This window comes from Sorghum bicolor, chromosome 1 (assembly GCF_000003195.3).
Source record: "Sorghum bicolor cultivar BTx623 chromosome 1, Sorghum_bicolor_NCBIv3, whole genome shotgun sequence".
Taxonomy (NCBI): domain Eukaryota; kingdom Viridiplantae; phylum Streptophyta; class Magnoliopsida; order Poales; family Poaceae; genus Sorghum; species Sorghum bicolor.
The window spans coordinates 40,081,733-40,153,821 of NC_012870.2; positions in this window are offsets into that span (position 1 = coordinate 40,081,733).

The following is a 72,089-nucleotide window of genomic DNA, read 5'->3' on the forward strand; positions in this document are numbered from 1 at the left end:
AAAGTTATGTTAATTGTGTGTTGGTTGTAACAAATTAGGTTCCCTCTCATAGGAGCCGAGCCTATAGACTTGACTGTTAGTTTTTGAATGTTGGAGCATCCATGCCTATGCTTGATACGTAAACCAAAGTCCATACCCTCAAATGCTTGCATATACCATGGTTGTCCTGCACCCGTTTGCAAATATCCTTGTCTAGCCAACTAGCAAGGATAACTTCTTGCCATACAAAGCTTTTGACTATAGTTGTTCTTTGCTAGTTACGGAGGCCATACCAAATCCCTGATGGACCTCCCGATTGCATCTTCCAAAACCTAGCTTGTGTAAGGCAATCTTTTGCTGCATAAATCTTGGAAATCTTTTGTTTTACGAATCATGTAACTCCCTATCATCTAGATCTCTGATCGGGTAGTGTTTTTACCTTTGGAGTTTGCTTAATTCATCTCCAACCTCCCCAAGTCTTGGGATACTTATCCACTTTGATCTCATATTCCTACCCAACATGACCGCATCTCATGATGTAATTATTGGGTAATGGCCTTGATGGGCATAAGGCGTATCCATTTCTGTCTTGTGCCGTGTTCTCATCCTTTGACCTTCTAGTTGTGACCTCCAAATCTTGCTGTCATCTTTGCTTGCTTAATTTTGTCTTGCACATGATCCTTGTACATGCAAGACTTACCTATGTCATGTGAGATTTCACGTTGGTTGTAAGATCGGTAATAGTGTCGTGATTAATGACTAACGGTGCCGCGACGAAACCGAGAGCCTCTTGTGGGTGCACACATAAGACTGTGCTGCTCGGCACGCGCTGGTATCGTGATTGCTAGTCATGATCTATTATGAAACTACACTGATGTGTCATCTCATCATGAGTTTTTCCTTGGTTATCATTCCTTATGTCTAATCAGAAGATCTATATCATATTTACATAGTAAGATTTCCTTCTGAAGTTGCTAAGAAGATAACCTTTGAAGAATAGGTTACCGACATAAACCTTAACAGACTGTAAGGGGTGGTAGACAAGAGACTATATTTGTTACCCATGTAACGATATCAGTCGTTTAGTGAGTAACTTGTGTCATCCACTGTTGAATCCAAAGGGCACACAACACTTAAAGTTGGACAAGTTACCAATTAGACAAGAATTGATCCAAATCTTGATCATGGAAATCACACAGTCCTAATCAACCATCTCTATTTTGATCCCTTTTTGGCTGACTTTGATCTTGACTGCCTATATACGCATCAACTACAATTGTTGCCACCAGGAAGAAAGCTTTGGAACTTTTTAGTGTTAAGAGACAACTGGTTAGTTACTAGTTAAAAGGTTAATCACTACCTTGGAAATGACTCCATGATATCCTTGAAGGCTATGTCTCATAAAATAATGTCAGGCGAAGAAAACAATAAGTTGATCAGCGATGCAAATACTATTTCCTTTTCTAGGCCTTGAGTTGTCAAGTCAATTCAATCTTGGACAATCACATAGATGGTACCAAATGCTATATCTAAGTCACAAGCTAGAGAAAAGCACATCCCTAGTCTCGGTTAGCATCATTATATGTGTGGTGCTATCAAAGGTTTTGTTTTGTTTGGTTAGCCATATGGTGTTTGCTTGAGCTGAATCTTGGTTAATGATCATAAGACTCTTGGATCTCTATACACACTAACAATTCCTGCATAATGAAGCTAGTTTGCGCGGTGTGAACTGAACCAAGATAAACCTTTGGATGACCTATAAAGACTCCTTTCACCCTTGGACACCTAGCTGTTACCCTATCACATCAACCGATAGTTGAACAATCTAGGAGTTCTACAAGTCAAAAAATAGTTGGAAAGGGTTAAGCAACAAATCTTAGAATTTTGATCTTAAAGCTTTTGTTTGACCCTAGTAAGAAAGCCTCAATGTCAAAAGTAGTTTCACCAAGCTATTTTGTTACTGTACAAACCGACCCAACTTAGTAACCAACTACTTAGTGATGGAAAAATTGTAGTTGACCTGCTTGGCAGTAGCCTGTTTCCCTAGTTCATAAGTAATCCTTGCAACTTTTATTGTCCTCTCGACCTTGTCATCATCTGTCTTTAGCAATGCTTATCCAATGCTAACATGCCTTGGGTATCTTCTATGTTCCTTTTACCCAAGGGGTTTTATTGATACGACCTAGGTAATTGTTAACACTTGGAGCCATGAAATTCCTTGAATAGTGAGTGCTAACTTGATAGACTTAGATAATACAGTGTGGTTATCAGAGAAAAAGAACTGCACACATGGAACCTTATGTAGCTTTCCATTGAATGGAATCGGAATGATTAGACATTATGGCTCGATTAGACATTGTTTGTTGGTTAGTTGGTTTCTCATAACCTCAAAGGATGTTTTATCTAGTTCATGATCTCATCCCCTACGGAAGGTTGTACTCAAGCCGTTCTGGTAGAGGACTGCTTTTGAGCCTTGTGAACATAGATGGAAACATTGTAACAAGTAGTTTACTCTGCTCCGAACCATCCATCATACATTGGGAATGAAGTACATGTGATAGTGTTGTCTTGAATTCCTCCCAAAGTAACAATGCTTCATGGAAGTCAATGAAGGAAATTCTTTAGACAAAAATTCACTACGAAGAACAAGTATCAGAAAGTGACTTGACCAAATCAGCCTCTCTGATGCTCGGAGATAAGTAGTTGACTGCTATCGCCAATGTTAGAAGTGAATAACATACTTCTCTACCCTTAGAAGTTTTTGGTCCTGAATCTCGGGACGAGATTCTTCTAAGGGGGGAGGGTTGTAACACCCCAGGTGTTTGCCACGAGTTAGACCTTAGGTTTTGAACTCAAACATGTCATGATAAGTGGTGATGATCATGATAAAGTCAATCCATGAAAGTGAGCCTCAAGTTAAACTTGGAGAATGCACCCTTCCTTACATATAAGCCTTTTCAAAGTGCATGCTTGAGTGATGTTAATGGAACCTCTCTCATGTGTCCCACCTCCATCACTGCCTATAATGATCACTCAAAGAGTTTCATAAAGTTTGGAATCAAAAGGTCACATGAAATGATAAGTTACATGCTTGTTGGAATGACCCCATTAAGTAAATAGAACCATAGGTCATCAACCAATCCTTGCAACCTTGCCCAAATAACTCTAGATGAACTCTACAGCAAAAGTCATGAAGGATACATGTTGAGCATGTGCCCAGAAAATGCTTCAATTAGCCAAAAACTTTAGTTTGAGCTTTATCAAGTTGCTGCATTGACCAAAGTAAAAGTTTGACTTCTGTACTAGTTCTGAGGTTTGACCTTACATGAAAGTTGTAGTTTAGATTCTGTAGAACAAACTTTATTTAATGGTCAAGAGCTAGTTTGGTACCTAACCTAGTCAAATTGAGCTTATAAGATTCAATACAGTGCTGTTTTGGGAACTCCAGAATTTTGGCTGTCCTGAGGTGCTCAGTTTCGGGTACCCTAGTTGGGAGCCTTGTATCTTCCAAATAAGAATGAAACAGTACAAGGTCCTTTTGTAAAAGTTGTAGTATAATTTGCATACTACAATCTTTGTTAAAGTTACTAAGTCTGAACCATCTTCTAAGCATGTCAATTAATAGTCACAAAATTGAATCTGCTATAATTTCCAGCACTTAGAGTTTCTAAGTCTAGGTTTGCAGTTCATCATGTTGGCATTCCGCGTTCTCCAAATTTTACTAAACAACTTGCTTGTGTCCCAAAATAAAAGTTGGAGCACATATTGTGGGCTACAGCATGCTAAAAGATGACACAAGTTTGACTTCGTTTTGGTCATCAATTTTGAGTTTTGCTAATCACTATTAATTCATTAACACTCAAAGGTTGGCATCAAATTATCTATTAATCTGTAATCCTAATGACCATGACAGTTAAACGAAAAATGTAGAGCAGCACGAGTTTGACAAACTTCATATTTGGCTCATCTCCAAATTCGGCCCGTAGCTAGCCCATATTTGGATCCCACGTTGACCACTCTGTTGCCCGCCACCTGTTCGGCAGAATGCCTCAAAGGCCAGCACGTGTTCTGGACGTGGCGACCATGCACGAGTTCAACCTCTCCAATGCTGCCACCTCCACCTTGCCCTGTCTTCTCTCTGCGCCATTGTGGACGAGCGCTAGAGCACCAGAGAGCACATATTGTGGGCTACAGCATGCTAAAAGATGACATATGAGTTGTAGTACTTTTCATAAGCTTTCCATCAAGCTAAATAGCATAATTTTTGGTTAAGCATATCTTTAGTTATAGTGGTTTAAAATACTATTTCAGTTTCTGTCTAAACCCAGACAGCAATACATTGTTTGTTATGTAAGTCCTTGTTAGTTGTAGATTTAGCTCTAGATGTTTATAACAAAGTTGTTCACAATTTAGTAAGCTTTCTAGAAAGTACATAACCATAATTTATGGACATGTGAAACTCATGTTATGGCTGTTTAATGTGACATGATAGATTCTGTCCATGTTTTGGACAGAGATATCTCTATGGATCTTGATAAATGGTTTATAAGTATAAATAAAAATGTAAAAATGGAAAATGTTGTTCCAATACAATCCTATGATATTTTTGTATCATGTTTATGCATGTTATGGCCATGTGTTTGAAGAAAATATGACTTGTGCATTTATCTTGCTCTCACATGGTTAATTGCAATAGCAATTTGTCTTTTTAATAGATGTTGCTATGCTTATTCAAATGCAGTGAAATTTATACAGTAGACTATGGATAGTATGTAGAATCTACTGTAATATTTGTAGAATATACTGTGCATGTTTGATATATGTTCTTTAATTCACCTTATTATCCAAATAAATTAAGAAAGGCGTTAAATAAATTTATTTGGTAATGACCACTATGTTTTCTGGTGTTCTTTAGATATATGAAAACTATTGGTGACAATGGTTTTGCTCAAATGCATGTTTGAAACATAAGTTAATAATTAATTGTTGCAATTCGGGTTTCTAGACAGTTTCTAGAACTGTTTGGATTACAATGTGTAAATGATGTTTTAAGAGAATCTTGTTTATAGAAAAGTTGTAGATAATTCATTTATCTAGCTGCTGTTAAATTTTGGTAGTATTTAGCCTTATGGTTTGTAAGTTATGACTGTTCAAAGTTGGATTTCAGAAATGGTTGCTCTCTGTCTTGTTAGGACCTGATTTTGTAATTCCAATATTTCGACCTAACAAACTTATGAATCATGCTTTGATGTATAAAGACGAAATGTAGATAATTTCTTAAGCTTTCCAGAATGTCTTCTTGCATATCTTTTGGAGTTGTGTAAGACGAAATGTAGATAATTTCTTAAGCTTTCCAGAATGTCTTCTTGCATATCTTTTGGAGTTGTGTAACTCCAGTTATGATTTATTTTCTCAGCTGCTGTTAACAGTCCTAAAAATGACAGATTCCTTTTATTGTTCTTGCTTGGTATATTGCTATGTATGACTCATGACCTTGGTAATGGCCAAGTTAATATACCTGAGACCTTGTGAAACATGTATGCCATGTCTAATATGTTTAGTGTTGCATTCTTTGTTGACTTAGCATGTTGGTTGTGTAATCATTAAGTGAGCAGTGAGATGTGCTTAAGTATGTTTAGTGTAACCATGCTCTTGCCATGCTTCTTGTGTGTGATGCTTTGTCTATTGCACTTCTATATTTTCATGCACTTGCATCTTGCATCTCATTTAGGTACGCTAGATGAACCACGTGAAGGACGTGATGGTGGACCTATCGGGGTGATGGAAGGACTACACAAGTGTTGCGAACTTGAATGCCGTCAAGATGGCGCAAGCTAACTTAACTGACTTGTGTCGGATTCCAGGCTAGCCCCGGAGCATTCTAAGTCTCCTACCCTCTCTTTTTATAAAAGTACAAGAGTATAACTTTATATGATGCATTAGGTGATAGGAGTTGAATGAAACCGTTGGTGCATAATTCCTACCTTGTCCACTATATGAAACTACCTGAACCCTTACTAGTATAAGGAAGACGTTCTATGCTTAGCTATGCTTAGCTCGGTAGAAGCCAGGTGATTTCCTATCACCTGCGAGAGATAGGTGGATATCTGATCACGGTTGGCTATATTTGCTATCGTGGAAATAACCATGTGCTAATAATGAACTTGAGACCGGGCGGGATGACGATAGTGCAGCAACAAGGCATGGAGGTCTTGGGTGTGAATCTATCCCCGTCTGTGTCGTTTAAGGACCGAATCGCTGTACGTCCCCGTGTCATGTTGAACGCATGCCTATCACGTAGTTGGCCGGATAAGTCGTTCCGACCGCGAAGCCTACGAGTGCATCTCCGGCCGGATACCCCGTTCGGTTTAAGTGCGCACCCCGGTTGGTAGTAAGGATGTGCGGGGAGTCAATGGCGTAAGACCGAGGTGTCAGGTTAGAGTCCTGACCCTGGCAGATTGGCGGTCCCTGGGGGTGCGGCGCCGTACGGACCCGAGAATTGGTCCGGAGTTGTGCTAAAGGTGATCCAAGCTACTCTAGCTAAGTATGCCTGGGTGAGTGCTAGGAATACCCCTCCAGCTGGATAGGAATCGATTCGAATCGCCGTCTCTCCCGGATAGTGAGAACTTGACTCGGGCAGCGGCAACGTAGATAAACTAAATGAAACTGGATGGTTATGATGATGATGATGGCTACATGATAAACCGGATATGGTTATTAATGTGATGCTTATTAATCAAGTGATTGCTATAGAATAGGTGCAAAATCTAGCTATGGTAGCTTAATTGAACTTGATGCTAAAATATTGACTAAAAGGTTGAAAGTAAGGACTCATGATAGTAATGCTCTTTTTGGCAAAGTTATGCTATCCAACCAACTCCACCAAAAAGCCTTGCATATCCTTGAGAGTCTTTTATTTTCTCTCCTGTCGGGTAAGTCTAGCTGAGTACATTCGAGTACTCAGGGTTTATCCCACCATGTTGCAGGTGAAGTTTTTAGTCTGCTAAAGATGGTGGCTAACAGCCGGTGGGCTCGGTGATTCTATATAGTGTTCTCATCTACATGCTTTTGTCGGAGGATGTCACTTATGCTAGCAATGTATTTGAAACTTATGTTATTGTAATAATTTGAAAGCTATGTTGTTTTTTAACCAATTTGGAAATCCAAACTTGTATTATTATTTGTGAACTTTTTTGTAATATTATTTCCGCTGCAAATCTCTGTGTATGTGATGTGTATTTGCTTAATCATGCGCTCTTGGTGTAAAGTTGATTTACCGAGGTCCTTCGTGACACTCGGCAGACTACCGGGTTTATATAAGTGAGAGTATGGGCATGTCAACGTGTTAAACGGGGACAGTCGTACTTAAGCTTGTATAAATTGGGCGGTTCTATCACATTTGGTAAGTTTGTAGAGGTCATTCAGAAATTATATGTCAACATACCTCTACTTGATGCCATACAGGTACCCACATATGCAAAGTACATCAGAGATATTCTTAACAAGAAGTGACCACTGCCCACCACTGAGGTTATCAAGCTGACAGAAGAATGCAGTGTGGCCATCCTCAACAAACCACCAAGGAAGAAGAAGGATCTAGGATGTCCCACCATTGATTGCTCGATCGGAAACCAACACTTCAGCAATGCACTTTGTGATCTCAGAGCATGTGTCAGTGTGATGCCAGCATCAGTCTACAAGAAGCTTGAGCATACAACCCTAGAACCAACATCAATGTGCCTGCAACTAGCAGATCAACCAGTTCGACACCCGATGGGCATCGCTGAAAACATCCCAGTCAAAATAAGAGATTTCCTTGTGCCAGTAGACTTCATGGTACTGGACATGAGTCCCGACTCAAAAGTGTCCATCATCCTTGGAAGGCTATTTCTGAGCACTGCCAATGCCCACATTGATGTCGGGAAGGGAGAAATCAAGTTCAACATAAATGGATAAGAAGAACACTTCACATTCAAGCCCAGACCAGAGAGAGACTCTATAGTAAAAGAAGTTCATGAAGAAGAACCACTGGAGACACCATCTCTGGAGGAAGGTAATTCAGAAGATTAAAAGATTTGGAGGTCCAGCTTGGGGGACCTAAAAATCCCAAACCCTCGCTGGGAGGTAAATCGGATGTTCAAGAAGGTAAAGAACGCGGGCAAGGCCCTCAAGAGCATAGGTACGATGAGTTCATCCCGACACTCCTCGCACCAGTCAGAAATGAGCGTCGACCCAACGCCCCCGCAAGCTCCGTCATCTTCATCTGGTCCGCGAGTCAAGGTCCTCCTCAAGATAGGAGACCTTGGACTAAAGACCCAAAGGGAGAAGGAAGTTTTCCAGCAGCTGAAGAACAAGGATTTCATTCACACCCCCGCTCTTGATCCTATCTTGCTACAAGAAACAGGTATGGATACCGAATTTGACTTGATTTTCCAGATGGTGGGATGGACAAACTTTTGTGACATAACTGAGCTGGGTTCCCGTCTTCTCACCCTTGAATTTCTTTGCACTTTGCAATATTATGAGGGGGGAATCGCTTTTCGAATGTTCAAACAGGACATTATGTTGTCTTGGAGAGAATTGAGCGACCATCTTGGTTTCTCTTCAAGATGCATCCTGGACATTGACTCCGACTTGCCCAATTTTGAGAGACACCAGTTCTGGAGAGAGATATCTAGGGATGAGTTTTATAGTCAAGCCCGAACCAGCGACATGGACACCCAACTCTTAGGATGTTCCACAAATGGCTTGGGTACAATCTTTTCCATTGCGATGATATTAGAAAAGTAAGAGTAGAAGACTTACAACTTCATTATGCTGCTATAAATAAAATACCCATTTATCACCTGTTACTCTTTTGGTTTCTCATTGGCTTAGTATACCTAGTCTTGAGGGACCTGTCAGTTGTACTTCACTCATCACTCGTCTAGCCTCTAGTCTTAATTTGCTAGAAAACTCGTCATTGGAATTCATTGACGAGTTATGAATTTATCATGGCTATGACACATTTAGGCAAGCTCGGATGCTGAAAAAAGAGGGAATCGTAATGTATATGTTATACGATAATAAAGGCAAGATTTGGTTACCTAACCCGAACCTTGGCCTCTATGTTGTTCAAAATTATGTGATTGAGATTGCAGTGGCACCGGTAAACCAGAGAGCTCCACAGCGAGTGGCATCCAAAAGGATGACCACCCATCAAGAACGCACTTGGTATGGAGCTGATCCTGGGCCGGAAGAAGCAGCGCACCTGCATTACTGCGACTACAACCCCCGAGTCCTTCGGAATCTGTGGGTTTGACATGCTCAGCCGCAGGAGCCGACACAAGAGACGTGGCCAGAGGGCCAAGATCACCAGTGGGCAAACCCGCCTTTTAGTACAGGCAGGTACTCCACTGATCTATATGGAGCTTCAGGGTCTAGGCCCCAGACCCAATTGGATGCAGGACGGTACTCCGAAACCTCTTATGTTTTCATGAACGACTACTACCAAGAGGCCGGCGCCTTCTTCACCCGTACCGACAACACCCTCCTCGGCATCCAGAATATGCAAGCCGAACATGGACGATTCCTGGAAGAACAGTAGAAATGGAACCAGGAGCAAGCCGCTGCAGTGCAAGGCCTGAGGCAAGACAGTACTTCAATGAGCGACAACATCTCTGGCATAATGTGATTTTGGAACATTGGGTAAGACCGACAACCATATCCAGCTTGGGGGAGTTCCTCCCCGTTTTATCAAGTAAGTTTTTATTTGCTCCTCTTATTTATTCTTTTCTGTTTTAGTGTTTTATTTATTACAAAAAAACCAATAAATATTTTCTTGCTAAAACAAAATAAAAAGAGTGTGTAGATAAGTGTGCTTTATTTATCTGCTAAAGTGGTAATCTCTAGGAAAATAAAAAGACTAAAAAGATGCATGATGGAAATGATGAACAGTTGCTTTGTTTGCTTACTTTCAAGTACCTAGCTTTTATATTAAAGTTCTCCCAGGAATTACTAAAACTAAAATTTACTATCTATAGGAAGCATGAACCTAAAACTAAAGTCTAGGTAAGAGAAGGACATGATATAAAGTTTGAGTTGTTGTTTATCTTGTTTCTACTACACTAAGTTCTGGAGATTTATTTTGAGAACTTGCAAATCACATGATGAGTTCCTAGCATGACAAAATTCCTACCACATCCATACTTGCTATAACATCTTTTGCTACTTATATTCACATTGAGTTTGATCGAGTTGTGTAGACCCTTAGGAGCTTTTCATGTGGTTAAATTAAGATATTCACTTGCACACATCTACTACACCATCCACCACCATTTATTAAAATTTCTAAAAATATTATCACTCACTGTCCCAAGTGTTGTTATTCTCTCTCTCCAAAAAGATTCAATGCAGAAGAGGCATGGGTTATGCAAAAATATGCAAGGAAATAAAAAGGGGCAAGTGCCCGAAACCTCGAAAAAGAAGAAAAAAAAGAGTGAGATGAGAGGTAAAAATGGACAAGTGTCCGGAGTAGAATTAGGGGTACAAAGATGACCACCTGAGCGGAAAAAATGGACAAGTGTCTGACAGTAGAATTAGGGGTATTTACTACCCACCTGAAAAACAAAAAACAAAAAAAGAGAAAAAGAAGAAAAAAAAGATAGCCCATGTTCTCCCAAAGCAAAGATCAAAGAGGAGGAGAGATAACAATATGAGGAGCAATGAGAAGTAAGTTTTATCATTACTTATATTTTCACCATTACTATCATTTACTCCACCACACATGCACATCTTAATTTAACTATATGCGGAGTTCCTTCGGATCCATGGCTCGATTAGACAACATATGTATGAGCTGTTTTTCACTCCTATGAGCTCCACTTAAATATTCCCTTAGTTATAGGTAAGTGACATTTTTGGTAAGGATCCACAAATACCATATATAGAGAGATTTGAGAGTATCATAGCTGGGAACTCTGAGTTTTATTTTTGAAAACATATGCAAAACTCCAGAACAAAGGTGAAGTATAGACAGGAGGAATAGTGCTTGACTTAATTATTTTGTCTTTTGATTACTTAAGACTTAAGTGCAGGTACTAAGCTCCATGACACTTCACTCTAATCTGGGAGAATTTTTATGTGAAAGCATGTGTGCCTGTTAGGAAAGAAAACATCGAAGCAACTCCTGATCCATCTGAGTTTAGCTGTTTGCTCAGGGACGAGCAAAGGGTAAGCTTGGGGAGTTTGTTGACGGTCCTTAAGTGCCAAATTCAACTGTCAATAAACATGGAAAATGGTCAATATGCACCAAACACCTAGAATTAGGGTTTTATCTGACAGAATTCCACGAGTTTTGGTGTTTGTCTATTTCTGAAGGGGGTTATCAGAAAATATGGAGAGAAGGCCCACACATCAGGTTAACAATGAGATAATTACGTGCCGCGCAATTTTTCTCAATCTAGAAGAGTCTAGAAGCCATGGGAACGAACGGAAGGCCGAGTGGGCCCGGGGGCAGGGCGCCAGCCCTTCCCCCTTGGGCGCCCGCCCTGCCCTGGTGACCAATCAAGGCAGGTCTCGCGGATCGTGCTCCACCGCCTCTATTCTTCAAGAATAACCGTGCGATTAAGGTCGGTTGGATCCGACGGCCCACATTCATTTGAGGGGGCTATATAAGCAAGGCCTCTTCACCCCAAGGAGAGAGGAGAAATCATTATCAGAGGAACCCATCAAAGTTAGGGTTTAGGAATTTCTCTCCCATAGAGAATTAGAATTAGCTACTCCCAATTTCTTCAAGTTCTATTGGATTGATTAGATAGAATTAGAGAAGTAGAGCCTAGCGCTCGGGATTTCAGATCTTCATCAATAAAGATTGGTATTATTATCTTTCTCTACTACTATATTCTAATTGCATTATGTCTCTATTTATTATGTTCTTAGTTTGCTCTAGTTTGATATTTGATATAGTTATGATTGATAATGAGTTTATGTATAAGTTTGCAAATGCTTAGCTCTTGACTCGAGGGAGCTTAGTAGTAGATCATATGTGGGCGTGGTGCTTAGATATTATTTACCTGCAAATGTATCCTATTGGCTGGGTCATGTGGTAGTTCGCGATGATGACAACTTCGTTGATTCTTATATAGTCCACCCTCCGTTGATAGGACATGCAGAATTTGTATTGCGGAGTAAGTTTTGCTGTGTTCTGATTTACTTTAGCAATGTTCCTTATACATGAATAAAGTGTCTTTTGTGCTATATATGATCTTGTAGATAACTAGAGTAGATTGTGACTTAGTAGATAGTAGATACTCAGAATCCATTCTCCAGCTAATCCGACGTCACCTTACATTTATGTGGAGTAGTCTATTTCTAATCGCTGTGTTATTTACCCATGAGCTTACATTTCGTTATCTTTATTATTATGGCTTACCTCTGCTGGGCATTCTTAACGTCACTACCAAAAGTAGACTTAGTTTTCTAATTCTGATAACGGCGCTAAAAATGCCAAACCTATCCCTCATGCCACTTAAGCCAAGTTGTCATCCCTAGCGTGACATAAGAGATGCGGTATTGAAATATACAATTGCTCTTCTAAATAAATAATAAATGAGATCTGCAAGCGCACAGATTAATACCGATGTAGCATTTTATCCGGGAAGTATTCCAGGTATCGTTATTTATATTTTTACCACTGGGAAGGGATTGCTAAACATCAATGCTGATTATAGAATGGAATATAGAATTGAGTATCTATCATTGCATCTATAATTGAGAGCATCTATCTATCTCTTTCATACAGGGATAAATGTCACATAAGATATTTAAAGTATGAATGGTGACAAAGATAATTAATCTGATCAGCATAACTTAGCCACATAATAAATATGATAAGCACCTCAGTTAGATATTCTAGCATGTCATTAGCATGGAATTAGGACGAACTACAAGAATATTTCCTAAGTTATTCTTAACTATGAAGTCTAGCATATCATAGTTAGTGCAATTATACTTGGCAATCATTGCGAGACAGGACTACACCCATGCAAAGTGATATTATCAAGGAATATGAGAAACATTGCAATCACTCCCCTATAATAATGTTGCTCTGCCAGCCCAATACACGAGAGGGGGACTATATAAGAATCAATGGAGCTGTCACTACCACGAACTACCCTGCGATCTGGCATATAGGGTACAATCACAGATAAATACGGTATAAGCACCACGCCTACACAATACTTATCATTTACCCACTGTACACATGGATAAATGCTATACGATCCTAAACATGTATATAATTCCAATCTAACTAAGCCAAGCATATAACTATGATAAACTAAGAACAATATAATTGCGAATATAAACAAGTAGAGCAAAGTCATAATCAATATATTGAAGTAGAACAAAGTCATATTCATAATATTGAAGAACAAAGATGAACAATTGAAGAACAGTAGAAGAATTACCAAGAATCCTCTTGACAGATCCGGAAACCAATCGAAGATTGACTCCTTCTAGTTCCAATCCTATGTAGCTATGCTAAACTAGAGATCTAATTGATGTGGTGGCTCTAGGGCTTGATCAGAGGCTTCTTCTCCCAAGATGAATAATGAATTAGGTTTGAGAGGTCCTTTCCTCCAGGGGCTAGGGGGTCTGGTTATATAGTCCTTCCAAGTGAATGTGGCCCGTTGGCTCAAACCGACATTAATCGCACGGTTTTCCTTGATCCTTTAGGTCGGTGGAGCATGATCCGCGAAGTTGGCTGTGATTGGCCTCGAGGCCAGGGCAGGCGCCCAAGGGGGGAGGGCGGGCGGCCTGCCCCCGAGCCCGTCCGGTCTCCCGTTCGTTCCCGTGGCTTCTGGACTCTTCTAGATGTAGGATAATTGTGCGGTACGTTAATATCTCTATGTAAACCCGACGTGTGGGCCTTTCTTCCATATTTCCTGATAAACCCTGCAGAAATAGACAAACACCAAAACTCGTGTAATTCTGTCAGATAAAACCCTAAGTCTGGGTGTCGGTTGCATTTGGATCCTTTTCTTTGTTTATTTGTTAATTAAATTTGATACTTAAGGACCGTCAACAAACTCCCCCAAGCTTACCTCTTGCTCGTCCCTGAGCAAGGATAGACTCAGTGATGGATGAGAAGTTGTTGTAATGCCTTTAAAAAGTTGACGGTACACATGCTTTCAAATGAGGTCTCATCTCTGAGTTAGAGTAAACTGTCAAGACTTAAAACTTACTCATTTTACCTTTCACCATGGGACTTGTAACCATCACTTCTGTCTTGAGCAGTTAAAATATAGAACGGTCTAATCAAGTGCCATGTCTCTTATTCTTGATCAGCTATAGCTATGGAGTTTTTGCAGATTTTCAAATAAAACTTAGAGATTCCTTTGTATGACTCTCTTAGATCTCTCTTTTGTGGTATTTCTGGATCCTTACCAAGGCAGCGATGGTATATGCCTTCTCTCAAAGTATGTAGTATTTGTGGTATAAGGCATAGTGACATTGCCTTTTCTCTCATCCTAGTCTAATAAGGCTTTTGTTATCTGGAGCTCATAGGTGGGAGATAAAGTATACATACTTACAAGACATTTATTGCATAGTCAAACCATGGATCCAAAGAAACAAGTCAATAAGTCAAATCAAGATGTGCATGTGTGGCGAATAAATGGTGTATGGTTATGATGGTGATAACAATGGTGAAAGTCTAATTCTACTTTTGCTCTTTCGAGGGGATACATACCTTCCTTGCTCTTTTGAAACTTTTGAGGAGAATGAGATGCTCTATATTTTCCTTTTCTTTCCTCTCAAGTGGGTATCTTGTACCCCTAATTCTACTGTCGGACACTTGTCCATTTTTACCTCTCGTCTCACTTTTTCTTTCTTTCGAGGTTCCGGGCACTTGCCCCTTTTTGTTTCCTCGTATTTTTTTCTTTTTATTTAGAGCAGTCATCTCCTGAAATAATATAGCAAGTGGCAGTAACCAAGATAATTTGAGCATTTATTTCACAGGGGAAAAACAGAAATGTTTTTGGCTATTCTCTCCCGGATTAGGAGAAGAATAATTTTGGGTGGTTCTGGAGATGGTAATGAGTGGATATATGTGGATGCGTACTTCCGGAGTAGAAGCAGCATGTATGAGTGAACGTGCAAGTGAATCTTGATTTAACCACATGACAAGCTCCTAAGGGTCTACACAGCTTGACCACACTCAATGCTCATAAACAGTAAAAAGTAAATGTGTGGCTCAAAGTCTAGCAAGCATGTATATATGGCTGTGGTAGGAATTTAGACTCTCATCATACAGAAACTCATCATGTGTTATTTTAAAGATTTTCAAAGATAAAATTCTCCAGAATTCTAACATCTATAGGAACAGATAAATAGTAGCTCAACCTTCCCATATCATATCCGTTAACAACTTAGACTTCAGATCAAGTTTTCCTCCCACAAGTTCAGATTTAGAGCAAGCTTTAAATTATAACAGTTATGTCTAAACTAGAGAGAACTTCAAATTTGAAAATTATGCAGAGCAACTATTCATCATATCCATGCTACAGTTTCATTATTAAGATTCAGTTTAGCATAACCACTTTATTTATTTATTAAGCACACTAAGCAAAAGATATATATAAGCCAAAAATCTTTATTTGGTTTTTCCTGGTTATGTATATTTATATTTTAATATAGTATAAGTATATAGATAGATAGATAGAAATACTTAGCGGGATAAATGGGGGTGCTCTCCCCAAGTTGAATTTCGACGTAATTTCTCCTGATGTAGCTAGCAGGTGGCAGAGGTGTATTTGAAAGTCGGCAGCACCCTAACAGCGATTAGAATGTCCTCCATCTGCTAGTCTTCTTGATTCTTGAATTATGTGGAGCTCAAATAGACAACAAAGCTTTGTGGAACTGATTAAGTGTTAGCATAAATATCTAGCCTTTATCATGTTGAGACTCCTCACTAAGTGTACTCTCTATTTTTTTATATTTTCATTTTTATAAAGTAGAAAAAATATTTATTTTATTTTTATGACACCATAGTGAATGTACTTATGGGTTTTATACCATTCGTATACTCACATGGGGCTTGCTGGTTTTAACATTTTTATTTTATTTTTAGGATAGTATGAACATGATTAACTAGGCAAACTATTTTAAATAATTGAAAAGGAAAAAGGATAACTACCAAGTTTACCTCTTGGCAAGGCGTTCGGTATTTTTATGTCCTCCGAACGGGACTCTCTGTTTTCTCAATCGTCTTGGGATTCGTTGGATGGTGTAGTCGGTGCTTCCGGCGGTGCCTCTTCTTCGTGTATAGTTATCTTCTCTCTCCACACTTGATTCGGTGCTACGGTCTCTTCAGGACAATATTGTTCAAGCTGTATGTCTTCAGACCTTACAACTTCTCCTTCATAGTCTGCCCATCCGTCCTTGATTATTTGCCACTTCTGGTTGCGGTTGCGCGTCTTCTTCTTGTCCTGACCTGCTTAGAGTCTTCAACTATATAGTTAGGGTCAGTGAAATAGCGGCGTACCTTCTCTGAGGGGAAGTGCATATGGACTTCTCCGGTTTCAATGTAGATGATTGCTTTAACAGTGCTGAGGAATGGTCTCCCAAGGATGATGGGTGGATCGTACTCGTCTTCTCCCATGTGAATCACCTGAAATTCTGTATGGACAAAATGATCGTCTATTTTGACAGGGGCATCAGTTACTATACCTTCAACCTTTCTGAATATCTGATCTGCCATCTGGAGCTGAATGTATGTCGGTTTTAGGGGCATGGTTTCGAACAAGAGCTGATAGGTGACGGCGGCCAATATATTGACGTCCGATCCGGTGTCGCAAAACGTCTTGTAGAAGTTATATCCATTAATGGAGTAGTGGATGCTTGGCATTCCTGGGTCGTCCTTCTTGGTCAGAAACGGTGACTTAAGTCGATGATCTTGACCTCCTTGAACTGCAGTGACCATCTTAGCTGTCTCGGTCCACACTTGCTTGTTCCTGTTCCTCCTGTTGGTCCTCTTCCTTGGTTCATGTCGGGATTGTTCTGGGATTTGTGTAGTTTTGTTCTTGAAGGAAAACGTCTCCTTCCTCCCCTTGATGTAGAAACTGATCTTGGCAGCACTAGCGTAGATGATAGCTCCCGAGGTGTTCAGGAATGGCTTTCCTAAGATGATGGGTGCCCTCTCATCATTACCGGTCTCTATCACCACGAAGTCTGCTGGGGCATACAAGGTACCAACTCGGCCACAAAGGTCCTTCAATATTCCGTTTGGGAAACTTAATGCCTGATCTGCAAACTGCAAACACATGGTTGTCTCTAATAAAGGATATGTAAAGAATTTTTCATAGAGTACCTTGGGCATAATGTTGACACTAGAGCCAAAGTCGCAGAGTGCTTCTGGGAAGTCCACCATGCCGATGGAGATCGGGATGACGGGGCGTCCTGGATCGCCTCTCTTGATCGGTAGAAGGTCAGTAGTAATTTAGCGATGGGGTTACTCCAGTAGTTACCTACATCAAACATGTCTACAAGATTTGCAAATTCTAATCCTTCTGGTTGTGATGGTATACCGGGGTTAGTAGCAGGAACAGCAGCAGCTATTTGATTTAACTGAGATTCAATCATTTTATTAAAGCTAATTTGATTCTTGATGGCAGTAGAGAAATTATCCATTCTATTATTTATATTTTCTAACATTTTATCATTAGATGCCAATTTCTTAGATAGGTTATCCATTAGCTTTCCTTGATTAGACACTAACGCTCTCAGAGGTGGAAAATTATTATTATTATTGTAAGAATTGTTACCTTGATAATTACCTGAGTAGTTAGGCCTCTGTTGATTCCAACCTTGATTTTGCTGAGGATGGTTGTAATAGTTCTTGTTGTTGTTGTTGTTGTTGATGTATTTCACATCCTCAAGCATCTCAGGGCAGTGATTACCTGAGTGTCCAGTATCTCCACACTCCTCAAAAGTCATGTGAGAATCGTAGATGTGCATAACTTCTTTCTTATCTCCAGCTCTATCATCGAGCTTCTTCATGAGCTGGTCTAGCTTTGCAGACAACATGTCTACCTCCTTGAGCTGATGCATACCTCCATCTTTCTTGCGTGCCTGGGTCCTTTCTTCATTCAAGCCTTGGTTGGACGCCATCTTCTCCACAAGAGTTGTGGCTTGTGATATGGTGAGTGATAGGAATGCTCCTCCAGCTGCAGCTTCCATGGTCTCTCGGGCACTGTTGCCGAGCCCATGATAAAATGTCTGCATCAGTAGCCAGCTCTCCATTCCATGATGGGGACATTCTAGGATGTAGTCTTGGAAGCACTCCCATGCTTCTGGAATGGATTCATCATGTTGTTGCTGAAAATTTGTAATTTTCCCACAGAGAGCATTGGTCTTGCCCATAGGAAATAACTTAGCTAGAAAATTCGTGGAGCAGAGTGCCCACGTAGTATTCTTCTCTTTTGTAGTGTAGAACCACTGTTTCGGTCTCCCCAACTATGAGAATGGGAAGAGGTGAAGTAGTATAGCATCTTTGGGGATTCCTGATATGGTGAATGTGCTGCAAATCTCCAGGAAGTGTTGGAGATAAGCACTAGCATCTTCGAGTATCTTCCCACTGAACTGGTTGGATTGTACCATGTTGATAAGTCCAGGCTTGAGCTCAAAGTTGCCATCGATCTTTGCAGCAGGTCCAGTACAGATGTTGTCCGTAGTGGGAGCTGAGAACTCACGGATCGATTTGTTCGCCATGACTTCGAACTCTGAAGACAAGTTCCGGGTGAAACTTCGGCGATCTTCTTGGTTAGATGAAGCTTCGTGCAGAAGTGTTGACGATCTCTTCTTGAGCTTGGCTCTTATTTTTCTGAATAATGCTTCAGGATTGACAACAAAATCCTGGAAGATGTCTTCTATTCATACATTACCCTGCATAAGATAAAATAGAAAAATATCGGGGTAAAGCTGTATGAGAGAATTGATAATCTCAATCATATTAGTGATGCGAATGATGACTCAAAATTCCATATTCATTCCTGATTAGTAATCAACCTTCCCCGGCAATGGCGCCAAAAATGCTTGTTGGGCATTCTTAACGTCACTACCAAAAGTAGACTTAGTTTTCTAATTCTGATAACGACGCCAAAAATGCCAAACCTATCCCTCATGCCACTTAAGCCAAGTTGTCATCCCCAGCATGACATAAGAGACGCGGTATTGAAATATGCAATTGCTCTTCTAAATAAATAATAAATGAGATCTGCAAGTGCACAGATTAATACCGATGTAGCATTTTAACCGGGAAGTATTTCAGGTATTATTATTTATATTTTTACCACTGGGAAGAGATTGCTAAACATCAATGCTGATTATAGAATGGAATATAGAATTGAGTATCTATCATTGCATGTATAATTGAGAGCATCTATCTATCTCTTTCATATAGGGATAAATGTCACATAAGATATTTAAAGTATGAATGGTGACAAAGATAATTAATATGATCAGCATAACTTAGCCACATAATAAATATGATAAGCACCTCAATTAGATATTCTAGCAAGTCATTAGCATGGAATTAGGATGAACTACAAAAATATTTCCTAAGTTATTCTTAACTATAAAGTCTAGTGTATCATAGTTAGTGAAATTATACTTGGCAATCATTGCGAGACAGGACTACGCCCATGCATAGTGATATTATCAAGGAATTTGAGAAACATCGCAATCACTCCCCTGTAATAATGTTGCTCTGTCAGCCCAATACACGAGGGGGGGACTATATAAGAATCAATCGAGGTGTCACTACCACGAACTACCCCGCAATCTGGCATATAGGGTACAATCGCAGATAAATACGGTATAGGCACCACGCCTACACAATACTTATCATTTACCCACTGTATGCATGGATAAATGCTATACGATCCTAAACATGTATATAATTCCAATCTAACTAAGCCAAGCATATAACTATGATAAACTAAGAACAATATAATTGCGAATATAAACAAGTAGAGCAAAGTCATAATCAATATATTGAAGTAGAACAAAGTCATATTCATAATATTGAAGAACAAAGATGAACAATTGAAGAAGAATATAAGAATTACCAAGAATCCTCTTGACAGATCCGGAAAACAATCGAAGATTGACTCCTTCTAGATCTAATCCTATGTAGCTATGCTAAACTAGAGATCTAATTGATGTGGTGGCTCTAGGGCTTGATCAGAGGCTTCTTCTCCCAAGATGAATAATGAATTAGGATTGAGAGGTCCTCTCCTCCAGGGGCCAGGGGGTCTGGTTATATAGTCCTTCCAAGTAAATGTGGGCCGTTGGATCAAACCGACATTAATCGCACGGTTTTCCTTGATCCTTTAGGTCGGTGGAGCATAATCCGCAAAGTTGGCTGTGATTGGCCCTGAGGCCAGGGCGGGCGCCCAAGGGGGGAGGCTGGGCGCCCTGCCCCCGAGCCCGTCTTGTCGCCCGTTCGTTCCCGTGGCTTCTGGACTCTTCTAGATGTAGGATAATTGCGCGGTACGTTAATATCTCTATGTAAACCCAACGTGTGGGCCTTTCTTCTATATTTCCTGATAACCCCCTGTAGAAATAGACAAACACCAAAACTCGTGTAATTCTGTCAGATAAAACCCTAAGTCTGGGTGTCGGTTGCATTTGGATCCTTTTCTTTGTTTATTTGTTAATTAAATTTGATACTTAAGGACTGTCAACAACCCCCTGCTAAAGCAAGTGACTGTGTGACGAGTTTCTCATTAGTAATCATGTTATTGCAAGTTTATCTCTAGTCTATGTCTTGATAGATTTTACCACTGCTTTCACTTTCGCCGTTCTCTTAAGCAAAAATATAAATAACGATACCCGAAATACTTTTCCTGGTGAAATGCTACAATGAGGTATTTTATGTGTGCACTTGCGGATAGAATAGATTATTTTCTAGAGAGCCTTCATATTCATAAATACCTTAGTACACTCTAGTGCCATACCAGGGATGACAACCTAGTATCCAAGTGGTGTTAGCAAGTGTCAACAGTGGCTTGCATAACTTAGTTGTGCTAGTGCAAGAATAGCTTCACCATTTGTTTTACTAATCAACTGGTCTAGTTGAAGTTTGTAGAAAATTTAAATAGGCTATTCACCCCCCTCTAGCCATTTGGACCTTTCAAGTGGTATCGGAGCCGAGGCACCGTTTATTAGAGGCTTAACAACATTCAGTGAAGAAATGGCTCTTAGTTTGCATATCAACAAAACCAAGAAGGCACTTTACTTTGATGGTACAAATTATGCATATTGGAAGATCAAGATGACTGCCCATCTCAAGTCAACCAATAGAGAGGTTTGGAAGGTGACCGAAACAAAGTTTGAGGTTGCAAATGAGAATGCACCAACACTGGTCGAAGAGAAGAAGCTACAATGCAATGATATTGCCATTAGTGCCCTTCATGAAGCTCTTGATGACAAGACCTTTGAGCAAATCAAGAACATTGAGATTGCTCATGTTGCATAGGCAAAGCTAGAAGAAACATTTGAAGGCACCAAGAGAACCAAGACCGCCAAGGCATACATCCTCGAAGAAAAGTTCTCAAGATTCAAGATGGAAGAAGATGAAAGTGTGCCAGAGATGTTTCACTGGTTGCAAGTCATTGTGAATGAACTAAAGGCACTTGGGGAAGAAGTGAAGGATAATCAATTCTCTGTGAAGTTCTTGGAAGCTTGCCCAAGAGATTTGACACATTAATCACCGTGCTAGTCAAGACAACACTTAGTGAATCAACTCCGCAACAAGTGTTCCAAGAAGTGATGACCGATGATGCTTATAGAGAAGATAATGAGAAGGATAAGTTGATCAAGAAAAAGAAGAAGGATGGTGAGAAGAAGGATGATGAAAAGAAGAAAAATGTGGCATTCAAGGCCTCCTCATCCAAGGGCAAAGCCAAGATAGAATCATCAAGTGAAGAAGAAGCAAGCTCTTGTGATAGTGATGAAGATGAGGAGATGGCTCTTCTTGTCAAGAGATTTGGCAAGTTTATGAAGAAGGGCTATCGAGCAAGAAGGAAGAAGAGCTCCTCCATGAAGAATGACCATTCTATGAGGTGCTTTAGATGCCATAGCAAGGATCATCTCATCGCCAAATGTCCTTATGATAGCGATGATGAAGATGCTATCAAGAAGGAAAGAAAGAAGCAAAAGAAGAAGCAAGAAAAGAAGGAAGGCTCAAATAATAAGGGTGATGCCCATGTTGCAACTTGGGATAGTGATGACTCCTCAAGTGATGATGAGAGCACCAAGAAGAATGGGCATGCTAGCATTGCAATTCAAGGAAAGAGCTCCATCGTCGACACTCCATCATGCTTCATGGCTAAAGCCACTAAGGTATCATCCGATGATGAGAGTGACCATGCTAGTGATAGTGATAGTGATGATGATGAACCAACTAAAGATGAACTAATCACTATGCTAGAAGATTGCACTAATCACTATAAAGAAACTAGAAAGGAGTGCAAGGCCTTGCTTAAGGATAAGAAAACCCTTGAGCAAGAACTTGATGAGCTTAAGGCTCACACTAAGCTTGAAGAAGTTAATTCCTATCTAGTTAACAAGTGTGAAAATGAGCCAACTAAAATTGAAAAAGCTCAAACTTGCAACATAGGCATAACATGTGATATCTTGAGTAAGCCTATTATGAGCTATAGGTGGATACCAATGGGTTGGCAATATGTTTGCTATCTTGATAAATAACCAAGTGTTGGAAAGTAAGTTGTGATCGGGCAAAACCTTATGGGGGTGTTGGACCATAGTGGTTCTATGTTGATTAAGGACCAATCGTTGATGGCCCTCTTGTCATGTTGAAAGCATGCCCCACACTTAACTAGAAGGATAAGTCATTCCAACCGTGAAGCCGGAACACTATTCGGGCTGGGAGTCGATCCGATCCATGCACTATATTGGAGATGGTTGAGGAGACTAACGAGGGCGTGGCACGCAACCTTGGTATGCCTTGGATACCTCGGTCGCCGAAACGGTCCTCGGGTATGGTGGTGCCTGTCGAACCCGTGATTTGGTCCTGAATAGTGAAAACGATGACCTGTAGCTCACTTGATCAGTAAGTGTGGTTTGTGTGGGGAATAAAATCACCAACTAGTTAGGAATTGATTCGAATCATCATCGCTCCTTGATAGTGAGCACTTGACTTGAGCATTGTCATCATAGTAATGACTATGGAACACTGTTGGTTATGGTATGTGATGAAGCTAGAAAAGCTACACTAAATTGGTACTATTATATGAATCAAGTGATTGTTATAGTGTAGGTGCCAATCTAGATGATAGGCTAATAATATTTAATCTGAGCTAAATACCTGAAGGGCTACTTACTAGTAACTTAAGCTTTTACGCAAAGTTGTGTCAACCTACTGTATATAGCCTTACATGATCCTTGCAGTTATTTATTTCTGGTTTATGATGGGTAAGTCTAGCTAAGTATATTGTCGTACTCAGGGCTCTGTTCCCATGTTGTTTTGCAAATGGGCAGATGTATTATGGATATTGCATTAACTGTCTTTACCTAGCTATGGGAGATGACTAGACCAATGGTGTGGTCACTCTATCTTGTCTTTTGCTTTTGTGGGAATGATCAGACTCTAGCACTATAGTGAAACTAAGTGTGTGTGGTTTCAGAAACTAAATGCTTCTGCTACTTTTGAACTTGGTCTGTAATAACTTTTATTTAAACTCTGATGTAATCTGAATTGTTGCAAACGTTATGTAACTTATGAATGATGACCGCTGAACTTATTATAATCTTGGCTGTGTATGTGAAGAAGTTTGAGATCCTTTGAGATTTCATGGACTACTAGGAATATATGGGCTTAAGTCCAATGGTTCGACTATAAAAATGGTCACTATTAGACTTAGTCTCTTATAATTTGGATGGTTCTATTACAGCCATGGCTTAACAATAGGATGCAACATAGCTGCGGGAGCTAACTGTATGTCCCCAAACTTTTGACATGCTCAAACCCCTTATAATATAAAAAAAATCTTCTAACATCATCGGCCAATAAAAATCCACTCTTTTTAATAACCATTGCATTTTATGAGCCGACTGATGTGTACCACATATAACTTCATGTACTTCACCCATAGCTATTCTAGATTGATCATAATCCAATCACTTCAGCAGTAACCCATCTATTGTTCGGCGATATAATTCATCATTCAACAAAGTATATTTTAAAGCTTGACGCCGAATCTTCCTATCCCTTATCTAACTTTGATCCTTTAAATAATTAATTATAGGGCTTCTCCAATCACCAGGTTCTAATTCATTAATAGATTCAGTTATTTGTGAACCTTGTACCAAATCTTCTTTGCCTTGCACTAGTTCTTGCTGGACTAAACTATCACCTGATGCACCCTGTGCCCCAAAACTACTAAACTGTCCAGCCCCAAAACTTTCAGTTTTGCCTAGGACCGAACTAGCAGCCTGCAGATTGGTCTTACTTATGATAATAGCTAGCATCGGCTTTACCATTATTAAACACTTTCCACTAGTAACCTTGTAACCAGATGCTTGTTGGGCCAAATGATTAGCTCTAAAGTTCTCTTCTCTAGATATATGACTAATATTAGAAGTGTCTAGAGACTTAATTATGTCTAAACATCAGTCCAAGTAGCTATTCAGCAACCCATCACGACACTAAATTCTCCATCAAGACACTACCAAAAGAGAGTCTCCAAAAGTATCTATGTCCCTCACACCCATATCAACTAAACTCTGCAAGCCGAACAATAAAGCTTCATATTCGGCCTGATTATTTGTGCAAGGATATTCTAAACGAACCAATGTCTCATAAGCTACATTATTTGGTGAAATCAAAACATTACCTACACCTTGTCCATCTCTACAAACTGAACCATCAAAATAAAATTTCCATGGGCACACACTAATATAGCTAACATCTTTTCATCCTTAATCCTATGATCAACAATAAAATCGGCGACAACTTGACCTCATAGCACGCAAGGATTCATATGTTAAATCATATTCTACGAGTGCATAAGCCCACTTTCCAATTCTACCACTAAGAATCGGTTGTTGTAACATGTATTTAATTACATCAGTTTGGCATGCGACTATAAAAGTACTAGACAGCAAATAATACCTAAACTTGGTACATGCATAATATAAAGACAAGCAAAGCCTTCAATGAACACATACCTACTCTCTGTGTCCAGCAAACGATGACTCACATAAGCAATGATACACTCCTTCCCACCGTCTTCTTGTGCTAGAACCACGCCGATCACCTTTTCTTGTGCAGCAATATATAACCTAAATGGCAAACCAGACTTTGGCGCCCGAAGTACTAGAGGGTTTGACAGATATCCTTTTATATTATTATAAGCATCACGTTGTTCTGCCCCCCATGTGAATTCGGCTTCATGCTTTAGCCAAAGCAAAGGGATAAATGATTAACTTTTCCTGCAAGATTAGATATGAATCGTCTCAAGTAATTAATTTTTGCTAACAACTTTTGCACAACCCTTTTACATGTAGGCTCCCCTAACTTTCTGATTGACTCTACACTCTTAGAATCAATCTCTATGCCATGCTCATGAATTATGAAACCTAAGAACCTACCAGCCGACACACCAAAAGCACATTTGAGTGGATTCATGTTTAACCCGTACCGATGCATTCTCTCGAAGGCTAATTGCAAATCGGCTAAATGATAATCAAACCCATCCAATTTAATGACAACATCATCAATATATATTTCTAATATAATGCCCAATAGAACATGAAAAATTAAATTCATAGCACGCTGATATGTAGTGCTGGCATTTTTCAACCCAAATGTCATAACGACCCACTCAAATAAACCGATAAAGCCGGGGCAACGAAAAGCAACCTTAGACATGTCTTCTTCGGCCATAAAGATCTGGTTATAACCAGCATTGCCATTAAAAAACTTATCACTTTATGCCCAGAAGCATCATTAATTAACATGTCGGCTATAGGCATAGGATACTCATCTTTAGGAGTAGCTTTATTTAAGTCTAAAATCAATGCATAATCTAATCTTTCCTGTATTTTTATTTTCAACAGGTACAATGTTAGAAACCCACTCAGCATATCTACATGGCCGAATAGACCCAGCCTTCAACAACCGATCTGTTTCTTCTTTGATGTGCTCATACAAATTAGAATTAAAACGTCTAGAGGGTTGTTTATACGGCCTAAAACCAGATTTAATGGGTAGCTTATGCTCAACTAAATCTCTACTCAAACCGAGCATTTCAGAATAACTCCAAGCAAAGCAATCAACAAATTCTCAAAGCAACACACATACCTTGCTTTTCTAATTGGCGTCTAGGTTTGCATTGATGAAAGTAGGCCTAGGAACACTTCCATCACCAATATCAACTTCCTAAAGTGGATCAGCCGATGAGAACCCCTGTCCAAGCTTGTCCATGTCAACAAAATCCTCAATAGTTTCATGCAGATCGTTCTTACCAGAACAATATTCCTCAGTACGTCTCTGCAACCACTTTATACTATCTTCTTTATTCATTGTTCATAGAGATAAATTATTAAGCCAAGTCACGCAAGCCGGCTATACCTTTATAGGAACAAAACCATCCCTATCAATAGCAACATAATCGTAATTTGACAAGTCCCTTCCTGTCAAGCACTGCATCTCACCATGTTGCCAAGCAATATAGTCTGAATTGTCTGCTTCAATTACCTCCACATCATCTCCAACCCACTGAATCACACACTGATGTAGAGTAGAAGGGATGTAGCAGTTTGCGTGTATCCAATCACGTCCCAAAAGAACATTATGTTGGGGGTTTAGTCCCACATCGTGTAGCGATGGTGGAGAGCACAACATATAAGGTGGGGGGAGTCCTCACCTATCAGGGCTAGTCTTTTGGGTTGAATTGGGCCCATGGCCTTATATGTTGTCAGCTCTGGTGGACCTAGGATATGTGGAGTGCAGGCTCGCGGTAGCGAGCCTGGCCGGCTTCAAGCCAGCTCCAAGATCGAAAACTCAGTGGACACTACTGGTTCTAATAATTGGTATCAAACTCAAGGTCATAAACTTGATAAAAAATTAACAAATCTCAGAAAGGTCACAGGTGGCAAGAACCACCCCGATGTGTGACTAAGGGGGAGATTGTTGGGGGTTTAGACCTACATCATGTATCGATGGTGGGGGAGCACAACATATAAGGTGGGGGATTCCTCACCTATCAGGGCTAGTCTTTTGGGTTAAATTGCGGGTCTTATATGTTGTCAGCTCTGGTGGACCAGGGATATGTGGAGTGCAGGCTCGTGGTAGTGAGCCCGGCTGGCTTCAAGCCAGCTCCAAGATCGAGAACTCGGTGGACACTACCGGTTCTAACATATTATAGTGGCCTTTTACATCAACAACAAAAAATGCAGTCAGTACCGTTTTGCTTGCGACTATAAGGTCCATAGCAATAACACCTTTCGCTTCAGACATCTCTCCTAAGAATCCACTAAGCCCCATACTAGTCTTCATCAACTCACTCTCTCTTCTGCCGAAATTAGTAAAAACCTAAAAAGGCAAAACATTAACCCCAGCACAACCATCAACAAGCAAGCCGCCAATTGGCTTACCATCGATATGTCCCTTGATGTACAAAGGCTTTAAGTGCTTCTCGGGCTTTTCTGGCTTCTTAAATATAGCACTTTTAGGGCCATAACAAGTTCCGCAACTTCAGTTTCAGGTGCACGAAATTCAGCAGGCAAGGCAAACACCATATTAACATCCGTAACAGCAGTTGTCGTGTCATCTTTGCTTTCTAAATTCTCATCAATCATCATATTATCATCCTTAGATTTCTCCTCCTCCATCGCGATGCACTTTTCCTTCCAAGTCATCTTGGCAGGCATCATCGGCCTAGTTCGATTAAACCATTCATCACGAAGCTTCTCAGCTTGTTTTTCTTTAATTTCTAGTGCTCACAGCCGCTGCACTCTTCGTTTCTGAGTATGAGCGAGTCCTCTTGGGCACCATTGAGACTTTGGTTTAGTTCCGGGCGCAACTGATATGATCTGATCTTTGTGCCCCCCAAACTCCTATCTTTGTGCTGCAACGCTACTGCCCTCGGCCTAAACACAGAGCCTCAGGAATAACAATTGTTCTGCTGCATAGGCATTTGAAAATTCAGCCTCCTGTTCCCATAAGGCATGTCTGTTGCATTTCTATCACCATTTGCTGAACTGCAATGCCTAGACACGCCTTTGGAAGTTCTTGCGCTGCTACTTTGCATGTTCATTTTATTACATGCTTCAGCTGTGCTGGTAATTGCAACGAGTGTTTTCTCTAACCTGTGACTTCTTTCTGATCTGAACCAGAGCACAACCCAATAATCATTTTCTCTTGATGTGCACATACCTCCACTTCAGATTTATTAATCACCATAGTGCCTATCTGCAGACCATCATCACTAGAACCATTTACACTAGTTGTTGACTGACAAGTTCCACCCATGCCACGTAAATCTAAATTATTTGTGCGACCTCCAGACTTGACTGGCACCCACACAGATTTGCGCCCACCAATAAAATTCTTGTTGCCTGCATTGTACCTCGGCGAACTGCTCTGTGCAGATCCTCTCCCTTTAGATGATCTAGCATCGGCTTCTCTATGTAGATCAACAATTCCAGAAGCTGAATTCTTGCGACCACCATGCACCACAATTGCATCATTCGTTCTAACCTCTTGACTATATCAAGGTCTTTTGCTATATACATGTTGTCCAAACACAGATCCTGATGCCACGCATCCAGGTTAATAAAACATTCTGGCCTAGTAGGATGTGATACCCAAGGATTAAAATCATATAGAGGAAATTATGGATATATCGGAGGCACACAGCCCTAGGATGTTGGCACCATTGGAAATTGTGGTCGATGAACATATGAATTTTCTTGTCTGTAAGCTTGACCACCAAAACCATGTCCAAAAGGCGATCTAGGACGCTTAGAACCTCTGAGCCGATTAAAAACACTGTTGGCCTTCTGTGACACATATTTGTCCAACAGGTATTGAACTGTCGGCCTTATCTTTGGGACCCATTTCTTGCCTTTATTGACTTTCCACACTCCCTCTTCTGGATTCTTTGGCTTAATCATCCTCGGAGCTACATTGTCATCAATAATAACATTTTTTCCTTTAGCAGATTCAGCTTGATCTGATCGAATAAGCACCTTCTTGTTGTCAAAATCAATCATATTAATAGGAAATGGATCAATATTAAGCTTCATCTTAGAACCTTCTATAAACGTCAATCGTCCGTCAGTAATGGTTGTTGCACCTATCGTCGAAACACATTACAATCATTAGTAGCATGAGAAAAAGGATCGTGCCACTTACAGTAAGTGTAGGATCTCCTGAAAGGTAAATGAGGTATAGAGGGGGTGAATAGGCCTGTAAAAAATTAACTCAAAACTCTGTTGGGACAGAGAGCGGCACTGCCAGCCTGGTAGGGCGGCACTATCGGCCTTCAACGTATGAGCAGATAGTAATGAGATTTTACAGAACATAAATTGAAACTGTAAACTACACAATCCTACAAAATCAACATAAGATCCAATTCGAAGACTGGATGCCACAGAAATCTCTCACAAAACTAGATCGAGTCACCAAACCCTAGAAAGGGTTAATCACAAGAAATAATCTGCAATAGCACACAAGGCTCAGTGATTTATCCCGTGGTTTAACTCACCACCAAGGTTTGCCTATGTTCACGTTGTTGAGTGTTGGGTATTTTAAACGCACATAGAATAATTCACAAGCGCACGGACACCGATGTAGCTTTCACCCGAGAGTATTCCAGAGTATCGATTTCCACGGGGAACGTCAAGTGTACTAGAGAATCAAGGCCATCCAAGGATAAAGGTAAGAGAAGAAATATATATATTTTTGTTGGGTAGAGAGGAACCTTCTAGAGTTTTCTAAGTTGATTGGGTGATCAAGATCAGGCTTACTATACTAAACTTACTGTGGAGCAACAGTACCTTTCCGACTCTCAAAAGAGACTGGGAAGAAAGCAGACGGGAGAAGGCTGCCAAAAAGCTCAACGAAACACCAACCCGAACGTGGTGAAATACAAAGGCCTGACAGGGCTGTCACCCTTAGGGCTACCAAAACTAACCGTGGGATTAGGCGCAAACTCAGGTAAACTCTAGTCTAGACACCACGTCTACACTAGCACTTACTACTCTAATTACCTAGGATAACTAGGGCACTCAATACGAGTGGAGATCTAGTAAGTATAATAAAGTAAGAATTAAATAAGAATTGAAATTAGAAATAATAATAATTAAAGAACCTGGAGATTACTGAGCGACGAACCACATGCTGCAAAAGTACAATATTGAGGAAGATCCGACAGATCCAACTCCTCCTTAGCTCTCTCCTACTCTCTCCCTATTTTCTAGATACAGCTAGACAACTAGAACTAAACTAGATGACTAATGAAGGAGATGATCTCTAGGGGGGTCAGAGTTGTATTTATAGCCCCCTAGGAAGCACCACAGCCCTTGGATCAAACTGACTTAAATGTGCGCTCAAGACTACTCCTCAAAGGCGGTGGAGTCAAGATCCGCGAGGTTGAAGGTGATTAGCTCAAAGTCTCGGGCGGCCGCCCAAGCTAGGTGGGGCGGGCGCCTCTATGTGGCTGCCAACTTGGCCCCACTTTGCAGGGTTACCTCCTCAAGTCTTCTAGATTGTTCTGGAGTTGACGTCTGAGTCTTCTCTCTATGTAAATCTGATATATGGACCTCCTTTTGTTATTATTCTGATAACCCCTACAGAAATAGATAATCACCAAAACTTGAGGAATTCAGTTAGTAGTAACCCCTATAGCTAGATGGTATTCTGACTTTAGTCATTCCTCATGCTATGTTGATGGTTAAAAAGAGTACTTATCTACCGTCAACATTGAGAAAGCCACCAAAGGCTTAGGCTTGCCACAAAAGCTTGCCCTACCCTAGTTCTCAAGTCAAGAGAGTGAACTCTTGAAGTGATGGGTAATTTCTTAGCTACAAGTGAGGATACAAATCTCCCTACGCTGCCACACAAGAGGGCAAGCTCAAGGCGATGCCTAGCCGGCTAGGAGCAAGCTCCAAGAGTAACAAACCCTAGAACCGCCGACCAAATGCTCTTAGAATTTGGGAATTAGTGGATCTACTCTCCAATCGAGTTTTGTTGCCTTTTCTCTCAAGGTTTGATGGTTGGAATCAAGGATTTGCTTCAGGAGTGAAGGAGCAACAATGGAGGGAGAGAGAGTGAGCTCTGGTCTATCTATCTGCGAGTTATGTTGAGTTAGCAAGCAAGTGACCGTTGTGGGATAAGTTTGGAGGTATAAGTACCACCTGGGTCCCAAGAGTCAGTAATGGGCGGCACTGACGCCCTGGCCAAAACAGGTATTATGAAAAGTTGTTTTGTAGGCTTCTTTGGCTATGCAGGAGGATGTCATTTTAGAAGAATGAGCATCTAGTTGCACAGTTGACCTACTGTTCTTGAGTTCCCCTTTATAGTATGACTTTTCCTAAATTCAATATTCAAAAAGAAATAAATATAAAACTTCCTTGAGTTGGGATCAACTCACATTCACAATTTTGGGTACCTGCAACCTGTTCATCATCCTCAATATTTGATTCCCTACCTATCATCTCAATAAATCTCATTAGCTCTCTATTTTGAAGGTCGTTAACACCAAAACCCACATTAGGGCTTGATTGCACTTACAGTAAGCTCTTTTAGCCAATTCTTCTGGAGGTGGAATTACATGACTTCCCTTTATTCTAATTTGATTTGCTTGCAGCAAAATATCAAAATTTTTACACACTTGCTAACATCAAAAGTATACTTAATTTCCTCTCTTCTACCAGGTGTAGGTTTCAAAGCAGCACATACAAAAGGTTTTGACTTCGGTGCTTGTACCCATTTGACTATGCATACATCAACATCTTCATCACTTGTCGAATCGCTGTCATGGGCTACAACATTAACTGCAGGCTTTTCCCTGACTTTGCTTTTATTATTATCCCTAAACCGGCCATATTGTTTAACATCTTTAGCATGATTTTCCTGCGCCAAAGCCTTTTGTAAAACCTGATTAAGATCTGAAAATTCTTGCCCTTCTAATCTATCCTTGATACGAGCAAGTAAACCTGAAAAAGCAATATCAGCTAAATCTTTTTTGGCAATAATCAAGCTAAAGCACTGATTTTTGACATCTCTAAATCGGTGAATATATTCAGAAACCGATTCATTGTACTTTTGTTTAACCAATATCAAATCAGTAAGCCTAAGTTCCATTTCACCACTATAAAAATATTCATGAAACTCTTGTTCCAATTGTGCCCAAGTTACAATGGATTTTGGAGCAAGCGATGAAAACCAAGTAAATGCAGTACCAGATAATGATAAAGGAAATAATTTCAATTTATAAACATCTGATGTACCAACTTCACTGATTGGTGCTAAACATTGTCCTATATGCTCAAAAGTAGACCTACCATCTTCCCCAGTAAATTTAACAAAATCTGGAATTTTAAAGCCACGTGGGTATGATATTGAATCAACATATTCAAGATAGGGTTTTTGATATGCACGAGCTCTACCTTTGGGTTCTAAACCAAGTTCACTAAGCACATTAGCAATTTGGTCTTTAAAATTTTGAGATGGATCTAAAGAACTAGCTTGCGGCATAGATGAACATGGTTGTGTGATTGTAACTCCGGCAAAACAGGTTGAGCATGCGGCACATGTTGTGGAGATACATTAGGATACACATTTGATACCGACCCATAAGGAACGTCGGTACCCATAGATGGCAAAGATGGAGTAGTATATGATGTCGTCTGATAATAAGGTTGCTGCAAATTAAAATTCACAACTCAGTTGCCTGCAGTTGATGATTGCGGAGCCAAAGTTATAACAGAAGAATTAAAAGCACTAGGCGCAAAATTAGGTGCAAAATTATTGGTCAAATTGCTAACATAATTTTGGCCAGTTTGATTATCTCCTAAGGTTGCACTAGGCTGCATAGTACTAGCCGATGCACTAACAGTAAAAGTGGCATTCGGCAGCTCTGCCGAATTAGTATTTTCAAAAAGCACAGGCTATTTTTCAAGATGTTGATCCCTAGCTTCTAACACTACTGAATGAACTTGTCTAGGTAAACTATTTGCGATATCTTGATTAAATTGTAATTTGAACTCATCAATTTACCAAACAAAGAATCATTCATTGTCCGTGTCAGATGTTCCATCTGTGTGCCAAATTTACTAGCGACCAATGCATCAATAAGATGAGCAATTTCTTCACCAGAAGTTAGTTTACTTATCTCGGTGCTAGGTGGAGCAGAAGAGACTGGTGCAGCTACCTTGTTGACGACGCCATTCCTCGTCTTCTGGAAACCTGCTAATTTTCTCTGCAAACTCGCTAGCCTTTCTTCCTCGAGCTCCTGTTCAATTTCCTGCCGTCCCTCTTCAGATAGATCTTCGAGTGTGACGGCAATGACCTTGTCGCTGTCGATCTGGCTTCCGTCCTTGGGGCTGGTGTCCATTGCTTGTTTCTTTTTATTCTTCTTGTTCCCCACTGATATCCCGATCTCGAATTGCGCTTGGCGCCGCCAGGTTGGGCACAAACCCAGGTAGCCCCTAAACCCGGGCTCAGTCAAGAGCGGCATCTGAATCCCGCTGCAATCACTCCTGCGCAGGTGGAGAAAAAGGGGCAAAATCTCAGTGGCCGACCTAATATGTTGGCTCCACTACCCGAATCTATTCCCCTTAATCCTCCAAGCCAATCAATGCCCCATACCCTTATCATGGTCAGTCTCATCTTTAGTGACTCCCGTGGTAAAGGGTCGAGGGAAGTGGTGTGGTGGGCCCAATTCTGTTGGCACGCGAAATTGATCCGCGCACGTATTTTCGCAATGACGAGTGACTGCTTTCCGGGCAAAGCAACAAAGGAACCTCACTTTTGCGGAGGAGAGCCGACCGTTTTTCAGTGCAAAACGGCAAAGATGAACCAATCCCTAGGGTTGCTAGGGCTCGGCAAGAACTACAAGCTAATACTGGAAAATAGAATACAGATGAAAAAGTAAATGTATTTTGTGTCTGACGATTGATTAGCGGATTTTTGCAATCAACCTTGACCTTTAAATAGGCAGCTGGATTTTGCCGTGGAATTTCAGGACTCTGGAAGAGATACATATACTAGTAGCGCATATATACATGTACACCAAATAAAATATCTTTCCTAAATCTCCTTGCTTCCTTTAGCTATGCACGGTTGAACCTGGGACATATGACACGTCATTATCCAATCCGAACAGAACCTGGCCCAACTATTAATCTGTGCAGAATATTTTCTTGATCTCCTTTCAGTTTCTTTGTAACTTTCTTTTTCTTCACACGTGCACTCTAGGATGATGCATCAATCTGACGTCCGACCTGCATATGGACAATTGGACATATTCTTAACCATGTCAACTAATTTTGATTAATTGTTATTAATAACCTATATAATTTGTCCTATCATATTCTCCAACCAAATTACACCACTAACAATATCATCATATATCCATGTATATTGTAGTGAAAACATACATGAATGCTACTTGACAAATCCTTTTATTATCACTCCACTACTTAGATTTTGTAAATAATCAAGAGAGAATTCCCTATACAAAACAAGAAGATAGCTCAATAAAACTGTCCTTTTTGGTTTCGGCCGGATTACCTCACACTGTCGTCTACACTTGTACATTAGAGATCCAATTCTGCAATTTCCACGGTTCTAGCTGATTCCGTTCATCATGGTTGATTTCGGCCAGTTGTTCAGCCGAAATCTAGCATTTTGTGATACCAGTTGAGCAAGGAGTTTCCTATTTGACAAAAGAATGTACTCTTCTTGTTCAACTTGGAGGATAGCATTGTCCCCTCATACGTCACCCCACCAACGAAACAAATGCTGGTATCCCTAACTATTGGCGCTGGTTTCGATCACGTGACCATGTCACCATTGCCATCGGCTGCCCTAATCAAAAGAGCACCTTACATCAGTAATCCAACACCATAGCAATCTGTTAGTGCTAATGAAATTATAACCATTAGTATGATATAGGCGGCTTTTTCAAATGACTAGCAGATCTTTAAGGTGGTACAACACTACAACGGCCGTGCTAAGCAAATCACGTGGTAATGCCATTTTTTTTTGACACAAAAACTGTGGGAGAAATCCCCACAGTGCCTTTTTTTATTTCAACATTTATAAAAGATGGAGTACGGGTACAGGTACATACTTACAAAGCTTAACTAAAGACATCTAGCCAAACACAAAAGGATGACCTAAGTTCAACTTTGAATCTTACAGATTGTAGTAAACATTGACTCTTGAAGTTCGACCACCAAAGTGCTAATGTTGGATCACGTCTTGCAAACACTTTATCATTTCGGACTTTCCAGAGCTCCCATGCTGCTATGAGCGAGGCTTCAGTGAAGAATGGTAACTGGTGGGTAGATTTTGCTTCAATGAATCTATCCAGGGGATTCAGAGAGATGTCCCAATTGATTTCAAGCTTGGACCAGCAGTCTTGTGCAAAACAACATTCAGAAAATAGGTGCTCTATGGTCTCCAGACTCCCTGCTGCACACATGACACAAGTCGGGGTCCCCTGAATGTTTAGATGCCTCCTCTGGAGCATATCTTTGGTGTTAAGACGATCAACCAAAATCAACCATGCAAAGAACTTAACTCGTGGGCTGCATTTGCATTTCCATATTATTTTGAAAATAGGGTGAGCATCTAGTTCCTTGAAGGCATATGAATAGAATCTTTTGGAGCTGTATCTGTCACCCCAGATGGGTGACCAATTGTCGACGCCCTCCTCATCATATTCCATAATCTGCAATTCCTCTTGCAAGCTCACAAATTCAGCATAGGCTTCATTGGAGAAAGGTAGCATGAAGAGTGAGTCTAAGTCCTCTGCTTGCATGACCGCATAGACTGAGATTTCCTCTGATTTTGCAAAGGATGCAAGTCTAGAGTATTTTGTTGCTATGATCTGATCATTCATCCAAATATCTCCCCAAAAACAAACCGATTGACCATTGCCAATTGTGCATTTAGCAATGCCTCTGAACAACAGGTTCAACCTCAATATATCCTTCCACCAAAAAGATCCAACCTCCCTGGCTGCATGAGGAACTCGATTTGTATAATACCTTGTCCATACCATTCTTACCCATGGAAGGTCAGCCTTGTTATAGAACTTGCTTAGATGTTTCATAAGCAATGCATCATTCTGCAGCCTAAGATTTATAATGCCTAGTCCTCCTTTTTCCTTTGGCAACATTACAGTTTCCCATGCAACTAAGTTCCCACCTTTCTTCTTTTCAGAATTCCCTCTCCAAAGGCACTGTTTCCTTGCCCTATCAATATTCTCAATCACCCCTTGTGGTATTTTGATGGTGCTCATTGCATAGGTGGTGATAGGCGTAATGGCTGAATTCACCATTTCAAGTCTCCCACTATGTGACAACCAAGTAGAGCAGGCTGATAATCTTCTTTCCACCCTATCCATCAGATGAGCTAGGTCCTCAATTTTTGGCTTGGTAGTCCCCATGGGCAAACCAAGATATGTGAAGGGCATTGATCCAATATCACACCCAAAATTGTTTGCAAGGAGGACCATCTTCTCTGGAGTGACATTGATAGGGTACATTTGGGATTTTCTATAGTTCACCTTTAACCCTGTCGATTCAGCAAAGCTATGGAGTATGGCTTTGAGTAAAAATAGTTGCCTAGCATCAGCTTGTAGCAGGAGCAAAGTGTCATCAACATATTGCACTATAGGAAAGTCTTCTTCTGGTTGTGGTAAGGGCTTACATATCAGATTCAGGTTGCAGGCATGGTTGACAATGATCTGAAGAAGTTCGGCAGCCAGCACAAATAACAATGGTGACAATGGGTCACCCTGTCGAACCCCTCTCTTACATTTAAAGAATTTACCAGGGAAGCCATTTAGTAGCACAGCTGAAGAGCCAGATGATAGTATATTGTCCACCCACTGAATCCATTTATCAGGCAATCCTAGGTGAGTCATCATATGAATGATAGTGGAGTGTTCAATTGTATCAAATGCCTTCTCAAAATCTAACTTCAATATTATTATCTCTCTTTTTGACTGGTGGCACTGGTGAATATATTCATAACTTCATGCAAGACAATCCTGTATGGTTCTTGATCTAATGAACCCATACTGGTTCTGGTGAACCAATCTTAGAATAATTGACTGTAGTCTATTAGCTAATATCTTGGTTATGAGTTTAAGAGAGATATTCATCAAAGAAATAGGCCTAAAATCATTCACAGTCTCTGGGCTATCTTTCTTGGGTACCAAGGTGATGTATGATGTATTGATGCTCTCTAGGCTGATGTTGTTTTGATAGAGAGACCAACACAATCTATAGAAATCCTCTTTGATCAATTGCCAACATTTTTTTAAAAATAACCCATTGAATCCATCTGGCCCTAGAGCTTTGTCTAGAGGCATACTTTTCACAATTTGGTCAATTTCATCAATCGTGAAAGGTGTAACTAAGCTGTCAAGGTCCACAACTGGCTGAATCATTTGTGGGAGGTCAAAAGTCATTGTAGGTGATGTTGTGGTACCCAATCTTTGCCTAAAAGAGACCCATAGAAGACTAGCTTTGCCTTCATGGTCTTGTATCCATGCTCCCTGATCATTTTTTAGCTGCGCTATTGAATTTCTTCTGTAAGATATAGTTGCCATGCCATGAAAAAACTTGGTGCATTCATCCCCAAACATCATTCTATTGACTGTATATCTATTGCGCCAGTATATGTTCTTACATTTGAGCCATGTCTTTAACTGAGCTTTGACTGCAATTCTCTGATTTATTTCAGGATGGTACAGGCCTCTCTGGTCCTCCACTGAATCTAAGGTGCTGATGACTGCATTACAATTGGATATCAAAAGTTGGAGATTGGAAATTTTCTTACTCCACTGTTTCAACCTTGCTCTCAGGCTTTTAAACTTTGATGATATGTTTCTAGCACTGTCCATCAGGAATGCAGAGTTGGCCCAGCAGTCTTGCACTGTTTCAATAAAATCATGTTGTTCTGCCCAATAATTCTCAAAACGAAATATATTAGCTTTAGGTATTTTTGTCCCAATGGAGATTTGACATGGCAAGTGATCAGAGGTTATCTTAGCAAGTGGCAAGACTTCTGTATTTGGATACTCAATAGTCCAGTTTGCTGATGTAAAAAACCAGTCTAATTGCTCTAATAAAGGGCTATCCTGCATATTACTCCAAGTATATGCTCTACCTTTCAGTGGCAATTCCACCAGGCCCAAGTGATCAATTGCGTCATTGAATATGAAGGTGTCGTTGAGATTCCCCCCTGATCTGTTCCTGTTGCTAAGTGACCGATAGAAATTAAAGTCTCCCAGAAAAATCCAGTTTTCTTCGTCCTCTATGTCCTGATTTCGAAACCACTCAATGAACTCTGATCTAGCTGGGTCCTCACAAGGACCATAAATTGTAGTTAGTTTCCAAACTTCATTAGTGTGAGCAGACTGAAACTGCACTGTGATGCCATATTGCCTTTTTTCTAACACATTACCAGCAAAATTTGAGTTGTTCCACAGCACAAGTATACCTCCTGGTGCTCCAAGTGAAGGAATAAAATCAAAATCATCAAACCTTCACGGTGCAAATTTTCTGATGTACTGCATATCAAAAACCTCTCGCTTTGTTTCTTGTAGACAAATGATAGAGCAAGAACTCTCTTCTATTTTATTTCGCACTGCATCCCATTTATCTGATCGATTTATACCTCGAATGTTCCAGCAAAGAATGCTCCAATCACGTGTATTCATTGATAACAAGTTTAGGGGGGCAGCTCTCACTGACGTCACTAGGATCATCAGCACAGGAATCTTCATCGGGAACAAATGGAGGAGGCGTCGATTATCATATACAGGGAACATTACTTTGAAGTTGACAATAATAGAAGAAGTTAATGGGTAGAACATTTATTTGATTGGTGTATCTGGAAAGGCATGCATACATTGGCTATGGAGAACACTTCTCCATTATTATAAGAAAATAATGTGTAGAAAAAATTTATTTGATTGGTGTGTGTGGAAAGGCATGCATACATTGGTTAGGATGAACACTTCTCCATTTGAGTTTTCAGTTGAGATGTTCCCACGGATCATAGTACTCGTTTTCTCCCGGTCATTTTTGTTAGTTTAGCACAAGTACTAACCATATATGGTTTTTATTTGGAAGAAGTCCCTCAACTGTCGCGAAAGTCTCTTTTTCATCCCTGAATTTCAAAATCGGGTAAGATACATGCCTCAACTTTTGAAACTGTGCATATTACGTCCTTGATATGCTTATGAGCGAATGCAGTTTGTCTTTTTCATTTTATTTATGTCAGCTGAATATTTGTAAAATTGTAGTAAATCACATAATATTCATAAAATAGTAAATTTGATTTTGTTGGACTCCAGATAAGTAGATCTACATAGTGAACATATAATACGGTATGCTTTAGTACAAAGTTTTTGTTGTAGCTTTAGATCTGTGTTTTTCTATAATTAAATAAAATAATTCATAACTATAGTTCGTATGGTCCAATTGTGGTGAATTTTTTTATGTTGGGCTAATTATTATATGTTTAAACTGTGGTAAAAGTTCCATACTTATTAGATCATGTGTAACTTAGTTATAGATTTATTAAGATTTAACAAGCATAAACCTAAATAAATCTATAAATAAGTAATACATGATCCAATGAGTATGAAATTTTTACTACAACTCAAACACAGAATAATTAGCCCACCATATAAATTTCATCACAATTGCACCATAGAAATTTTAGCTATAATTAGTCTAATTAATTATAGAAAAGCATAGATCTAAAGCTGTATCAAAAAGTTTGTACTTAAACATACTATTTTGTATATTCAATGTGTAAATCTACTCATCTGAAGTCCAACAAAATTAAGTTTTTTATTTTATGATTTTTATGTGATTTACTGTGATTTTTCAAAAAAATCAACCAAAATAAATAAAAAAAATTGTAATGTGTACGATTTTAAAAGTTGAGAGATATATTTTGTCTGATTTTAGAGTTCAGGGATAAAAATCAAACTTTCATGAAAATTGAGGGAGCTAAAGTAAACTTTTTCCTTTTTATTTTGTTTGTGCACATGCGCGTTTGTATTTTAGCCCAATCCAACCCTGGTGTTTGCGTATGTTTTGTCTATGTTGTGAAACGACGCCTATTCCTAATAGGCATCCGTTCACTCATGGTCTCATCCGTTCATACGGATTCGTACGACATCCATACGAGTAGTTAGGATTAGTATTAGAGTTTAGCAGTTAATCATGTCACCAAAGGGCCTATCCTTTGGCAAACACTTGGAGACACCCCTTCACTTGTATATATTCTATGAGATCAATGAAAGACAACAGATATTCCCAAATCACTGTTTATTTACATTAACTTTCAACATGTTACCAAACATTTTGCTCTGCAGAACAGAGAGAAGAATAACACAGTGGCCCATGCCTCTGAAACCCCGTCGGTAAGCATGACCAAGATCACCTTACCGTCTCACGTCGTTTGTCAACTGTTCTTTGCTCTTCGCCGTCGGTGGAGTGCGCCGTGCCCCAATTCATTACTGTGCTCACCACGGAAAGCGCCGCAGCGTGTTCGAGCGCCTTGGGCCTCGTATGCACCGCAATGTTGCCAATGGTGATGGCTATGGCTGCATCTTTGCCGTTGAAGTTTGCAGCATCCGAATGGACGCTCGTCGTGGCCACCAATGGAGTCCGATTCATCATGGCCGCCATGCTTCTCCACGCGATCTTCGTCTGCAGAGCCAGCCACCGTCTCCTCGCCTTGACATGAACAGGCTAGCCCCAGCAATGCTACACCGCACAACATGGAAGCCCCGGCACCACCCACTGTTGAAGCCCCGACACCGCCTGTTGATGAAGTTGTTGCTAAGCCCGTCGTTGTACCCGTGTATGTCCCCATGGAGCCGATGTCCCCAGCACTAACATCGCCTCGCTACTGGTGTGACTTGTGCAGGGAGTTCACCGTGATGCTGCACACCCTTGAGTACAACTACACTAGTACAGATAGATACTATACAGGCGGTTCGCAACCCCTTTGTATAGGTGGATTGACGAACCACCAGTGGCTAATTTCTACAGGCGGTTCATTTATGTGAACCGCCTGTGGTAAGATTTTCTAATTTAACCCAATTTCCAAATTTTCCTGCAAACCCTATTTTTAATATTATATATAATATATATATATATATATTATATACATTAATATTGAAACTATGTTAGGCTAGAAGATTCAACCAATGCAACATGCAATATATTTATATATACCATTACTTTGTACATAAAATTATATTAATTACAAACAACACACATCAAAGTTTTTTGTTTACAAACATATGAGGTTTCACATCTGAAACCTCTGCTCTAATAACCCGATCGAGATAGCTTTAGCCTACTAATATCTCTTAGTGCTCTAAACTCAGGCTTTGCTAGGACGCTGGTCGGGTCGTGATATTTCCCTTCGGTGGGAATGGCTTCTCCAAGAGAAAAGTGCAGAGGTCCTCAACTATGTTGTATAGAATAGCTTGAGTCACGCTCTTCGCCTTTTTCAACTCATGTTTCTGTAGAGGAAGTTAGAAACATCATAAATTTATAGTTCATATAACACATGCTTAGCTAAAAAAAATGACACAATTATATAAACGACTATTAGAGCAATACCTTAGAAAGGTTAGTTACATATCTTCCGGTCTCTCTCATGAACTCGCAGACATAGAATTATATAAACGACTATTAGAGCAATACCTTAGAACTGGTTGTTTATGGCACTGATGTATGACGAAAAAGTGGATATTTATTAGTTGCAACATCGTCATATGCATATTATATTTATAAAAGACAGCTTGTGATATTTTGGTACGTACCGGCCATTTATAAAATAATCTCAATGGCTGCCCCGGTTCTGATGATCGCACCTTCCACCTTTGATCTTATAATACCTATAGGCCCTATAGTATCAAATACACAATCCTCAAGTTATTCTGAAACTCTTATAAAAGTAGGTATGAATATTTAATGTACTCAGCTTACCGTTCCAAGTGTGTAATGAATTTTGCTTAACTTGAAGGATCATAGTCTGCAGAGTCTAGGACTAGCACACGTCCTAGACTAGAATTAATGAGGACGCAGATCCAGTGGTCCCTGAGAGAATCGAATTTATGATGCAAGTGCCCATTGAAATTACTAATACGATGATGAATACAAATTGACACTTACCCAAAGTTGTATGGGGCAACAACACATTCTCAATCTTGATACTTGAGCAGTGCCAAGGCTATGTAGAGGTTGTATTTACATTCATAATCTAGTCGACTTTCATCTATTATCTTCTTACGCTCAGCGGGATCCAAACCTTCTAAGGACTCGTGTTTGTCTCCGATTCTGAAGTTGTGCTGCTCCTCGCATATCTTCATCGGGCTCAGATAAGCAACCCTTTTACTGGCAGACCTATCCGGATCCAAACCGTACCGCATCTCTTGTTGTTCAAAATTCATTCTACAATGAGCACTTTTATGTTAGATGTTGAAAATTGATGCAACTCATGAATAATAACACAAGATAGTACGAGTGACACTTACAATGCAAACACGGTTACCAGCTGCACGTCTAGTCTCTGGAGGTTCATCATTAGCCACATGTCCTCGAAGGTAAAGATTGCCGTTGTACGCTCACTATTGAATGCTTTTGGTGGTATAATCACATTGATCGTGTGAATGCCTACAGAAGCTGCTCTCATATACCAGTCATGCATTCTTTTTATACCAGTTGGGATCTTTTTAAGTTTGTCCCAACTAAGTAGTGGTCTGCCTGGCTCATATTTAGTGGGGACAAATTTGTAATCATCCTTCATTGTTGGCCTGATATTGACAATACGTGTTTCAAAGCTTTTCGACCCCTCCTTCTCATGCTCTGCCAAGTTAACAAGTTTTGAAGTGCGGCTCCTTGCAATTCCGGACAAAAATAGGGCCGTACCAACGGCCTTCTTCTTTGGCTCGTACGGGGAAACCAATTTGGGGACCGAGAATTTTGTTTTCTTTGGTTGCGGTGGTGTCTTATCATCATTTTTGGGTGCCGGTGGTGTGGAAGATTGCGGTATTGAAGCATGGGGTTTAGGTGATGGTGGGGGAGTGGGTTTTGATGGTGGCGGGGATGGTGGTTGAGGCATTAATGGTGATGGTGGAGGTGGGGATTGTGCATGCAAGATTGGAGAGGTTGGTGGAGTGGGAAGAGATGTGGGATGGGACGACTCCTGAGTCTGCGGCACTTCTCGGGGTGATGGTTCTGGTAGCTGAGACAGCAGGATGTCCCATCGAGGCCAAAGAATAAAATTCTTGATAGCTTGTTCCAGTTTCTCAATGCCCTCGGGACTGGGAATGTCTAGCATGTCGTCCTCATATCCTTGGACAACTGTCAATACTTCCACCCTGCAGTAGTCCTCAGGGATCTCACTACCATGGAATTGACGCCCCGGGATCGCAAGTCCTGTGGCTACTTCCCTTGTACGGTTATTGTTAAAACCATACCTTATGACTAGGGAACAAGGCACAGGACTATCGATCTCATCAACTGGATAGCGGACCTTATCTCCGGTAGACGCAATACTGCTTGGGACGGCCGGAGCTTATTCTGTTGTTGTCGGGGTGACGACTAGCTGCATTTGAGGAGGCTGTTGTCCACTTAATTGGCTAGACATTGCGGTCGCCAATCGCTGCATCAACTTAGGAGGAGGATTGGAGAGGATTTTATGCATCACCTCTTCGACTTCTCTCTTAGCCTTCTCCTTAAAATAATTAGACATTTCTTCCTTGTAGCGATCCCGTTTCCTATACATTGCTTCCCACTCTGGTCCGAATCCTTCTTTCCATCCTTCCTTTGATAAGATGCCTCGTACACGACCAGGATGCTCTGGGTTATCCAGAGCAACAGTACGCACATCTTTCTCCCTTTGAGGCTTAAATTCGTCCGCTTGCTGCTTAGCTACCACCGCGAAAATATTCTTCGCTGCCTCTTCGACCATTGGCTCAGAAAATGATAAACCAGACTTGGCTTCCTTTGCCGCTACACGAGCACGAATCCACCTCGAGCCCCTACGACCAAGTTGGTCAGGGAGCGCTGGCAGACCCTTAGCCCTCTGCACTTCATCCTCTTGCTCCCATTGTGCAAGCTTGCGCCGGTAACCACCTGTGCCTAGGTGATGGCGGTACTTGTTCCTTTTTGTGAGCTCGGATTTAGATTCGCTCAAAGCTTTGAACTCCTCGGTACTCCTCTACTCTAGAAACACCGCCCATTGACCAGCAGTGATTTTATACCTTTTTGTCGGGTCCAACCCTTTCTTTGCCCACTTAGAATTCAACTCAGACTTGTAATTCCTAAACATGATTCCCCACTGCTTCAATGTGCACTCCTTTACTAGGTCTTCTGAACCTGAGGTAAAACAAACCTTGTAGGTAGCTTGTTCCACATTCTTTTGATTTCATTTGGGTCCACTTTTGCCCACTCCCTGAGTGTGATGTTAAGATGGTCCCTAACTAAGAATCCAAGTGCGTTACGCCACTTAGGTAAGGCCTCTAGAGGAGCTACGGGTTGTCCTATCGGGCTCACATCTGTAATTCTGAACGTGACTTTTGGAAACTGATTCAGTCCTGTCACCTCGTTTCCTTTTCCTGTCATCAGTCTTCTCGATGGTCTTCTCGGTGGTTGTCTCCGTCGTCGGTTCGGGTGCACCTTCATGTATGAATTCTTCTTGGGATAGGATCTCTTTCAGTTCATGAAACTGAGATAACACCTCCTGTTCATGTTAAAAGTTAAACACATAAATCATTCATGTACATATACTGAGGGACATAAAAGTTAGGAAGATTTAATTATGGATGAGTAATTCATCACCTCATCTCCTTCTGGAATGTAATCAGGGTCACGTTCGAATTCACGACGAGCGTTCCTCTCTATGCGAGGATCTGGAATGTCGCTAGGGGAGGTCTCGTATGAAGGACTTGATTCACGTTCTAATGCATTCTCCGTGTGGTCCGACCCTTGTGCTTGCTCAGTGTAGTGACACTTGCACCTTCTCTGTGTGGTCCGAACCTTTTTCCGATGCTTGTTCGATGCGGTCAGACCCTGACGCTTGGTTTGGGGTTGGAGAAGTCATCGTGATAATCTATACAAATAATTACTTAGCATATGCATCATGCATTATAAATAGTTGCATTATAAAGAAAGAAATATTAATTACTTAGCATTGTAAATTATTAAATATTAATTGTTTATTATTTTTATACGCATATATATATAATTGCGTTGTAAATAATTACATTATAAATAATGTATATACATAGACACTTAAACTAAAAGCAAATATTAATTGTTTATTATTTTTACACATAAATAATTATATATATATATATAATTGCATTGTAAATAATTGCATTATAATAGTTGCATTATAAATAAAGAAATAATAATTACTTAGCATTGTAAATTATTAAATATTAATTGTTTATTATTTTTATACACATATATATATAATTGCATTGTAAATAATTGCATTATAAATAATGTATATACATAGACACTTAAACTAAAAGCAAATATTAATTGTTTATTATTTTTATACATAATTATATATATAATTGCATTGTAAATAATTGCGTTATAAATAATTGCATTATAAAATAATTAATAATTTATTTAGGACAATTATTTAGGACAATTAATAATTATTTTGGACAATTAATAATTATAAGATAAATAAAACATCATATACATTTATTTAAGACAATTAATAATTAATAATTATTTAGGACAATTAATAAATATTTCGGACAATTAATAATTAATAATACATCATATACATTTATTTACGACAATTAATAATTATTTAGGACAATTATACATCATATACATTATATAAGAAAAATAAAAAATAAGAAAAAAAATGGGCGCTAGTGGGCCGGCCCAGCTGGGCAGGCGGCCCACCGGCCCGTGCCCCTCCCCCTCCCTCTCCCCCTCACCCTCTCCGCCGGCCGCAGCAAGCACACCGCCGCCGCCGCCTCGGTTGAGGAGCCCCGAGACTCCCCCGAGGCGGTTGCGCGCAGCCCCTGAGGCTTCCCCGCGTTGAGCCACAGCCGCACCCGCAGCCCTGCCCCCAACGACGGCCGTCCAGCGGCCTCGGGCCGCGCCGCCGGCGGCGAACAGAGGCCGCGTGCGCGGTGCCTCCCTCTCCTCGACCCCGTGCGCTCCCGCGGCGACCGAGTGAGCTTACCTCGACGGAAACGACGACGGGCGACAGATGCTCGACGGAGAACGATGGGCGATGGATCTGGATGCTCGACAGAAAATTTCAGCAGCCCTGCCGGCGTGGATTTGAACTTCTGGCGCGCCTTCAGACTTAGAAAATTTCGAGGGTCTGCGCGCGGCCTTTATATGGCCTCCATTTCTACATGCGATTGGCATTGACCACCGCCTGTAGAAATGCTTTCTATAGGCGGTGGTCAATGCCAACCGCCTGTAGAAATTGATTTCTACTGGCTGTTGGCATTGACCACCGCCTGTAGAAATAGTACTATACAGGCGGTGGTCAATACCACCTGCCTTTACAAAATATTTTGTATTTTTTTTATTATTATTGTTTTCTATATTTTTGGTAACTATTTTTTTATTATTGCATATTGAAATTATAATATAATAATATTTTAACATAATTATTTCTATATTCTATATTTGTAACATAATTATATTGTTTATATATTAATTGTATAATGATATTATAATATAATTATATTGTTTCACACCTATATATTATTTTTATATTATTATAAATTTCAAATGCATATTGCATATTGTATGAATGGTAGAGCTTGATGAGCTCTAACTCCTCTATATCCAAAACCTTTTCATTTGAGGACTTTTAGTGCCTAGTTTGACCTAGTCAAATTTTGAAATTTCAGATTTCCACACCTACACATACGTTTTCGAAACCCGAGACGTCCCCAACTCGAAAAGTCATGAATACAAAGTTTGTTCCACTCATCAAGATATACATTTCATACATAAGACATTTTTGCATTTGACAAAGCATTTCAAAAGTGTAGTTCTAAATCCACAAGTCTCACATATAGTTTCATAAAGTTTGTGTGAGATTCAACACTTTGTGACTAGAGTTTACCAATCCTTTCCCAAATGCCAAATATCCTATGTATGGAATGTGTATCTTGAGGAGCTCTAACACCCATGTATTCAAAAGTTTTTATTTGAGGTCATTTAGTGCCTAGTTTGACCTAGTTTGACCATGTCAAATCTTGGATTTTTTCTGAAAAGTCACTTTGACCGGACCCTTGGTAGTCTCACATACAAAAGTCATGAATACAAAGTTTGTCCAGCTCATCAAGATACACATTGTGTGTAAGGGTCAACTTTTCATCTGAGAGAGTTTGGACCACTCAAATTTTGAAATTTCAAATTTCCATAGCTACACACACGTTTTCGAAACTCGAGACGTTCCCAACTCGAAAAGTCATGAATACAAAGTTTGTTCCACTCATCAAGATATACATTTCATACATAGGACATTTTCGCATTTGACAAAGCGTTTCAAAAGTGTAGTTCTAAATCCACAAGTCTCACATTTAATTACATAAAGTTTGTGTGAGATTCAACACTTTGTGACTAGAGTTTACCAATCCTTTCCCAAATACCAAAATATCCTATGTATGGAATGTGTATCTTGAGGAGCTCTAACACCCATGTATTCAAATGTTTTTCATTTCAGGTCATTTAGTGCCTAGTTTGACCAAGTTAAATCTTGGATTTTTTCTAAAAAGTCACTTTGACCAGACCCTTGGTAGTCTCAGATACAAAAGTCATGAATACAATGTTTGTCCAGCTCATCAAGATACACATTGTGTGTGAGGGTCAACTTTTCATTTGAGAGAGTTTGGACCACTCAAATTTTGAAATTTCAAATTTCCACAGCTACACACACATTTTCGAAACCCAAGACGTCCCCAACTCGAAAAGTCATGAATACAAAGTTTGTTCCACTCATCAAGATATACATTTCATACATAGGACATTTTTGCATTTGACAAAGCATTTCAACAGTGTAGTTCTAAATCCACAAGTCTCACATATAGTTTCATAAAGTTTGTGTGAGATTCACATACATTTCATACCAGAGTTTACATGATGAATCACAGATACAATCTAGGCCGCTACTATTCTTCCTTGTCCACCAGGGGGCACCTATGGCAAAGAACTCTGTGGGATGCTTCGCTCAATATTTTTTATCTTCATAGGATGGTCCACAAAGAGGGACATATCACTGAACTGTTTAAAATCCTCCAGATCCGATACACTGTGAACTCCAACTGCTTGTTGCTTTCCTGGAAAAACTACATGTTTCGGTTTGTCGGTACTTTTCTTCTCATTCTTAGAAAGGATCTGTTCAGCATAAAAAACCTGTGCAGCACGATTAGCAAGGATCCACGGGTCATCTTTATATCCCACCTTACTTAGATCAAGAACTCTGACCCCATAATTATCCACTGTGACATGTTTATCTTCAACCCATTGACATCGAAACACAGGGATCTAAAATGTATCATAGTCTAGTTCCCATATGTCCTCGATGAAGCCAAAGTATGTAATAATATCACCAGTTTTGTCATCTATGGCCTCGCATCGAACACCACTATTTTGTGTCTTGCTCTTTTGGTCCTTGGACTTGGTATGGAATGTGAATCCACTTATGTCATAGGCTTGCCATGTTATGACTTGGCGTGATGGTCTAGATGCCAAAGCCTTGATTGTTTGTTTCTCAATTGTTTCCCCATATGGAATGTCCTGCTCCCTTAGCCATGTGTACAACTGTTTCTTATGTTCCTTCATTACCCAATCCTCTGTTTGCCAACGATTATGTTCTCGAAGCTCATTCATGTGTTGTTCAATCAAATGCTCCATTATCGAGAGCTGATGTAAGATGTTGTGATGTGCATCAAGTAGTGTATTGTAATCTGGTGGGATGAATGATTTCCGTCCAATCCTCCCACATCCATGTAGCCTACCCTCATGTCTTGACGGAGGCAAACCTATTGCAACCTGGTGATATGACCACGCCACCAAGCAAGATGTCACAAGCTCCAAGTCAAGCTACATCCACTCAAGTTTCACCTACACCGACACCAGCCCATTTCATCAATGGACTGATTACACGTAGTCGTGAAAAGAAGCTACAACAAAAGGTCCACGCGCTACTTTGTGAGATTCATTTTAACATTAATAAGAATTATATACTACCTAAGTGTTGTACCTTGATTGTACTCAGGTATATAGAAGAAGAGAAGGATGAATCGGACCTGAAGAACGGACCAATGCAAGTTCCAGAAGAAGTCAAAAACGGACCAGTGGAAGTCAAAAACGGACCAGTGCAAGGAAATCTTCATAACTTTTTAGTCACAAAAGCTATGAAGGTCCATGAGGACTTGTTTGAAAACTTGTCGAGTATACTTTCCAATGAGTCCAGTGGTGACGAGTTTGGATACACCATATTGCCTGCAGACCATAATGAGTACAGACTGCTCAGAAGGTCAACAGTCTGTCGTGATAGAATATTGGTACAACTTGCCAAGTAAAACTGTACCAATCTACAACGTTTCATGCTAGTTGGCATACGTTGCTGGAAAGCCCTTTGAGTCTAGTTTGACACCCAAGAAACGGTTCATCATTTGGACTTCCCAATAAAAAGTTATGGTAAGTTTATTGGAAACTGCTCTGGAGGCCAACAGTCACGCGAAGCCACTTCGGGAATCCATTTCGAGGGGACCTTTCACATTGCCTTCTCTGAGAAACTCTATTTCATTTTCATACCTATCTAGCAGGGCTGTTGCTAGTATAAATACCCCCTAAGACTCATTGTAATCTAAGACTTTTGATAATTGAAATACAGAACCCCTTTTGTTTAGCTGTGTGCTAGCAAATATTCAGAGAGTGATCTCTATCCCTTGCTCTTGTGATTTCCTCACAGGATTACATAGGCGGCGGCTTCATCCGCTCCCAACTGGTGCTCCTACTCCCTTCAAGGTATTCCTTGATTGATTGTAGGCTGTGTTGGTTGGTTCTTTGAGAGTGTGGTTGGGCGAATCCTCGATTCACATTGCCGGTTAAAGACGGTGGTTGGCTTCGAGTTTTATTTGCCAGGTTGCACTAGTTATCGCTGCTTGCAGCAAGTTATCCGGCTGTTCTTCAGCTAGTTATCGGTATTCTACCTACGTCGTGAAGATCGGGACAACATGTCGCATCACCTGGTCTTTTAGGACATTATTGCAGAATTATCGGTGTTTTGCCCCCGGGGGGTCACACCAACGAGTGAACTTGTATGCGTGTTCCATCTCCCAGATGGTGATGCAAGAAGGACATAGAGATTTATCCTGGTTTGGGCAAGAGAAGGCCCTACATCCAGCGGGGGGATGTTTTCTATTATCTTGCACCTAAGTGCTTGTACAGGGGTGAATATAGGCGAGTGTTGCGGAGGATTCTAAGTCCTAGACGGAAGCGATGTATGGGGTGATGTTCTACGTGTAGTCTTCTGTCTATCTCTTCCTCAGCCTCTCCTTTTATAGTTCCAAGGGGAGACCTAGGTTACATGGCGTAGGCAATAGAATAAGGCTCGATAGGGGAATGGTGCGCTGACCTAGTCGAGGCCTCCGTACCGGCGTGGCCTCGAGCCGTCTTGTTACTGAGCACTGTGATGATGATCATGCATGCTTCTGAATTCGGCTCCTGTACATCGCCTTGGATTGGCTTAAGCGTGGGCACGCCTGTACGTCATGGCAGTAGGCACATCCAGGGTGGTTGAGGTGCTGTCTTTCATCACCTGACTCTTCCCTGGGAAGGAACGGGTTTGCTCGAGGGTCCAGCACTACGTATTACTTTGTTGAGCGGTGCGCTGACTTTGGGTGCCTCGAGGGACACCGTGACGTGACATCCTGACTGTCTCACTGTGCTTGGTTGTACTCTTGCTTATCTGGGGGATAAAGCTACGGAAAGTGGGATTGGACGGGTGCTTGCTCCCTATCATGTTTCCCGTGATTGTCGGGTTAGGAGAGGACATGGCAGGCGCATTACATGCCCTGGCTTCCGTACCCGCGACAGGCGACGGGCGGCGCCTTTGCGCTCGAGGCCTGTCGATTCGCCCGAGCCACTTCCGTATTCGTCGGTTCGTTGTTTAGTCGAGCCTCTGTCAATTCGCACGACCTTATTTCCGTGTTCAAGGCTATGGTCGACATCGAGCTTGGGTGATCACGCGTGTAAGCGGGGGTGTCGAGTTAGGGCCTCGAATTATGTACGGCCCCTTTCGTTATGGGCTTTGGTTGGGGTACCCCTTATTGACAACCTCGACAGTAGCCCCCGAGTCTCTACTCGAGCGCTTGTGCTCGAGTAGAGGCTCTTCCGTTGGTCAAGTTTCCGTGGGTCGCGCGAGCGACCCCCGCGGGGGTAGCCCCCGAGCCCTTGGAGCAGTCTTTGACTCCTTCGAGGGCTATACTGCTTTTTCTAATGGAATTGTTCTCGATCTCCCCTTTCTCTGAAAGACTTTCGTCATCGAAGAGGGGCTTTGAGCCTTAGCCGGTCGGTTTTGCTTTTTCGAGGCTGGAGTCGTGACGTACTCTCGGTGGAGCGAGCGTCACCTACCCCTGGTCGAGTCCCTATCGGGTAATCCAAGTGAGAACCCGTGCCCCGTTTGAGGGGGTTAGCTGCAGCCCGGAGGAGTTCTCGTAAAAGCAGGGTTAGTGTGGTCAGGGTTACTAGTCTCGTTTGATAGAGTCCAGCGGCTCGCTGCCTCCTTCCGTGGGGATTCCTCTCGACCCTCTTGCCCCTACCTTGGATATCCCCAGTGAGTTTTCGAGGCAGGTCTCATTTTCGACCCCTCGCCGGGCATCACTTACTCTGGTACTCGAGGGCGACCATCGAACCCATCCAGCGGGCCGGTCTGCGATCCCTTGAGATTTCTATTGCGGTCGCACATACCTTATCTTAGAGGAGAAGGAAGAGCCGTGGCGGTTCGCTTTCTTGCCCGTTGGGCGCGCCTTTTTAGGTGGGAGCCGTTGCAGCACTGTGCCGTTGTGGAATTCGTGGCGTCCTGTCAGTGAGAGTAACAAGACCGTTAGGCGGCACATTTAATAGGGAGGTTACCATATTTGCTGGGTCTACACGTTGGGGGTTGGACGTCTATAAATATCGTCAGGTCTATCGGCTGCTTCCCCTTCCACTTTCCGCCATTGTTCTTGCCTTTGCTCTCCTTGCCATCTTAACGCGCGCGCATCCTCGAGCACATAGCAGCAGAGCCACCTTTCTTCTTCCGTCAAGATGCCAGTGAGGCTCGTCACTCCTGATGACTGGTGCCCGTCATCGATGACAGACCGCCGGTTGTTGGATCTCGAGAAGGAGGGACTCCTGCGCCACCGCGTTTCCTCGTTGCCGCCGAAGTGGATCGCGCCGGCGGCGGACCACCGGGAGCCGAGACCGCCTAAGGGGTATGTGGTTTCCTTTGCCAAGTTTCATCGCCACAGCCTCGGTTCTCCCCCAAGCCGCTTCATGCGGGCGCTCTGCCACCACTACGGTGTGGAGCTCTAGCATTTTTCGCTGAACGCCATCACCGCCGCGGCGATTTTTGTCATGGTGTGTGAAGGCTACCTGGGGATGATGCCGCACTGGGATCTGTGGCTTCATCTGTATCAGGGCGAGCTCTTCCGTGCCCCTGGTGGAGCCACAGGGGTGAGGAAGCCAGTGCGGGCCAGCTGCCTTAACCTGGTGCAGAAGACAGGCCAGGCGGAGGAGCCTCGAGAGTACATCCCAATTGGGCTGACGTCGAACCACGCCCAATGGGATTCCTAATGGTTCTATCTTTGAAACGACGATGACCTCTTCCCTGACTACACTAGGCGCCTGATCTCAGAGGGCCCGGAGCACTGGAACTATGGCGTCGTCAAGACCCTCCAATCGCGGCTCTGCCCCATCCTCGACGCCCTAAAGACGCTACGCGAAAAGGCCTGACCGCCGCGCTTGTCCTCTCAGCGGTACATCATCGACGGGTACTCTCGTTCATGTCTCGACCGCTGAGGATGGACGAGATGGGTCCCGGTGTCTTGTCTCGGGACCTCGAGGCTTGCCGGATGTCTAACCAGGCTCCTGCGGATGAAGAAGTCGCTGTTAGGGTCAAGGCGGTCGTCGTTGGTGATTTCCAGCCCGAGCACGTCAATAGCTTCCCCATGAAGCCTGACGAGGGCTACTGCAACCTGGTCAGCTTTTCTTATCGCCATTGCTCATTTTTTGATCATTCCGATCCTCCCTGGGACATACGCTAGCTTGTACAGGGATCGATCGATGCTCGGTCCTCAAAGCCTCCGGTAAAGGAGGACGGCATCGATCGTGAGAGGAGATGCGAGTCCGCCGGAGAAGCAAAAGTCCACAAAGGACTTGGAAAAGAAAAAAGAGAAGAAAAAGAATCTCGAGCGGCAAGCACTCGAGAAACGCCGTGCGAAATCGAGGCAGAAGGGGGAGTCCGAGGAGGATTCCCCTGACGAGGACGATGGCAACGAGGGCGACGATGACAACAATGACTCTGAGGGTATGGCAGCTCGCCTTGACAGAATCCTCGAGGGCTCGTCGCGAGCCGACGTCGACGTATCGCGGGCGGGGGCTCCTAAGAGGACATCAGGCAGTCCTCACGACGGTCAGCAAAGGGAGTCCTCGCGGCGCAGCTCTCGTGCCGATACCCCTCCTGCGCCCGCAGCGGGCCATCGGGTCAAGACTATGGCGACGGGGCCATTGACCCACGGCCGCGCCGCCAATGCGGCCTCAAGTCAGAGGGAAGGGGGTCGTGGGAGCACTAGCCAGGCAGGAGGTGTGGAGCCGAGGCCCGTGCCTGCCCAGGAGAAACCCAGGGTCTCAACGTGGGGTGGCTCGAGGCCGGCTGGTCGAGGGACTGGCAGGCGGGTTGTTCTTCACGTGGGTAAGATTTTTACGTTGCGATTTTTGTTTCCGATGTCTTGTGCCCCTTTTGGTTTCTGCTTTTCTTAAGCTATTCCTCCTTTTCTTAGGTTAAAGAGGCCATTGGAACAGGCCCAACCCTCGATGGCCAAGAAACTTAAAGTGGCGGTGGTCTCCATAGGCTCGGGTGAGTGATTTATTCTTCTTCCCGTGGTATTGGAGTTTGGGCCATTCTTGCGCCGAATTCCTTTGCGATTAACGTATTATCTTGGCATGCACACAGGTTTCTCCGATCCTCGACCGTCAACGGATGTCGAGGGGACCCCGCCTCGTCCGTCGGGGGGGCGACGTCTCTGGAACCGCCCCGCCGTCACCAAGGCGGGTCGAGACGCTTCGTCTCCAGGGTCAGGAGGGAGCCCTCGAGACTCTGCAGTCTGGGGTGCGTAGGAGACCCCGTCACCATCAGGGAAGAAAACCGCAAGAGGCACAGGTCTGGCAACCGCAGCAGGAGGAGGAGCAGCCACCGCTGTGGAGGGGAGAACAGCTCGAGGAGTAGTTGGAGCAGTGCCGGCAGCAAGAGCTGCTGGAGCTTCAATGACAGCAGCAGCAGTGGATCCAACAGCTGGAAGAGCTGCTCGAACAGCGACTGCAACACCCACTCCAGCCAGAATTGCTGTCGCCGCAAGGGCCTGAGACCGAGGAAGAGGGACTGCCGGTCTATGGTCCTCCAACCCCTGCGTGGCTCTGTCCGAGAGGGCCAACCTCCATCCCAGCCGAGCCAGGGTGTGAGAGACGGTGTGGTGGTGCTTGCTTGTGCCATGCGCACGCCGGCAGATCCCCATTCCGAGATCAAGGGCATGATTTATGTTATCGAGGGGATCGCTCCCGGGTTCCTTCGAGACCGACGGCCAAGGGTGGATCTTAGCACCGTCGGGGATGATGAGGCTGGGACCTTAGGCGGAGGTGATACTGGCGAGACCGGGACCTGGAGGACGGTGGATGACGATGGGCGGTTTCCCTCCCTTGTCGATGTATTCTTGCACCACGGGGGGTCGCTCGAGACTATACAGGAGCTTATCCGGGGCATCAAGGCATGCACGGAGGAGGAGATGGAGAACTGGGGCCCTGGGAGGATCCGCCTTCAAGCCTCTACCTGTCCAGAGGAGCCTAACATCATGATGGACGACTGGAAGGAGGTGGAGAAGTGGGAGCACCTCGAGGAGCTTCGTCTCTGGATGAAGCACGTTGTGGGACTTATGTCTGACATTGTCAACAATGGGCTCGGCCACGCTTACTTTGTAAGCCCCTTTGGACCTTTGTTATTTGGGAATTTTTTGTCTCATATTGTTATTGTTCGGTTACTTGCTGCAGGTTCTGAAAGAGACCTCCCACCTAAAGTCGGGTTTTATTCATGCGACGAGAGGCGGTTGGGAGCAGCTCCCTCTTCTCAAGGAGCAACTCCTCGAGTCGTAGGAAAAGCTTCTCAAGGCGTACAAGGACCTTATGGTGGCTGCGGAGAAGAAAGAGACGGAGGCTGCCCTGGCCAAGGCTCGTGAGGCCTCGGAGAAGGCGAAGGAAGAGGCCGTGCAGCTGAGGGAGCAGACCGCCTCAGCTAAGGAGACGGCTTCCAAGGCCCAGGAAGAGGCTGCGCATTACAATGGTGCGGCCGCCGAGCTTGACAAGGAGAAGAGCCTCATTAAGTCAGATCTCGCCTCCGCCCAGGAGGCTTATCGTGAGATAAAGGAAGAGTGTGTGAAGAGCGAGATCGCTCGGAGCGCCACGGAGGAGGCTGGAAAGAAGGCCCATGAGGACCTCGAGGCGGAGCGAGTTCGTTCTCGCAGCTTCTCTGACGACGTTGACCGTCTGAAGGGAATGCTGCTGGAGAAGGAGGGAGCCATCTTATAAGCAGGTAAGATGATCGAGGACTTGTGGGCCGCAAATTCTGACTGGCTCGCTCTTATAAGGATATCGAGAGGGCTAACACTGATTTAGTTGGTGAGAACACAGCTCTCGAAGAAAGGATCCGTGGTAAGTTTCTCCATACTTTCGTGTTTCTTTTGTAAGGTATTTCTCTTGTGTTGCCTAACTCTCCTATGTCAGTCTTTGTAGGGCTCAAGGATGATCTCCTGGCTGCCCAGGTCGACGCCCGTTCTACCAAGGCTCTGCTTGAGGGGGAGGTTGCTTTAAACGGTCGACTAAGGACTGCGATAAGCGACCTCTCAACCTCCTGGGAGCTCGAGCCTGTGGATGATTCGAGGGAGGTGGCTCGAGGTGATGCGCTGGTCGACCAGCTGTGCTACTTAGGTGCCACGCTGAGGGATCGGGTGCGGGACGCCCTTCATATCGGGGTGAAGCGAGCGATGGTGGTCGTCTGCTCGGGCTTCTCCTACGACATGGAGGTAGTGTCCCACAGCTTCGTCACCGATATTTCCAAGACCAACACCGAGAACGAGAGGCTCCATGCCTTGATCGACGATGCAGAGGTCCCTGGGGAAAGGCTAGCGAGGCTGTTCGAGCCAGAGGTACTCCCTCCTGAGACTAGCCTGGGTGTAGAAGGCGGTGGTGAGGGCAGAGATGTGGACTAAGGCCTGCGAGCCTATTCTGGTTATCTAGACCCGTTGTAAAATACTTATCACTTGTCTTAACTAAAGTTGTGGCTTGAGTGGTCTCGAGACTTGTGATTTTCATGTATATTTGTTTATTTTTACGCTCGAATTTCCTTGGTTTCCTTTCCTACCTAAGTTTGTATTCTCGTTCGATCTTTTTGTTGAGGCAACTTCGATTGCCTTAAGGGTGAGGAAGTGAGTAGAGTTACCACAGCCTGGGGGTGTAAGGGTTCTCAGGCTCGACGTTTCTCGACCCTTAAAGGGTTCGAGGTGCCTTTGCTACTTGATCTTGCGGGGTTTCCTTAGGGCTTGAAAAGAATAAGTCGTTCGATTTTTAGGAACCTGGGGGGGGTCCCCCCCGCTAGCCCCCAAGGTTGTGTCGACTATGATGGGTCATAGTTGGGACTTCCTCCTAACGTCGACATTTGACCGATGATAGCGTAAACTACTTGAAAAAATATTCTCGTTTATTCACATATTCATTCATAGGGTCTCGGTACAAATTGTGCATGAAAATGTAAAGCCTCGAAGCTCTAAGGGTAGAAGCGACGTAGCTGTTCGATGTTCCATGCGTTGGTGAAGGCCGCCCCTTTTTTGTCCGCGAGCTTGTACGTCCCTAGCTTCAAGACCTCGGCCACCACGTATGGGCCATCCTAGGGTGGAGTCACCTTGTGGCATCCTTGGTTACTTGTCATCATCGTAGGACGAGATCGCCCATGTTCAGATCCATTTTGCGCACGTGCTTGTCGTGATAGCGTCGGAGCTTCTGCTGGTATCTTGCGGAGTTGAGGAGGGCCATGTCTCGAGCTTCCTTGAGCTGGTCGACCGCATTTTCTCGGGTCTCCTTATTTGTCTACTCTCGTTGTAGACCTTGAGTCGAGGTGACCCATACTCAAGGTCTGTTGGAAGCACAGCCCCGGAGCCACAGACCATGAAGAACGGGGTGTATTTCGTGGCCCTGCTTGGCGTCGTCCTTAAGCTCCATAGGACCGAGGAGAGTTCTTCGACCCATTTCTTGCCAAATTTCTTCAACCGGTTGTAGATTCTTGGTTTAAGTCCTTGCAAAATCCTGCCATTGGCATGCTCGACCTGGCTGTTAGTTCGAGGGTGAGCTACCACGGACCAGTTCACACGGATGTGATGCCGGTTGCAGAAGTCCAGGAACTTTTTGCCGGTGAACTGCGTGTCGTTGTCGGTGATAATGACGTTGGGTATCCTGAACCGGTGGATAATGTCGGTGAAGAAAAGGACGGCCTGGTCGGAGCGGTTGTTTGTGATGGGTCGAGCCTCGATCCATTTGGAGAATTTGTCGACGGCTACCAGCAAATGGGTGTATCCTCCCGTAGCTTTCTGTAGAGGGCCCACGAGGTCGAGACCCCACACCGCAAATGGCCATGTGATGGGGATCATCTGGAGAGCATGAGCAGGGAGATGGGTTTGCTTGGCATAGAATTGACACCCATGGCACGAGCGAACGAGCTCTATGGCGTCAGCTACGGCCGTTGGCTAGTAGAAACCTTGTCGGAAGGCATTCCCTACAAGGGTTCTGGGAGCAGCTTGGTGGCCGCAAGCCCCCGAGTGTAGGTCCTCGAGGAGCTTTCGACCTTCTTCTATGGTGATGTAGCGCTGTAGGATCCCTATCGGGCTTCGATGGTATAGCTCTTCGTTTTCACCGTAGATCACGTACGATTTGGCCCGTCGAGCGATACGATAGGCCTCGGATCGATCCTCCGGTAGTTCACACCGGATTAGGCAATCGAGGAACGACGTACGCCAGTCGAACGGTTGACCGGGACGCTGTTCGATCTTCATTACTTCTACTGCCGTTAGTAAGGCTTCGATAGCGTCGGTTGGTTTGGGAGTGGGGGTTTTGATGTTAGCCCCCACGCCCAGGTTGACGGATGGCTCGTGCAGGTCTCTCGAGAACACGTCGGGTGGGACGGTGCCTCGAGTTGATGCGATCTTAGCGAGCTCGTCGGTTGCCTCGTTGTATCATCGTGCAATGTGAACGAGCTCGAGGCCGTGGAATTTGTCCTCGAGCTTGCGTACTTCCTTGAAGTATGCCTCCATTTTCGGGTCGTGGCAGCTCGAAGCCTTCATTACTTGGTCGATGACTAGCTGTGAGTCGCGCCGAACGTTGAGGCGACGAACTCCTAGCTCGATGGCGATCCTTAACCCGTTGACGAGGGCCTCGTATTCTGCAACGTTGTTGGACACGGTGAAGTGTATTCTAATGACATACCTCATGTGAACGCCGAGGGGTGAGATGAGCAGCAGGCCTACCCCAGCTCCCGTCTTCATGAGGGATCCATCGAAGTACATCGTCCACAGCTCTGCTTGAACCTGAGCTGGGGGGAGCTGAGTGTCGGTCCATTCCGTGACGAAATCCGCCAGGGCTTGAGACTTGATGGCTTTGCGGGGCGCATAAGTGAGGGTCTCACCCATGAGCTCGACCGACCATTTGGCGATCCTCCCAGTGGCCTCTCAATTCTGGATGATCTCGCCTAAGGGGAAGGACAAGACCACTGTGATTGGGTGGCCGAGGAAGTAGTGCTGCAGCTTGCGTCGGGCGAGAATCATGGCATAGATCAATTTCTGAATCTAGGGGTACCGTACCTTGGTTTTCGAGAGCACCTCGCTGATGAAGTAGACTGGCCGCTGGACTGGTAACGCGTGTCCTTCCTCCAGCCTTTCGACCACCACAGCCGCACTAACCACCTGGGTCGCTGCTGCGACGTATAGGAGCAGAGGCTCCGTAGGCTGAGGGGGAACTAGGACCGGGGCGGTGGTCAGCGTCTTTTTCAAGTTGTCGAGGGCTTTCTCAGCCTCGGGGGTCTAGGAGAAACGATCAACTTTTTTCAAGAGCCAATATAGTGGCAACGCCTTTTCTCCTAACCTTGAAATGAAACGGCTCAGTGCCGCCAGGCAACCCGTGACTTTTTGCACGCCCTTGACGTCTCGAATCGGCCCCATCCTTGCAACGGCCGAGACTTTCTCGTGATTAGCCTCGATGCAGCGTTGGGAGACTATGTAACCTAGGATCATGCCTCGAGGCACGCCGAAGATGCACTTCTCGGGGTTGAGCTTCATTCTATTAGTGTGTAAACAGCTAAAGGCGACCTCGAGGTTCTGAATCAGGTCATCTCGCTTTTTCGATTTGACGACGATGTTATCGACGTATGCCTCGACCGTCGACCCTATGTGTTCGCCGAACACGTGGAGCATGCATCGCTGGTATGTCGCCCCAGCGTTTCAAAGCCCGAAGGGCATGGTCACGTAACAATACATCCAAAAAGGCATGATGAAAGATGTCGCGAACTGGTCGGACTCTTTCATCTTTATTTTATGGTAGCCAGATTATGCATCAAGGAACGAAAGGGTTTCACATCCCGCGGTAAAATCAACAATTTGGTCGATGTGTGGTAAAGGAAAAGGAACTTTTGGACATGCTTTATTCAAACTTGTGTAATCGACACACATCCTCATTTTCCCATTCTTTTTCTTAACTAATACAGGATTTGCTAACCAGTCGGGATGTTTGTGAACCTCCTTGATGAATCCGGCCGTCAAAAGCTTGTGGATCTCCTCACCAATGATCTTGCGTTTCTCCTCGTCGAAGCGACGCAATCGTTGCTTCACTGGCTTGGAGCCGGCTCGAATCTCCAAGGAGTGCTCGGCGACTTCCCTCGGTATGCCAGGCATGTCCGAAGGATTCCATGCAAACATATCTGTTTTCGCACGGAGAAAGTCGATGAGCACGGCTTCCTATTTGGGGTTGAGGTCGGTGCTGATCGTCAACGCCTTGTCGTTGGAGCCGTTGGGGTCGAGCGGGATGTTCTTAGTGCCTTCCGCTGGTTCAAAGCTGCCCGCATGTCGTTTGGGCTCTGGGGCCTCAGCGGCAAGGGCCTCGAGTTCTGAGGCGAGTTCGGTGGAGTTTTGGACAGCTTCTCCATACTCGACGCATTTGACATTGCACTCATATGCGTGTTCGTAGGAGGAGCTGACGGTGATGACTCCCTTCGGCCCGAGCATCTTCAGCTTTAGGTAGGTGTAGTTGGGGATAGCCATGAACTTGGTGTATCCCGAACGTCCAATGATGGTGTGGTACGTACCGCGAAACCCCACCACTTCGAAGGTGCGGGTTTCCTTCCTGAAGTTGGTGGCTGTGCCGAAGCACACCAGCAGGTCCATTCGACCTACCGGCAATGCCTTTTTCCCTGGCACGACGCCATGGAAACCGCCCGCGCTTGGTTGGAGTTGCGCCCTTTCGATGCCAAGAAGGTGAAGGGTCTCGAGGTAAATGATATTCAGGCTACTGCCGCCGTCCATTAGGACCTTCGAGAGCCTGGTGTTGACGATGATAGGGTCGACGACAAGCAGGTAGACGCCGGGAGCGACCACCCTATCGGGATGGTCATCGCGGTTGAAGGTGATGGGGGTGCTCGACAAGTTGAGGTACTGGGGCACCACCATCCTTGCCACAAAGACCTCACAATGCTCCCTCTTGCGCTGCCTCGTGGTGAGCTACGTCGAGGGTCCACCGTAGATCATGTAGCAGTCGTGGACGGCAGGGAAGCATTCGTCTTCCTTGTTTCCCCCTTGTCGTCGCTCTTGTCTTTCCTTTGGTCGTCCTTCTTTAGCCCCAGGCTGTCAAAGTACTTTTTTACCATCGTCGAGAGCCTCCCGCTTGAATGGTCGCGCTTTCTTCTTCTTCTTGCTCTTCTTAGACCCTCGGCTAGGGCCCTCGTCATTATCCACTGGTGCCTTCCCTTTGCTTCCTTCATTGCTAAAGAAAGCACCGACCGCTTCCTCACCCGCAGCGTAGTTCGCCACCATATCCATCAGTTCGTCGACGGTCTGAGGCCGGTTTCAACCCAGTTCCCGTACCAGGTCCTTGCACATGGTGCCTGAGACAAAGGCCAAAATGACGTCGTGGTCGGGGATGTGCGGGAGCTCAGTGCGCTGCTTCGAGAAGCGCCGAGCGTACTCTCGGAGAGATTCTCCTGATTTCTGCTTGCACTTGCTGAGGTCCCACGAGTTGCCGGGTCATATGTAGGTCCCTTTGAAGTTGCCCTTGAATACCCGGACCAAATCAGTCCAATCGTGAATCTGGTTGGCGGGGAGCTCCTCGAGCCATACGCGAGCGGTGTCAGAGAGGAAGAGCAGTAACTGGCGGATGATGGCTGTTGACGGTCATTAAGTATCAAATTTAATTATCAAATAAACAAAGAAAAGGATCCAAATAAAATCGACATCTAGACTTAGGGTTTTATCTGACAGAATTCCACGAGTTTTGGTGTTTGTCTATTTCTGCAGGGGGTTATCAGGAAATACGGAAGAAAGGCCCACACGTCGGGATTACAAAGAGATATTAACAAGCCGCGCAATTATCTTACATCTAGAAGACTCCAGAAGCCACGGGACCGAAGCGAAGGCCGAACGGGGCTAGAGGTAGGGCGCCCGCCCTCCTGCCCTGGGCGCTCGCCCCCTCTGAGAGTCCAATCAGGACTCTGTTTCTCGGGAGATCTCCACCGACCTAAAGGATCAAGGATAACCGTTCAATCTAAGTCGGTTTGATCCAACGGCCCATATTCACTTGAAGGGACTATAAAACCAGACCCCCTCGCCCCTGGAGGAGAGAGCCTCTCAACCCTAATTCATTATTCTTCAAGGGAGAAGAAGCCTCTGATCAAGATTAGAGCCACCGCATCAATTAGACATCTAGATTAGCATAGCTACATAGGATTAGAAGTAGAAGGAGTCAATCTTCGATTGGTTTCCGAATCTGTCAAGAGGATTCTTGGTAATTCTCTAATTGTGCTTCTAATTGTTCTTCTAATTATATTTGTTCTTCAATATTATGAATATGACTTTGTTCTACTTCAATATATTGCTTATGACTTTGCTCTACTTGCTTATATTCAAGATTATATTGTTCTTAGTTTATCATAGTTATGTACTTGGCTTAGTTAGATTGGATCTATATACATGCTTAGGATCGTATAGCGTTTATCCATCGGATCCATGGGTAAATGATAGATATTGTGTAGGCGTGGTGCTTATACCGTATTTATCTGCGATTGTACCCAATATGCCAGATCGTGGGGTGGTTCGTGATAGTGACAGCTTCATTGATTCTTATATAGTCCCCCTCTCGTGTATTGGGCTGGCAGAGCAACATTATTACAGGGGAGTGATTGCTATATTTCTCATATTCCTTGCTAATATCACTATGCATGGGTGTAGTCTTGTCTCACAATGATTGCTAAGTATGCTTGCACTAACTATGATAATGCTAGACTATATAGTTGAGAATAACTTAGGGAATATTCTTGTAGTTCGTTCTAATACCATGCTAATGACTTTCTAGAGTATCTAATTGAGGTTCTTATCATATTTATTATGTGGCTAGATCAGATTAGTTATGCTTGTCACTATTATTATTATATATATCTTTTATGTGACACTTATCCCTGTATGAAGAGTTAGATATAATGTTCTCAATTATACATGCAATGATAGATGCTCAATCTCATATTCTATTCTATAATCAATATTGATGATTGCTAATCCCTTCCCAGTGGTAAAAATATAAATAACGATACCTGGAATACTTCCCGGTTAAAATGCTACATCGGTATTAATCTGTGCGCTTGCAGATCCCATTCATTATTTATTTAAAAGAGCAATTACATATTTCAATACCGCGTCTCTCGTGTCATGCTGGGGATGACAACTTGGCTTAAGTGGTATGAGGGATAGGTTTGGCATTTTTGGCACCGTTACTAGAATTAGAAAACTAAGTCTACTTTTGGTAATGATGTTAAGTATACCCAACAATGGCTCGGAGCACCTCCCAACTGGCATGCTAGCCGGAAGTCCACCAACCACAGTTCTGGCTTGGTTTCTCCATTATATTTGGCAATGCTGGTTGGGGGTCAAAACGGGCTTAGCAGCAGCGTGCTGCGGATTGCTCTGCTAAAGACTCGTGGGCTCGGTGGTTCCGAGGCCATTCGGTCTTCGTCGTTGTCGTATCGTCCGCCGCGGTGGGCGCTGTAACCGCGCTCCTCTGCATCCCCATGTCAGCGGCGGCGATGCTCGTCGATGTCATACCGGGCGTCGCGCTGCCCTCAATTGTCGATGAGGCGCTTCTAGACGGGCGCAGTTTTCCTATCTCGAGGGGGTGGTCCTTGGTTGACAGACACCTCCTCTCATGTCGGGCAATTACATATTTCAATACCGCGTCTCTCATGTCGGGCTGGTTCGGCGTGCTTTTCTGTGGCTACCCCTTGTCGTCGAGAGGCCGAGCTCTCGGCTTGCTGAGCGGCTGCCATGTGGAGCAGAGTCTGTACCTCGTCTCGAATGCTCCGTGCCTGAGTATTTGAAGGCTCGGGCATGTTACGCAGCAGCTTGGTCGCTGCCATGATATTCTGGCCTGCCCGAGGGAAGTGGCTAACGGGTGGCTCTAGCTCATTGTCCCCAACGATCTGTCGGTACACATCTCGAGCACGACCGCGCGCACCTCCATCGTGCGGGTTTGGTTGGTCCTGCTCAAGGGCCCGCTCGAGTTGGGTGAGTCGTTCGCGGTCCTCGTCAATCTAGGCCTTGAGCTCCCGTAATTGTGCAAGTTGTGCCGCTTTGGCATCCTGTGCTGGAGGGTTGACCTATCCGTCGTTCCCTGGTGTCCTGGGGTCTTCTCTTGCTACTTGGGCACGGCCAGCGGCAACGACATCTTGCGTGTCGTCAGTGGTTGCCACTTCCCCGTCGACGTTGAAGCACTCCCTCATAGGGTCATAGCTGTCGGATTCGGAGTCGTGATCTGGTTTTGCGGCATAGAAACATCCGCGTCCCACCTCCGCTAGCCGCTGTCTGAGCGAGGTGATGGTGTATCGCCTGGGTCCTAGGCATCGGAGGCTCCGTACCCAGGAAAAATCCAGCAGCTCGGCCGGCCGTTGGTCTTGTTGCTACGTCTCAGCGTGGCACGGGAGGACCTGTGGTCGCTCCACGTAAGTCTTGGTGTCTGGGCATATCACCCTGGCGAGCGACGTCGCGGCGTTGTCTAGACCGAACGGGTGCGTTTCCTTGAAGCGAACAGCCCGTGCGGTAGCAGCGTCGTCGAGGGCGAGGGCGCGCGAGGTGCGTTATCGCCCAATGTTGTCATGTGGTCGTCGTGACGCCGGGCCATTGTATCCGTGACCTTGGCACACGGGGTTGTCGACTCCTACACCACTGCTCGCTTGGCACGAGTCGACGACTGTGAAGCAGTAGAGGGGCGGTGGTGATGCTATCCACGCCTCTTCTTGGGCGGGGAGGCATGGTGGCGAGGCCGTCTCGGGGCCTTCGATCGTGCGGGTGCAACGCGAGCTCCTCCCGATCCTTTGACATAGAGCAGGATCATGTCATAGCCGAAACCGGTGGACATGAACTCGAGGCTCCCGAACCAAATCACCGTGGAGCGTGGGATCAGCGAAACGAGAGTGGCCATCTGGAAGGAGATGGGAAGTTGGTGAAAAACACGCAGGACCCCTACCTAGCGCGCCAACTGTCGGTGTTTTGCCCCCGGGGGGTCACACCAACGAGTAAACTTGTATGCGTGTTCCCTCTCCCAGATGGTGATGCAAGAAGGACAGAGAGATTTATCCTGGTTCGGGCAAGAGAAGGCCCTACGTCTAGCGGGGGGGATGTTTTCTATTATCTTGCACCTAAGTGCTTGTACAGGGGTGAATACAGGCGAGTGTTGCGGAGGATTCTAAGTCCTAGACGGAAGCGATGTATGGGGTGATGTCCTGCGTGTAGTCTTCTGTCTATCTATTCCTCAGCCTCCCATTTTATAGTTCCAAGGGGAGACCTAGGTTACATGGCGTAGGCAATAGAATAAGGCTCGATAGGGGAATGGTGCACTGACCTACTCGAGGCCTCCACACCGACGTGGCCTCGAGCCGTCTTGTTACTGAGCACTGTGATGATGATCGTGCATGCTTCTGAATTCGGCTCCTGTACATCAACTTGGATTGGCTTAAGCATGGGCACGCCTGTATGTCGTGGCAGTAGTCACATCTAGGGTGGTTGAGGTGCTATCTTTCGTCACCTGACTCTTCCCTGGGAAGGAACGGGTTCGCTCGAGGGTCCGGCACTACGTATTACTTTGTTGAGCGGTGCGCTGACTTTGGGTGCCTCGAGGGACACCATGACGTGACATCCTGACTGTCTCACTGTGCTTGGTTGTACTCTTGCTTATCTAGGGTATAAAGCTACGGAAAGTGGGATTGGACGGGTGCTTGCTCCCTATCACGTTTCCCGTGACTGTCGTGTTAGGTGAGGACATGGCAAGCGCATTAAAATGCCCTGGCTTCTGTACCGGCGACAGGCGACGGGCGGCGCCTTTGCAGTTGAGGCCTGTCGATTCGCCCGAGCCACTTCCGTATTCGACGGTTCGTTGTTTAGTCGAGCCTCTGTCAATTCACATGACCTTATTTTCGTGTTCGAGGCGATGGTCGACATCGAGCTTGGGTGATCACGCGTGTAAGCGGGGGTGTCGAGTTAGAGCCTCGATTTATGTACGGCCCCTTTCGTTATGGGCGTTGGTTGGGGTACCCCTTATTGACACCCTCGACAAGAATGGTCCTCTGGACTCAATCGCCTCTTCGGTACAATACCCCTCTATCATGGACGCCTCAGGACGAGCACAAGTTGATACATAGCCATTTAGTATTTACATAAAACGCTCGTACGTCCACATTTCATGCAGGTACATGGGACCCAGTGCCTGTATTTGTGGAACCAAGTGCACCACAAGGTGCACCATGATATCAAAGAATGATGGGGGGAAACACATCTCAAACTGTGACACTGTTTCCACTGTGAATTCCTGAAGGGAATCTAACTCATCACGGTCAATTACCTTTTGTGTGATCTTGTTGAAAAAGTAGCAAAATCGTGTGACTGCCATTTTTAAGAATACTAGATTTATAGCCCTTATTGTAATAGGGAGGAAAGTAGTCCGCCTGACATGACAATCATGTGAGATGTAGTTGGTGAGTGCTAGGTCTTTCATTGAAACAAAACTCCGTATGCTAGAGTAGAATCCAGATGGGACTTTCAATTTCTTCAACCACTCACACATCGCATGTTTCTCATCTATGTTGAGGTTGTAGCTTGCTGCTGGGAGATGGTACTTCCCATTTTCTTGAAGAATAGGATGAAGCTCTTTTTTATGCCTAACTGCACCATGTCAAAGCGTGAATTGAGTCCTTCATTTGTCTTGGTCTTGATGTCTAGCAATGTGCCAATTAGACTTTCGAACACATTCTTTTGGACGTGCATACCATCGATCGCGTGTCATACATCCAAGTCTTTCGAGTATGACAAATACTCGAAGAAAATGGACTTCTTCTTGAATGTTGCCCCTGGATTTGATCTGACATCCTTTCTTAATTTTCCATCCTTTGTCTTCTTTCCAAACACAAATTTAATGTTGCTCACTATTTTGAAAACTCTATGGCCTTTGCTATTACCTAATGGTGCATCTGAGTTACTTTCATCATTGTAGTTAAAGTACTTCTCCATATTTTTCAGGCGGTACTTGTGTCCTTTCAATAAGAAGCGTCTGTGCCTCATGTACACTATCTTCTTAGATGCATTAAGGGACACGTAATGGGTTCCATCTATGCACACCACGCAACCAACCTTTCCCTTGAATTGCCCTGATAAAATAAAGGGAGCAGGGTAATCGTTGATAGTAACAAAAATAATTGCTCTTAGGGTGAATGAATCTTTGCGATACTCGTCCAACATTTGAACACCTTTTTCCCATAACATTTTCATCCCTCCATCAATGGCTCCAAGAAAACATCCATGTCAACTCCAAGTTTGACTGGTCCAGAGACAAGTAAGGTTAGCAAAAGGTACTGTTGGGTATTCTTAACATCATTACCAAAAGTAGACTAAGTTCTCTAAATCTAGTAACGGTGCCAAAAATGCCAAACCTATCCCTCACACCACTTAAGCCAAGTTGTCATCCCCAGCATGACATGAGAGACGCGGTATTGAAATATGCAATTGCTCTTCTAAATAAATAATGAATGGGATCTGCAAGCGCACAGATTAATACCGATGTAGCATTTTAACCGGGAAGTATTCCAGGTATCGTTATTTATATTTTTACCACTGGGAAGGGATTAGCAATCATCAATATTGATTATAGAATAGAATATGAGATTGAGCATCTATCATTGCATGTATAATTGAGAACATTATATCTAACTCTTCATACAGGGATAAGTGTCACATAAAAGATATATATAATAATAATAGTGACAAGGATAACTAATCTGATCTAGCCACATAATAAATATGATAAGAACCTCAATTAGATACTCTAGAAAGTCATTAGCATGGTATTAGAACGAACTACAAGAATATTCCCTAAGTTATTCTCAACTATATAGTCTAGCATTATCATAGTTAGTGCAAGCATACTTAGCAATCATTGTGAGACAAGACTACACCCATGCATAGTGATATTAGCAAGGAATATGAGAAATATAGCAATCACTCCCCTGTAATAATGTTGCTCTGCCAGCCCAATACACGAGAGGGGGACTATATAAGAATCAATGAAGCTGTCACTATCACGAACCACCCCACGATCTGGCATATTGGGTACAATCGCAGATAAATACGGTATAAGCACCACGCCTACACAATATCTATCATTTACCCATGGATCCGATGGATAAACGCTATACGATCCTAAGCATGTATATAGATCCAATCTAACTAAGCCAAGTACATAACTATGATAAACTAAGAACAATATAATCTTGAATATAAGCAAGTAGAGCAAAGTCATAAGCAATATATTGAAGTAGAACAAAGTCATATTCATAATATTGAAGAACAAAGATAATTAGAAAGCAATTAGAAGCACAATTAGAGAATTACCAAGAATCCTCCTGACAGATCCGGAAACCAATCGAAGATTGACTCCTTCTAGTTCTAATCCTATGTAGCTATGCTAATCTAGATATCTAATTGATGTGGTGGCTCTAATCTTGATCAGAGGCTTCTTCTCCCTTGATGGAACAATGAATTAGGGTTGAGAGGCTCTCTCCTCCAGGGGCCAGGGGTCTGGTTTTATAGTCCCTTCAAGTGAATATGGGCCGTTGGATCAAACCGACATAGATTGTATGGTTTAGATTCATCCTTTAGGTCGGTGGAGATCTCCCGCGAAGCAGAGTCCTGATTGGATTCCTGGAGAGGGCGGGCGCCCAGGGGAACAGGGCGGGCGCCCTGCCTCTGGCCCCGTTTCGCCTCCGCTTCGGTCTCGTGGCTTCTGGAGTCTTCTAGATGTAAGATAATTGCGCAGCACGTTAATATCTTTACGTAATCCCGACGTGTGGGCCTTTCTTCCGTATTTCCTGCTAACCCCCTGCAGAAATAGACAAACACCAAAACTCGTGGAATTCTGTCAGATAAAACCCTAAGTCTAGATGTTGATTTCATTTGGATCCTTTTCTTTATTTATTTGATAATTAAATTTGATACTTAAGGACCGTCAACAGGTACTTTCGCTTCTGCATCAACCATGGAGGGAGGTTGTAGATGGTGAGAATCACCGGCCATGTGCTATGCTTGCTGCTCCTCTCAGCAAATGGATTCATTCCATCTGTATACAGTGTGAACCTAACATTCTTGGTTCGCTGGCAAAGTCTCGGTGGTTGTCATTGAAATCTTCCCACTGCTTTCCATCGGCTGGATGGCGAAGCTTGCCATCATTTTTGTGCTCATCAGAAGCGTGCCAACTCATAAGTTTTGCATCCTCATGGTTAGCAAACAAACTCCTTAGTCGATCTACCACTGGAATGTACCATATCACTAAAGCAGGAATCTTTTTCTGTGCATAATAGTCAACCTCTTCTTTATCTTTGCTCATGGGTTTTGAACTCTGTTGGGTGTCCTTTTGGGCCTTCTTTCGCTTCTTCCCTACTTTACACATGGAGGCAGCACAATCCTCTGGATAGTCTTTGTTTGTCTTGTACCGACTTGCACCACACTTTGGACAACTATCCAAGTCCTTGTAATCATCACCTCGGTACAGGATACAATGATTTCTACATGCATGGATCTTCTCGACACCCATAGTCAGCGGACTGATCAGCTTCTTTGCATAGTATGTGTTAGCAGGCACTTTGTTCTCCTTTGGAAGCATATCGCCGATAATACTTAAGAACGCATCGAATCCAGCATCAGACAAACCATACCTGGCTTTTGCCATCAACAGTTTTAACACAGCTCGCAACGTTGTGTACTCTTTGGTACAACCTTTAGACTCATCATACAAAGGCCCTTCTGCTGCCTTCTTCCTGGCCTCCATCCCTTTCATTAATAACATTGATGGTTCAGTATGACGACGCAACATTGCCTCCAAAAATTCAGCATCTTCCGCAGCCGTATCATTTGGTAAGACATGAGTTCTTGCACCATCATTTCCCCTAGCAAATCCACCAGCGGTAACATTTGGCACAACATGTTCACTCTGGGGTGTGTCGTGGAAAAACTGATCAGCAGGCATGCCAGGACCATCGGTGTCGATGTGTGCTGGGTCCCCAACTGTATAAGGCGCTAAGCTACCCTCTCCATGCTTTGTCCAAATCAAGTAATCCTTAATAAATCCCCGGCAGACTAGATGAGAAATGATTACTTCAGTATCTTCAAATAGAAGAATATTTCTACAGTCGTAGCATGGTCAATATATATGCTTCGTCTTTGTTCTCAAAGCATGGTTCTTAGGGGCATCAACAAAACTATGCACCTCAGGTATATATGATGGATCTAGTCTTGATAAGTTATACATCCATAAGGACCTCCCCATCATGACCTATTGAAAAGTTAGTAAATTAATTGAAATATTGTCTAGGAATATTTGTTATTAAAAATAAAAGAACACCTAACAATTAAATCAAATTGAAAAAGAAAACATGGAAATGGTGAGAGGACAGGCAACATATTAAGCAACCTCATACATGAAAAATGCTTATCGCGTAATTAAATCAAATTTACATAAAAAATAACATCCTAAAGAATATAATTTAAAAAACTAAAAAGAAAACTTATCTTTCTCTCTCTTCCCAAGCATGAAAACACCATTCTGGAAACTACTACATATATATTTCTTGGATTCACTAATTAGAGAAGGAAACATAAAAAAGAAGAGAGGAGAGACATCATCTAACCATCTTAAGCAACCTCATTTGAGCAAATATAGACCATACCTAGCTATTCTACTCTCTCCCTCTCATGGTGAAACCCTAGATCCAAAAAGTAGCTCAAATTGAGCAAGAGGTCACAAAAAGAGGCATTAGAGGAATCAACTAACCTTTCTTAGCCACCTCCTTCCAAGAAATGAAGATCAAACCCCCCTTGTATTTTGAAAAATCTAGACCTCCAAGATGGGCTGCAATGGAAGGTGGCTGCGAGCTACAGTTGTGCCCGAGGAGGAAGAAGGGGGCTGGGGGTATTTATAGGAAGATAAATCACAGATGGTTTGTTATGTGAACCGCCTGTGTAAATAAACCATTTACACAGGTGGTTCAGTTATGTGAACCGCCTGTGTTAATAGATTTACACAGGCGGTTCATATAACTGAACCGCCTATGTAAATGGTTCATTTACACAGGCGGTTTTCTTACAATAATTGCCTGTACTGAGCCTTTTATATAGACGGTTTTCAATTCTAGCCGTACAAATTTACAACACAGGCGTATTATAATTAAAACCGCCTGTGCAAATGTTTTACCCCCGCCGACTTAAACCTTTGTGTACTAGGGCTACTCACTGCCGTCGCCCACAATAGTCGATTCGACTCCAGTAGCCGCTGGCAGTGGCGGTGTTCTTGGTGGCGCTCTTGATCCGTGGTACTTGAATACCGACGCCACGCTGATGCTCCAGGAGGTGAAGACGGAGGACGAGGATGTGCACATGGTGGCTGCCCCCGGCATCGGCATCCTCATCAACCCAGGTGGCACGCGCGCGGCAAGGACTGGCGTCCCGCTGTACTACGTGAATAGCAGCGGCTTCTACTCCCCGGAGAACGGGGGCTCCTCCTCGGACTAAAGATAGGCAGCAGCGGTGATTGCGAAGACAAGGTGGTTTGCGGTGGCGGGACAAGGTGGTTTGCTGTGGCGGCGGCCTTCAGATGGCAACAGCGACGGATGGTTACTTTATCCACCGGCTGAGCCCCTCTTAAAAGGCTTGCGACTGCAGTTGGGCCGGCCT